Source organism: Coffea eugenioides, chromosome 10 (genome assembly GCF_003713205.1).
Source record: "Coffea eugenioides isolate CCC68of chromosome 10, Ceug_1.0, whole genome shotgun sequence".
In the NCBI taxonomy this organism is placed as follows: domain Eukaryota; kingdom Viridiplantae; phylum Streptophyta; class Magnoliopsida; order Gentianales; family Rubiaceae; genus Coffea; species Coffea eugenioides.
Window position 1 is genome coordinate 8,654,452 of NC_040044.1, and position 72,089 is coordinate 8,726,540.

At 35.5% G+C, this 72,089-nt stretch overlaps 4 protein-coding genes, 1 non-coding gene and 1 pseudogene across 5 annotated transcripts; 3 read left to right on the forward strand and 3 right to left on the reverse strand.

The window, feature by feature from the left end:
• The first annotated feature begins 314 nt into the window (after positions 1–314).
• Positions 315–1,808, forward strand: LOC113748671 (annotated as a pseudogene).
• Positions 1,809–4,394: 2,586 nt separating this feature from the next.
• On the reverse strand, positions 4,395–8,671 carry LOC113749004. The gene is made up of 2 exons (XM_027292622.1): positions 7,481–8,671; positions 4,395–4,757 (listed from the first exon to the last, which is right to left on the reverse strand). Exons 1-2 carry the CDS (start codon positions 8,357–8,359, stop codon positions 4,626–4,628), a joined length of 1,011 nt encoding a protein of 336 aa, XP_027148423.1. The 5' UTR covers positions 8,360–8,671; the 3' UTR covers positions 4,395–4,625.
• Positions 8,672–18,409: 9,738 nt separating this feature from the next.
• Positions 18,410–21,025, forward strand: LOC113750340. Its single transcript, XM_027294331.1, has one exon. It carries the CDS (start codon positions 18,410–18,412, stop codon positions 21,023–21,025), a length of 2,616 nt encoding a protein of 871 aa, XP_027150132.1.
• A 5,203-nt stretch (positions 21,026–26,228) lies between these two features.
• Positions 26,229–28,762, reverse strand: LOC113750341 (probable protein phosphatase 2C 74). The gene is made up of 5 exons (XM_027294332.1): positions 28,211–28,762; positions 27,790–27,963; positions 27,037–27,207; positions 26,744–26,923; positions 26,229–26,610 (listed from the first exon to the last, which is right to left on the reverse strand). The coding sequence occupies exons 1-5, from the start codon at positions 28,760–28,762 to the stop codon at positions 26,464–26,466; spliced, it is 1,224 nt and encodes a 407-aa protein (XP_027150133.1). The 3' UTR covers positions 26,229–26,463.
• A 23,700-nt stretch (positions 28,763–52,462) lies between these two features.
• On the forward strand, positions 52,463–57,920 carry LOC113750342 (protein HEADING DATE 3A-like). The gene is made up of 4 exons (XM_027294333.1): positions 52,463–52,660; positions 53,448–53,509; positions 56,140–56,180; positions 57,694–57,920. Exons 1-4 carry the CDS (start codon positions 52,463–52,465, stop codon positions 57,918–57,920), a joined length of 528 nt encoding a protein of 175 aa, XP_027150134.1.
• Positions 57,921–69,400: 11,480 nt separating this feature from the next.
• LOC113750950 lies at positions 69,401–69,507 on the reverse strand. Its single transcript, XR_003464716.1, has one exon. It is a non-coding gene; the product is annotated as a small nucleolar RNA R71 (small nucleolar RNA).
• Positions 69,508–72,089: the final 2,582 nt, after the last annotated feature.

The following is a 72,089-nucleotide window of genomic DNA, read 5'->3' on the forward strand; positions in this document are numbered from 1 at the left end:
CAAGAATTGCATTATTCTCAAACATAAACAAGTAGTGCTCCTAGTAAATGTATTTCCTACTCTATAAAAAAATTTGAAGAATTCCATTTTACTATCAAATTATGTATTTATAGCACTGGCATGCAGTGGCACCAATCCAGCCAAAGGAACATCACGCCACTTCTCTCAAACCTCAAAGGTGTTCAGAAAACTTCCACAGGAACACTCTCATGACTCGAACTCATCTGAAACTTTCCCTTCTTCCCTGGCAGCACCTACTTCTAATAGTACTTCTGCACTCATGTCACCGGAGTCTTGGGCAGCAGCCGGCTGCAGCTGCCGCCACAACCACCAGAGGCCGGTGGGCTCTACTCCAATCAAGCATTGGTATATCAGCCATGCACATGCAACTCCTCAACAATGACAAGGTGGTCATTTTTGACGGGACTGATTTTGGCCCCTCCAATATTTCCTTGGCCAATGGCAAATGCAGCAATGACCCCAAGAGCTAGCCTTAAAAGTTGACTGCACTGCACATTCTGTCGAATACGACGTCGCCACCAACTCCGTTCGCCCGCTCACAGTCCTCACTGATGTCTTGTGCTCCTCCGTCTCCGTCATGCCCGACGGCACCTTAGTCCAAACCGGCGGCTTCAATGTTGGGGACAGCAGCGTTCGAGTTTACAAGCCATGCAGTTCTGGTAGTATTGATTGTGACTGGCAAGAAGTTAGTAACGGGCTACTGCAGAGAAGGTGGTATGCCACAAATCATACTTTGCCCGACTCCCGCCAGATCATCATCGGCGGCCGGCGCCAATTCAACTACGAGTTTTATCCCAAGACAGCAGCAACTAATCGGGTCTTTAAGTTGCCGTTTCTTGCCCAGACGAATGATCCTAACATTGAGAACAATCTGTATCCATTCGTCTTCCTAAATGTGGATGGAAATTTGTTCATTTTCGCGAATAATCGAGCTATTTTGCTCGATTACAAGAAAAACATTGTGGTGAAAAACTATCCACAATTGCCTGACGGTAATCCCAGGTGCTATCCTAGTTCGGGTTCTGCTGTACTTTTACCACTAAAAAAGCTTCAGGGGTCGGCCACAAAAGCCGAAGTTTTGGTGTGCGGAGGTGCACCGAAAGATGCCTTTGCCAATGCACGGAAGGGTAATTTTGTTGGGGCATTGGATTCCACAATGGGTGATGGAGACCATGCCATTGGCTAGGGTCATGGGTGACATGTTGGTGCTACCAAATGCTCACGTTCTGATAATTAACGGTTATTTATCGACCCGATCATAAAAACGGGTCACGATTCGAGGTTCAAAATCCCTCCACCATACCAAGAATGTATCACTCCACAGCAGTTTTACTTCGCGATGGTCGGATTCTGGTTAGCGGTACCAACCCTCACCTGCTGTACAAATTTACCGGAGTACTTTATCCTACTGAATTGAGCTTAGAAGCCTTTTCGCCACCATATTTGGATCCTGCAGTCGCCGATTTATGCCCACGGATCATCTCGCCGGGATCGCAGTCTCAAGTCGGGTATGGGCGACGGTTGGTGATCCGGTTCACCATCTCAGGGAAGCTAAAGGGAAATTTGGTCACGGTAACATTGGTTGCACCCTCTTATAATACACAAGGCTTTTCTATGAATCAGAGGGTTTTGGTGCTTGGTGGAGGGTGACAATAATGTGAAAATTGTTGGAAAGTCAACCTATCAAACTGCTGTTTTGACGCCTAGATCGGGCATCCGGGTTCTATCTTCTCTTTGTGGTGCACCAAGATATTCCCAGCCAAGGCATTTGGGTCCATCTCCTGTAAATATATCCTTTTTACAATTTGATTTGCAGAGGGATTATATTTATACATGGGGAGAATAAGGCTTCCAAACAGCATTGGTTATGTAATACATTGAGTTTGTTTGGACAACAAGAATTTGGAATAAAAATTTCAGATTTTGTTTTGCTTGCATCGTACACACAATTCCCAATCACCTTTTTATCTCACATACATCACATCACAAAAAGTGCTACAGTAACTGGATCAAATAAATCATCCAAATAAATTTTTATCCAAACAAACAGATTGAGTTTGTAATTATTTCTTTTAAAAGCTTTTTTATGGCGATGTGAATTATTCCCTAGTTGTATAGAAGTAGTTGTGAATTTAACGTTCTATATTGAGAACAAAAGTTGTACTGTATTTTTTTTCTTCTTAAACCTTCGATAAATCCTAACACCTTTCTCACGTCCACCACCGGTCAAAGTCTCGAATCTGACAGTGGAGAGGGCTGGACAATTACACCCCCCCTTTCTCCTCAATTTTGAAAAGTGCTATAGTTTCCCTTCCTACTTTATGAGAAATTCTCATTTCCACTCACATATTATCTTCCTAAACAACCAATTTTTGAAGCATCTCTCCTATAATACAAATGTTTTAAAGCTACAAAAACACATAATCGTTTCCTACTTGAATTACAATATAAATTCAATAATTTCACAACACAAAAAATTCATAATAAAAATAATCATCTTTAATTAAAATTTTCTTTTCGTAATAATGATGTCATTTTAGGTGTATAATATTACCCCAACTAGCCATAGATCCTGACTCTGCCACCACTGCCACTGACTCTAAAAGCCCCACGTAATTCTTATGAAACCCTAAGTCAATGAATCATTCATTTTCCTTGATCTCTATAAGTATACTAGCCCACAAGATGCATCCACTCTAGACAGGAAGAGACACATCTGTGCAGTCTTACTTCATTCACTTCTTGCCCCATCCTATGTTCCCTCCATCACTCCAAGTACTTCCGTTTTAATGTGTCTGCTGGTTTGCCACTTATGAGTTGTACATTCCTGAAGTTTACTGGAGATGATGAATAATGCCCTTCTCCACTGTTTTCCCCTACCTACCTCAACAAAGCAAGCAGTGCAACCAGTTTTGTGTTGTTTGCCAACATTCCCCCCCCCCCCCCCCCCCAAAAAAATCCCAACACACCAAAAGAAAAGTCTTGATCGATGTTCTGTAGATGTCTTGTTTAGGTGAACTCATCTCAGTCCAGTATCGTATCGAAGAGCTCTGTTCCAGTGATTTGAGACTTGAAGCAGAAGACGATCGAAGACAGTCCACTGGATATCCCTTCTCCACTGTTTTCCCCTACCTACCTCAACAAAGCAAGCAGTGCAACCAGTTTTGTGTTGTTAGCCAACATTCCCCCCCCCCCCCAAAAAAAAATCCCAACACACCAAAAGAAAAGTCTTGATCGATGTTCTGTAGATGTCTTGTTTAGGTGAACTCATCTCAGTCCAGTATCGTATCGAAGAGCTCTGTTCCAGTGATTTGAGACTTGAAGCAGAAGACGATCGAAGACAGTCCACTGGATATCATTAGATATCCCGCCTCCTAAAGCTGAAGCCAGCATCTGGCTTATTGAAAAAGTTCACACACCGATGTTCCGTAGATGCCTTGTTTAGGTGAAAGCACAAAAGGTTCTGTTGTTTATCTTGCTGCTTCATCATGCTAGCATTCCTACTTAAGTAAAAAACATCCAGATTTTCTAGACACATAAGAACGTTTTGTTTTCGGCTAAGACTAAGAGAATGTTGTTTGACTTCAAAAAGACCCATAAACCACGAGCAGTTCGAATTGAACTTTGCAACATATTGGTTGGGTAAGTTTGGCCAAAGCAAAGCCGTTGTTCGTTGGTGACAGAATTAACGATCAGTATGATCTCTGAAGGCTGAGAGGATTTTTGAGATACATCTTTGTGCCCTTTTTGTGGTGAGATCGATGATTATCAAGTTTTTGGTTGCTGGATATTGGCAACTGACATGATCCTCAATAATCAGATTACTTGAGAGCAGATTGCCGTAGTCTAACCGGGGTACCTCCTGAAGTTCGATGCGTGTACTTCAAAAGTACAACTTCAGCACAACCAACGTCTGTTAAAAGGAAAGAACATACATAGAATTAGTCTAGACAACGACTTTAAAAGCTCAAGAGGCACTGCTTGCTCTAGTGGATTAGAGAGAAAACAGGCCTAAGAGGTTTGAAGGAAAACAAGCCCTTATCAAGTTCCCTCCCTCTCTCTCTCTCTCTCTCTCTCTCTCTATATATATATATATATAATCAATCAACAACATTTATATTAGACTAAAGGAGTGCTTTAACACCCTTTTGAATTTTTTTTTTTTTTTAACTCCAGAATGCGAGATTTAAACTCCAGACCCACCGATGAAGAAGGGTTTTTAAATTCCTTTTGGCAAGGAATGATTTATTGGAACCTTTTTTTTTTTTTGGATTTATTGGAAGCCATCATCATAGGAAAAGGGGGATCACGTATTTTTTGGGTTTTATTGGGGGGGGGGGGGGGGGGGGGCAGGGCATTGGAATCACCATTACGAGATACAAAAGACATAGTAGATACAAATTTATGTTTGAGAGACAGCTAACATGAGAAAGTTTATACAGATCATTAAATGATACAGAGACCTTAAAAGACTGCTCAGTGTGTCAAATGTTCCTTCACACATATGATGCTTAAAGACAGCTTTTACAAACCAAAACATGAAAATAGACTTGGCATGCAGACACTGCTCCTCATCTCATTCTACATATACACACACAGCTATCTCATCTCAGACTCATAACAGGCCATGGTGTGACCCCAACAGCTGGAAGTGATGGCCGAACCATGGGGACGCGCTTCACTACTGAGAAAGCTTCATTAAGGCGTGCAGCCCGGCTCATAAACTGAGAGATCTTCTGCAGATACAGAACATAAATCAAAGTAGTCGGTTAAGCAAGTTCTTGAGCATTGCAGGCAGAACATATGCAGAAAACAAGCATTCCGAGGACCGAACTGCAGACCTTCCCATACATGAATCATACTTGGTTAAGATTTTATCACAATTTTACGTAGTATCACAATGACAACAAGCATCAATTGAGAGCTTGGTCGAAATTTCTCAACCAAACAGTCAAGCATGGTGACAGTCTACCCTTTATAACTTTTTTTTTCGTGTTTGGAAGGGGGTTGGGGGTGGGGAGGGGGTTGGAGAAGATGGAATATTTATGGAGATGAACAATTGAGAAAAAAGAAGCAAACAAAGGAGGAATCCAGGAACGGAAGAAGCCTCAAACTCGGTGGCTATCATAATAGTACGAAAAACAATAAAACAATCAACTAGAGATCACATGCAGAGGATAGCTGTATTATTATCTGTTGGACATGAATATTTTGGGGATAACACAAATGCCAAACTCTTGAGATAAAGACCACTAAAAAAAATATATCTAAACAAATAATGCATCATACATATGCTAACGAGAAACATTTAGCATCATCCCTACATTGATATATCCATTAAATCAACCAAATGTCTTCCAATCTCCATCAGTACTCAATAACTCCTAGCAAAAGTGACAATGCTCTTGCAAATGTTCATCGACTATTATTTTTTGGCTAAACATCCAATGTTAAGGAGACATGCAGAAATTATTCATCTAGTATAGAGAACATGTAGGAAGAAATGATGTTCAAGTAGGCTTTCATAGCTGCTTGTATTGTACAGCAATGGCAGGAGTTCCAGGATGTGTAAATGCCATAGCAAAGCTATAGCCCAAAGGTTTAAGATGCATTTGAGTAAGCAAGGCTTCAAGCGAGGGACATGAGAAGACAACCACTGACTGTGAGCTATGCAGAACTTGGTGAATATCTCTCATCCTTTCCTTTTTGTGGATATGTGAAGATATTTGCAATTTGTACGAGTAAAATTTTACCAGTTCGTGTTAAAGGGATGCCCTCTTTTCTCCTGGTTAAGTTAAATTGTAGGCTACAGACATTTCATAATCTACCAAAGTTTTTTTTTTTCCTTTTAAATGCCAATATGAAGATGCAGTCTAAAAACATCAAACAGGAGCAGTTCTTATCATAGAACAGTACATAAGTTAAAAATATCAAAAGTGTAAGTACAGAAATTCAGAGAGAAATCAGGGAAGAGAATGCACGAAACAGAGGCAAAGACTCCATAGTAAACAGGATGAGAGAAGATTGAAACCACTCAAACTTTAAAATAGTTTTCATGAATAAAGTATATATCATGATATAAGTAAAAATTACTATATTTGTTGCTGCGTGATACAAATTCTTCTAGCATAAATCATCCAAAACCAACAACTATAACAAGAAAATGAGCTTATGCTTTATAGCAGAACCCCTAAGCAAAAAATCTTCATCAGGAAGAAAGAACACATAAGAAAAAGTCAGCACCAATAGGTGCTTGCATTTCTGAAAAAACTTTAGAAAAAGAAAAAAAGAAAAAACCATCAAAGACTTGGTGTAATTGCTTTAAGACATTACAAACACTAATCCCACAAAGAAAAATACTTTAATTTTGGAGGAGATAAAGCGTTACAGAGTACATCTCACCAAAATGGACATTGATCATTGGTCATTAAGAAGAAATAGATAATTCACTTAAATTTTGAGATCATTGACAACCTACTGAATCTTACCAACAGGTAACATAACATCAAGGACCGATCTAACAACTCATCATAAATAAAAAGAGGACTGATGTAACAAACACCAAAAGCACAAGTTCAGGGACAGAAAAGTTGCTATCTGCGTCACATTTGACACAGATGTCATGACAATTCAGAATGATACTTAATAGCAATACCATTTCATGGGGAAGAATAACTCATCTGATTCCATTTTAGTAAATTATAACTCTCAATGCCAAGAAAGGTTATTCCTTCGGCATATCAGATCAGCTAACTGTTCCTCATCTGATTTTCCCCATGTCATAATGCACAAAGGCTTGTATTCTAGATACAAACCATTTTGAAAGGTTCATTAAGAGATGGGCTGAAATGCAAGGCTGTATAATGACTTTAGTAGGGGTAAAGATAGAAATTAGCACTTAAAAACTAAAGTCATCTCTGTGTTAGCAAAAAATTGGTATTACAATGCCAAACACTTTTTTGGAGGATGAAGTACCATACCACTTCGAATGGTTAGCAACCAAATCATTTGATTAAAGAATGAAGAGTTAAAATGTGAAAAGACAAAAGATGACATATCATCAAGCTACGATAAGTGCACGAACATAATATGCAGGAAAGGATTAGTAGCAGGTAACGAAACACTGCCTCATGTGCTTATGCTTGTTTGAAATCTCTACAAAATGAAGCCATCATATCATGATCATTTCACATAGCAAACAGGGCAACAAGAACAAAAAGATCTATCATCTTCAAGCCTAATTACTTGATCCCTAGAAAACCTTATTTCAAGCTAATCCAATCTGAAATTTCCACCTCTTCTATGTCAACAAACCACCAAAATCCCATATTCCACAACGAGAACTAAGAATTAACAAAGCCTAGTAAATAAAACTTCATAACCACATAACAGAAACAGACCAAAATCGAATGCAATTGAATAACACAAGAAACTAAAAGAAGAGGCAAAAAGAACACACCTTGTCATCCATGGTGACCTTCATTTCTAAGCCACGGTTCTTCTTCTTCATCTTATACAACCTTCTTCCTAAAATAACAAACCCCATCACAGCAGCAGCTACGGAGAAAGTCCAAACAGGACTGGCTCTAAAAACACAGTACTTCAAGAACTCAATTGGAACCTTCCACCACACAACAGCCTTTTTCTTCTCCTCCTCGGCTTCCACCTCTGTCCTAGCTTCAATTTCAACACCCTCAGCACCTTCATTTTTCACACCTGCATCAGTCGACCCCTTTTCATTCTTTTCCTCCACTAAAGCCACTGAATTAGCGTTTTCCTCACAACTCGATTCGCCATCCACCTCAACGACCTCCTCCCCAACTTTCACAGAATCCAATTCAACCCCACCCGAAACAGACAAAAGCTTCTCAAAATTCTCCAAACTTTTCCCATTTACACCTCCACCTATTTCCTCAATCCCTCCAGACCCCACTTGCATCTTCTCATTCCCATCGAAACCCACTTGTATTTTCTCATTATTCCCCTCCAATTCGCTAAATTTCCGCTCATCGGACCGGTCACTGCTCGAATCGGACCAAAACTCGCCCCCAGCATCCTTCCTGGGGTACCGGGTATCCGAATTGGGGTCAATCCAACTGGGATTATCCGAGTTCTCGGAACCCACCTCGTTAGCATCAGAAACAACAGAAACAGTCCTAGTACTAAAACTATTCCGTAAAGGGTCCATGGAGAAGTAATCAGTCTGAATCATACCTTCCGATTGAGCATCAATTTCTTGGAAATCACTGGAATTCTGAAGTGGGTAAGCAGATTCCAAACCCGACTCAGACTGGAGAACCTCCCAGTCTTGAAATTCTGCACCTCCCTCAGCATCCATGATGATGAATCAGTCACAAAATCAACACTTCCTCCTATCCAAAACACAAAAACAAAAAACAACAGAAAAAATACTCCCAACACTCAGTTCATTAAGTGTTATTATTATTGAAATTAGTCAGCTATTTGAGATAATGATACGAGAAAAAGAGAAGGGGAGAAGAGGACAGGCTTTGTGGGGTTGTCGTTTATGCTGGTAAAGCTGCAAATTGTAACAACTAGCAACTGGTATAGTTGTAATAAAGGGCGAAAGGATGACGACGCAATTCAGAAATGTAACCCTTCGCCCCTTTTTGGCCCTGGCCTTGGTTTGTCCCAGATTCTTATCTAAACTTGTAATACTCCTAGTATTCTGTAGGTTTGATGGGATGTCGTCCCGCCCACCCACGGTGAGCCCACTTCCTTATTCCATCTGGAAATGACGAATTTCGTCCCTAAATATTTGTGTTGATATTGATTTAGTCTCTAACTTTTATTTCTGATCAATTTGATACTTGAATTTATTTTGCAATTTTAATTAAGGGCCTTCATGGTGGCATCATTATCTAAAACCAATCTGCTTTCTAATTGATTAAGGGTGTGTTTGATAAAATTGAAGTTTGAAATCTGAAATCTGAAGTCGAAATCCATAAGTTATTAAATTGTTCAATATTAAATCAATTACATTTGAGTATATATGACATTCACTGATAAGTGAATAGTTTATCACTTATTTTCGATAATAAGTTTTTTTAATAAAATTCAGTGTCATTTAATTAATTCAGATGTTCAATTTTTTTTTTTATCAAATGCGTCTGAACATATTAACATCTAAATCCATTAAGTTTAAGTGCTGAATTGAATTATTAAAAAGGGCCTAACTAAATAGAGATATTATAGGAACGTCGCTCATGACACTGTAATAAAAGAATTAAATCGTGTAAAAAAATTGGTTTGTAAGGTGAAAAACTTTTTTTTCCTTTTCTTTTTTTTCTTTCTTTTCTCTTTCTCTTTCTTTTTCTTTTTCTTTTTCTTTTCCTTTTTCTTTTCTTCTTCTTCTTCTTCCCGTCACATCCGCCACCCCAGCAGCAACTCCACCAATGCCACCTCCGCCACCTCTCTCCTCTCCTCCCCCGCCTTCTCCCTTGCCCCGCCACCCCCTCTGCCCCTTCCCCTCCCCCACCACCTCCCTGCGCCTTATCCCTCTGCCCCGCCACCCCCTCCCCTTGCCTTCCCCCTCCCCTCGCCACCCCCCTCTGCGCTTTATCCCTCTGCCCCGCCCTCCCCCCGCCTTCTCCTTCTGCCCCGCCACCCCCTTCCCCCGTCTTCCCCTTCCCCTCTGCCCCGCCACCCCTGTTCCCCTTCTGCTTCTCACCATCTTTCTTTTTTCTTTCTTTTTTTTTTTCACAGAGAGGTGGGGGAGGAAATGGGGAGACGCAGAGAGAAAAAAAAAAGACAAGAGGGGAGGATGGCAGGGGAGGAAGAGGGGGAGAGGGAAAAAAGGGGAAAAAAAAAGAAGACTAGCACCGGCACCGGAAATCGGCGCCGGAGCCGGCAACGGAGGTGGTGGTGGGGGAGGAAGAAGAAGAAAAGGGGAAGGGAATTTTTTTTGTTGTGTTTTGGATATTTTAAGTGTGTAGATAAAAAACTTTGGGAAGTTTTTTGGGGTTCCTGTAGTAAAAGTTGTTAAAAAACTAGTAGCTAAAAACTTGATAAAAAACTAGGGTGCCAAACAGGCCCAATGTTGCGAGACCCAACTTTGAAAGGGACTTGATAGTGCTTGACTCCAAATTAGCCGACGCTCAATGCAGTTATGAGAGGGGGGGGGGGGAGGTTTACACAATATATATATATATATGTATGTATATTTTTTCAAATATATACATATATATATATAACTAAATTTTATTATCTTAATATAGCCTGGTTTATTTTTAGGAGTGAGTCCACTTGCACATTTGCATGTCACAACAAAAACGTATTGCAGAATTTATTAAAAAACTGTGCCGTTTCCAGCTGTTGCAATAATTTCCGTCAAACACATGAATATAAGATAATGGTCAAATTTTCATGGTGCTTCTCTTTTTCCGATTATCAATAATTTTTGTCTGACTTTGTTGGGTTAGTATTATTCTCACCCATGTTTGACCTTCAAATTCCAACGACTCATCCAGGGAAAATGTGAAACTTACACAGAAAGTGGTATCGCTAAAATATATGCAGATTCTTATCAATGACTGCGTGCCATTCTTTTACTAGAAAAGTGTCATTAAATTATACTCCCTCCCTTTTTTTATAACTATCGTTTAAGGTTTTGCACACCAATTAAGAAAAGTTTTCATTACTTAAATCTATACACCACTTTCCTTTTATACCCTCATTAATTATTCAATTCACCCATGTTTTCTCTCACTAGGGGTTCAACTTACTGTGAGAAAAGAAGAAAGAATATGGAAGGGCAGAGAGAAGCAATAATTACTAGGAGTAGTAATTAAGAATCCTGTAAGAGAGATAAAAGGGTAAAATTGTAAAAAAATAATAAATGCTGCATGGGGATGGTAAAACGACAGATAAAAGTACTTAAGAGCAAATTCCTTAAACGACAGTTATAAAAAAAGGGAGTATTAACTCATATACTCATTAATTATGAAAAAGAGTCCATGGATATAACGTCCAACTGTTTTTGTCTCTCACTTTCTTGGAGGGACTGCAATTCCCACCAATATTGTGACTTTTCAGATTCCAATGGTTTGTCCATTGAAAATGTAAAACCTACAAAAGCACAAAGTAATCAGAAATTCCACGAACAATTAATAAAAGAAAGTCCACAAAATCTAATGGCGGTTTCCTTTTTGGATGCGGTTAAATCTACACCCCTTCAGTTTAAATCCACACTCCTAACATTAAAATCATAATAAGGTCCATAGGAATTTGATAGGAACCTTTTCCAATACAAAACCTCTTGTCTTTCATACAACAATTTAAAGATGTTTAAAAAATTAGTTAGAAATTTTAATTAATTGAAATTTTTTGATACCAGCATCCTAATTATTGATCCGCTAGTGTTTCCTAAAATTATATTTCAATCAATTTTGAAGTGCAACATCCCAAAAAGGTAAAAATATTTTCTTAACACAATATTTTTTTCTTAAAAAAAATCTCTCATCTCTTCATACATGATAAAAAGAGATAAAAACATTCGCTCCACGAAATAAGAGGAAAAAATAAATGCCATCAAAGTGAATGAAAAAATAATGTTAGAAATTTTAAGACCACTCATAATGATGTAAATTTTAAATCTAAATTAGCATCATCTATTTTCACAAAAAAAAAAAGGCTAATTTTTTTTTGAAAAATTTTCTACCAAACCCGATACATGCTATGGGCTTTTTGGTCAATTTGATTATAAAGGTGCGGATATAGCCTCACCACTTGCTTCTTTCAGCTATTTTTGTCTCTCACTTTCTTGGGTGATTGTAATTCTCACCAATGTTTTGACTTCCACATTCCAATGGTTTATCTACTGAATACGTGAAACTTGCAAAGCGCAAAAATGGTATCCCCAATTCCTACTCCACCTACCCAAATTTAGTTGCCGTCTTTGAATTTGCGCAAGGCAGGCAACCAAGGAAAAAGACATATCCATTTCTTGGCCCACAGGAAAATGTTACAGGTTCAGAAGCAGAGAAGCTAGCTTGTCTGGGATGAGTAGTAGATGAAGTGGGCAGAAAAGGATAACACATAGCTTAGAAGGAAATTAGTGTGTTAAACCAAAATGGGGCAAAGCAACTCCCCCAAGGCTGCGTCTTCATTGTAGGCTAAGTGTTCGAATTTCTGCCAAAAAGTCCTCACTTCTGTTTCGGCTTGATTGATGGATACTATGCCATTGATGAGTTTGGGCATGTTTTTCTCTTATTATGTGTAGTTTCCTAGCATAGTTAGTCAATGAAGGACACCAATGGAGGGAGTTGTTATTTGAGGTTACAGATTATGAGGTGAAGTGATATTATAACAGTAAATTTACGTGTACAAAATTTAAAGAGGAATAATGGTGAGTTTTTAACAATGTTCAAATGTTATTCTAAATATATCAATTTCAACTGTTATTGTTGTATAATTCCCAATCCAAAAAAAAAAAAAAAATCTACTTTTGTGTTCAAGACAATAGAAAAGTTAAAACTTTATCACATTTTTTTTTTGTTTTTACATCAATAATGTGGAAAAAACAATATACTCATCCCCATTTTGTTAATAAAAATGTAATTCAATGTTCGGATAATTTCCTTTAAGGGTCCGTTTGTTTCGGGTGAAAATGTTTTCCAGGAAAATATTTTCCTAATTTCCCGTGTTTGGTTGCACAAAAGTTACTGAAAACATTTTCCTATGTAAAATATTTTCACCCATCTTATGGAAAACAACTTCCCTTCCAAACTTACTGAAGTTGTTTTCCGAAATGCATGCATCCCGCCTGTAGTATGTTCCAAACTTACTGAAAACATCTTGTAGTATGTTCTTTTTTTTTTTTAGTGTAAATAGGAGGATTCGAACCCAAGATCTCTTCCTTACACTCCCTCCCCCGTACCACCCAACCCAACCCAACCCTCCCCTAGTATATTCAAAATAAAAAAAAACCTCATCCTGCTTATCCTATGTTAGTAATTAATTATGTATAATAGGGACATTCTTTTCTAGAGAAACTTTCAGCAGTGAGAGTGCAAGATATATGTCACAATAAGCATTGCATGTGATTGATATTTGACACTAAATGGCCAGCAATTTGTTTATTGCTTAAGGAGATATTTTTTATTCATATATACATTTCTCCAAGATTTTTTAAAGTTAAACAATGAGATAAATTTTCTTATTTTGCATGGGAAGAAGTATGTAGTTATAATGTGTAGAAAGTAAAGATAGAGATAAAAGTGAAAATATTTCAAAAGTTAAACAAACACCAGAAAAATGAAGTAAGAGAATATTTTCAATAAGCTAACCAAACACCTGAAAATGATGAAAGGGAAATGATTTTCATGGAAAATTACTTCCACGGAAAATATTTTCCCAAGGAAAATATTTTACTTCCAACCAAACAGACCCTAAGTGTAGAGTTTTTTCCCCCCCTACATATCTATGGAGATTTTAGTGAAAGTAATGGGGGCAATTATAAAAAAAATTCGATGATCCCTTTTGAAGGATATATTGAAGGAATGGTATCCAAAAGTTGCAATGGTAGATCTCTCACTAAAACTATCTCTCACATTTGTTTCAACATCCAACTTTGCATTTCATTTTATATACTTTATTTGAAAGATTTATCTGCTAAAAATTTATCCCTCGAGCCTGACTTGGGGGTCAGGGCCCTTACTCAAGTTCTTTAGCAACAACATTCAAGAGGTTAGTTATAATCTAGGTGCTATGGTTCATTTATCAAGCTTTTACCAAGAACTTACAAATTAGCATAGATTCCTTTCTCTTTTTGTGGATTTTTATGAGGAAGGAAAGATTATCTAATTTCAAAATCCAAATAGGACACACGGATACATTTTCTAACAGTTGAGAGACTGAATCACCATCTGATAAGACCAGTCGGCAGTTTATAACAGTGATTCTTACATATTGCATATCAACGAAAAGCTATTCGCTGCAGAACACAAACCTCAGTTGTGCTATGGACAATAACCAATGTCATTAGTAGTACAAGGCAAACCAAGATACTATATTCCAAACTTGACTTGCTCAAGGGTGATGATCAAATGAGGAACACATATATCTATTTATTTAAGTAAAAGTGACACAATTAATTAATCTATTACGAGAAAAGAAAAAAGGAAACAAATTAAGTGGAAATTAAGTGGGCTTCATAACCTGACTACCATTAATTAAGACGTAAAATTTCGGATAGCCTCAGTTTTAGAGTTTCAGTGGCGTCGGATGCCTGCTATTTTCGATCTAAAAGTAGCTCGTCTAATTTTTTAGTTTTAGTCTAACTTTTACGTTACATTAATAAATTTCTGTCCCAGCCAGCTTGGTCAGAATCTCACTGCTGTGCCTCTTAATAAATGACCTAATTAAGCTGCCTACCCTATCTAGATTTAGTGGTAGGAAAGTCTATCGGTTATTGTCAACCATGAAATCAGTTGTGCTGTTTAAAGAGAATGTCTGAAGTAGGTAAGACTTAAATGTACCAAAATTAATTCGAATAGGTGATTGCACCCAATATCTTTAGTCCTGCAACTTGTAACCTATATCGAGGTTAATTGCACTTTACCCCGGCAATACAGTTTTTTTGACTCCTGTAATAAAGTTCTATATGAAATGACTAAATCTTATATATACGCTATTACAATTGGATGCATCATACATATGTAAGATTTAAATTTTAAATTCAAATTCGAATTATGTATTATATGCTCCCTCCGTCCCACTTTGATAGTCCTGTATTCCTTTTTCATCTGTCCCAAATTGTAGTCCACTTTCCAATTGAAGAATGTAGTTGTATTTTAATTTTTCTAAAATACCCTTATTCAATGTAAGTAGTTGTTACTATAAACCTACCCCATTTAATGAGAGTTGATTCTTTTTTTACCATCAATTCAAGTTCCCATAAAGTTGTACCATATTTAATGTGAGGGTATTTTAGAAAAATAGCAATCTAAATTTATTTTTCCAACAAAGTTAATTACTTTTTCTTAAACTGTGTGAAAAAAGAAACAGAACTATCAAAGTGGGACGGAGAGAGTATTACGTATTCAATGATAAAAGTCTACACACTGTCAGTGTATATAAAGTCAGTAGGTTTTTAAGGGTAATGAAACTTGATCACCGCAAATGTTGACAGCATGCAAGTTGCCCCATATCGTTTAACACATTTTAGTGATGCAATGACGAATGATCCGTACTTTTTGGGACCCAAAAAACTCATACGGAGTTGGATGTGTAATTTCTTGGTGGCGACTAAGACGCTGCATGTGGCAACTCTATGTTCCAGATAAAGCTTGGTACAGATCAGATCTCTGTTTGTGCGTGGAAGTGCTAATTTAATGGGATAGGTAACTCTTGGTTTGAGGAGAAAGAGGGAGAAGGAATTGCTGATTTTAGGCCAAGAAAAAAGAGGGAAGACGTGAGTGGCAGTTGGTCAAGAAAAGAGGGAAGGCCCAATCAAACGTAAAGTAGGTTAGGAGCTCCAAAAAGTTCATCTATTAGGGTTTGGGCCGTTGTTGGATTTTGACAATTGGACAAGTATCAAAACAAAGAAGAGTGAACTTCTTTCAAGGCATATCATGCCTAAATTAAACTAGTGCGACAAATACACAACATCTTGTATGGAATATGGATTACTGATTTCTGCCCATCAGATGCATACAGTGACGGAGCCAGGATTTTTTCTTTGGGGGGGCCAAAATTTTTTCGAACAAAATTATTTTAATATGTTATGTTCAAAATAATTTTCATCTATTTAAATATATGATCAAATATTAACTTTAATTATAAAGATATGTCTATTTCATAAATATGTAGCATAGTCATAACTAAAATTAAGACAAGAAATAACATTTGATTAAATATCTTATAACATCACAAACCACCTAAGTTGCACATTATGAGAAGATGCTCCAATATGTCACTTGTGCAAAAACAAAAATATAACTATGCAATATAAATATAACTATTTTCAATTAAAAAGAGATAAAAATTATGTTAACATGTCTTGAAATTTCATCCTCTTTTATTAAACGTAAATTGAGCTTTACGTTCTTTCATAGAACTAAATTCATCTATAATTGAATCAATGGTAAATTTTCGAACAACTTCCTTTTTTTATGTACATTGTTAGACAATCATTCAAGAAATTATCTTTTATCTTGTTTTGGAATTTTGTTTTGATTATCTTCATAATTGAAAATGTCCATTCTATAGACTATAGAACGAATTAAGGATTTTTTCCTTGGGAGGGGGGCCAAAATTTTTTTGAACAAAATTATCTTAATATGTTATATTCAAAATAATTTTCATTGATTTAAATATATGACATCTTAAAATATCAAATATTAAATTTAATTATAAAGGTATGTCTATTTCATAAATATGCAGCATAGTCATAACAAAAATTAGAACAAGAAATAACCTTTGATTAAATATCTTATAACATTACAAACTATCCAAATTGTACATTATGAGAAAATGATCCAATACGTCACTTGTGCAAAAACAAAAATATAACTATGCAATATAAATATAACTATTTTCAATTAAAAGAAAGATAAAAGTTATGTTCGCACACCTTGCATTTGTTCATATCTTTCTCATCAGTACGTGACATCACATTGAAAACAATTAATGAGTAAAGGCCAACTAAGCATTGTCCCTTCACCGTTCAGTGAACTGAATGGGGCAGTCCAAATTCACTAACTCCGGCTTAACACAACAGCAGCAGCAAACCAAGCATCTCCTCTCAAGATATTAATGTAATAATCACATGGACAATGTTACAAACACATGGTATGCCCACGGCGCAACTATGATAAAAAGCTCAATCACAAACGTACGGTTCTAACCAGTATATTAAGGAAGACAAGAAATGAGTAGGGGGCAAAAAAAAAAACTTACCTTTGAAGAAGATACCCACCTAGCACACGGGTCCAACCAGTACACTAAGGAAGACAAGAAATCAATAAAAAGCTATACTCATTACCAAGAACGTACGTGCTGCATCAGGGCTGGGCTGCCCGTCGGAATCCCCTATATATAGGGGGTTTTCCGGCGGCTTGGGGGGGCTTAAGCCCCCACTAGCCCCCCTTAAATCCGTGGCTGGATGCATACATACATACATATTGTCGGATTTGGCCAGCTCTCTTTAAACAAATTATTGTAAGGAATTTAAAATTTTACTGTTAACTCTCCCTCTTAGTTTCATCTACAATCCTAAGCGATGTTGTGAAATCTTGACTGGCAAGTGAATCAGATAAACTACAGATTCACGATTTAATCAATTTGTCTGGTTCAAACCTAATTCAATGATTGTCATATTTTTAATATTAAATTATTTGGATAAAATTAATATATGAAAAAGAAAAGGTCGATTTTTCATCGATTTTGATCGATTCAACCGGTTCTTGATCAAGTCTCACAGATCCATTTGATTTCTTAGATTAAACATAGAACTGGATTAGAAACATGATCGATTTACAGTTCAATTAGTCCAACCGACCAATTTGATCCTGTTTTCAAAACACTAATTGTAAGGGGAAGTCACTGTCAGTTCAATTAGTTGAACCGACCAATTTGATCCTATATTCAAAACGCTAATTGTAAAGGGGAGTTACTGTCACCTAATAAGCTGCTTCGTTACGCAAGCGAACGACAAAAATTGCAGGAATGCTGATAGATAGGCCAATATCGAACAACATCCAACAGATGTCGGCATTCAGCCCAATTTATGGAGTGCACGTTATCTCGCTCTTCAAGTCATTCCTCTGTCCTCAATCACTCTATTGTGGTCAAAATTCAAAAAACACGGCTGAGCACTTAAAACTAAACAAGCCTCTCATTCCTTACCTTTAACCGCTAGTTTTAACATTATTCTTAATTAAAAGCCTTGAATCACAAACTTATTTTTGAAGGGAAGTCCAAACCAAATAAGTTTCTAGTTTTTTTTTTTTGATATAAAATAACTTGATGTAAAAGGTGGGTAGGTGTCAGCCCAGCAGATATGAAGACATTATTGGAACGGCACCGTTTAAGGAATTGGGGCAATTACTTGGTGGAACGGCACCGTTTAAGAGCTTAGGGCAATTACTTAGCCAAACGGCATCGTTTGGCTAATTGACCAGTTAGTTACGATTAGTTAGTTTCTGACAATAAATGGGACCCACAGCTTGTAACAGAGGGAGCTATCAGAATTGAATTTGTTTCTTTTCTCTCTCTAGTCTCTCTCTCTCTCTCGCTTCTACTCTCTCTCTCACTCTAATTCCTCCCAGCTTTTCCCCTTTTCCTCTCTGATTTACTACAATTTCCACCATTGATCCAAATCCGTGACAAATTGGTACCAGAGCTAGCGGAATCCTTGGACACAATCATGGCAGAAAGTACCAGATTTAAGACCTTGGAAGAACAAGTGAGGAAACAGGAGGCTAAGCTACAAGAAATCATGGAGAATCTTCAATCTTCACAATCGTCGCAGCAGCAGCTCAGAGGAGAGATTCGTCAAGAATTGGAAGAGAACAATAGGCGCATGGAAAGCTTGATGACTGGAATGGAGCAGAAGTTTGGCGCCTTCTTGGAACAAAAATTCAGCTCAATAATGCTGAATGTGACTGCTGCAAGGGACAAGCTGCCAGATGAAGAATCCAGGGGAAGAACAGAACAGGCACCGCCGTTGCTGCCGACTCCCCCTCCGCAATTCAGATTGTATCCGGACGCAGAAGTTACGCGAGCTTTCAGGCATGAAGGTAGAATTCAAGCGCCAAATCCCCCAAAACTTGATTTACAACTATTCTCAGGAGAAAATCCGAGAGAGTGGCTGCGAAAATGTAACAAGTACTTCATTAATTACCAAATTCCGAATGAGCAGAAAATAGCCATTGTAGAGATGTATCTGGAGGGAAAGACAGATAGGTGGTTCCAAGGGGTTCGGATTGAGAAACCTAGACTATCCTGGGAAGAATTTGGGGAGATTCTCTGTAAACGATTCAATGAGAATGGTTATAAGGACATAATTGAGGAATTCAACAAACTACAACAGGAAGGGAGTGTGGAAGAGTACCAGGAGAGGTTTGAGGAACTAAAGCCACTAATGCTGGCCAGGAACAGTAATTTGGATGAGAGCTACTTTACCTCCAGTTTCATCAGTGGCTTGAAAGAAGAAATTAAGCCTATGGTGAAGATGCTGAGACCGACTACACTATCAGAGGCCTTTGAGATCTCGCTGTGGCAGGAACGCAACATCAAAATCCAGATCAGAGGAGTTAGAGAAGGCCACAGAAATGTTGCAGAAAATAAGTTTGGCATGACCAAAGGCACTACTCCTGTAGCAGGCAGCACCAACACTTACCAGATACCATCAACTGGAAATTTCAGGAATACCAAATTTAAGAATGTACAAACTGACCGTCAGGATTCTAAGAGAATTTCACCTCAAGAAATTCAGCACAGAAGGAGCCTGGGACTGTGCTTTAAGTGTGGGGACAAGTATGGACCTGGACACCAATGTAAGCCAGGACACTTAAACCTTCTGATCAGCGAAGATGAGGAGGAACCACTGTTCGAAGATGCACTGGGAGAACAAGACGACCAAACTGGACACCCTGGTCAAGTAATGGACATGTCCCTGCATGCATTGTCGGAGGCCTTAAAAAGAAAGACTATTACACTGACAGGGAAGCTGGATGGAGAGGAGGTGTTGATTTTAGTAGATACTGGTAGCTCTGATAGCTACATCAACAGTGAGTTAGTCATTGGCATGGATATCAAGTACCAAATGGTTTCAAATCCCTTTTCTGTGATCATGGGAAATGGCACCTGTGTTAACAGTAATGCAATCTGTCCAAGTGTAATGTGGGAAGTCAATCAGTACAAGTTTAGGTTTGATCTTAAAGTAATGGAGTTGGGAGGATGGGATATTATATTGGGAGTGGATTGGATGGTACACTTCAGTCCAATCACATTTGATTTTCATCAGCTAAGCATTTCTCTGTTCAGCCAAGGACAGACAGTACACTTACAAGGACAAGCAGAGAACTGTGACATGGACCTGATCAGAGGGAAGGATTTGAGATATTTCATTGAGTATAAGAAGCAGATGTGCGCAGCCATGGAATGGAAGCAAAATAAAGATGGAGACGACCATACCATACCCAGAGCAGTGGAAAATATCCTCAGTGAGTATGCTGATGTCTTCAAGACCCCTGATTCCTTACCTCCTAAAAGGAGCATTGACCATGAAATTACTCTGAAGCCAGGATCTCAACCAGTCAAGCTCAAACCATACCGTTACCCTCACTCTCAAAAGGGAGAAATAGAAAAACAGGTTACAGAAATGTTGGAGCATGGAATAGTTATACACAGCACCAGCCCCTTTGCATCTCCAGTGCTGCTAGTTAAAAAGAAAGAAGGCACTTGGAGGTTCTGTGTAGACTATAGAAAATTGAATGAAATGACTATTAAGGATAAATATCCAATACCAAATGTAGAAGAATTATTAGATGAACTGGCGGGAGCTGTGTTCAAATCAAAGCTGGATCTAACAGCAGGATATCATCAGATTCGTGTCAAGACTCAGGATACTCACAAGACAGCATTTCAGACTCATTGTGGCCACTATGAGTTCTTGGTGATGCCTTTTGGCCTTACCAATGCGCCAGCCACCTTTCAATCTCTGATGAACCAGGTATTCCAACCATATTTGAGGAAATTCGTTTTGGTATTCTTTGATGATATATTGGTTTACAGTCCTACATTGGAGTCACATGTGCAGCATCTGAAAATAGTACTTGATACTCTGAGACAGAACCAACTATATGCAAAGAAATCTAAGTGCTCTTTTGCTCAGAAAACAGTAGACTATTTGGGGCATACTATTTCTGAAAAGGGTGTTAGTATGGATCAAACTAAGATTGACTGTATTTTGAAGTGGCCTATACCTCAGACTGTGAAGGAATTGAGGAGTTTTTTTGGGTTTGACTGGGTACTATAGGAGGTTCATACAAGGTTACGGACAAATATGCAAGCCTTTGACTGAACTCTTGAGGAAGGATAGTTTCATATGGAATGCAGGTGCTCAGAATTCTTTTGAGAAATTAAAGGAATTAATGGTCACTGCACCAGTTCTTAAACTGCCAGAATTCAGTAGGCCTTTCATCATTGAGACTGATGCCAGTGGTGGAGGTTTAGGGGCTGTATTGATGCAGGATGGCCATCCTATTGCATTTCTGAGTAAGGCACTATCTCCCAGAAATCTTGGGTTATCTGTGTATGAAAAGGAACTCCTTGCTCTAGTAATGGCTGTCACTAAATGGAAGCATTATTTGGTAGGACATCACTTCATCATCAGGACAGATCACCAGTCTCTGAAGTACTTACTGGACCAGAAACTCAATACTGCTCTACAACACAAGTGGCTGACTAAGTTACTGGGATTGGACTACGAAATCCAATACAAAAAGGGTGCTGAAAATCTGGTTGCTGATGCACTCTCAAGGAGACAGGGGACGGATGCCTCCAGGGACAGCAATACCAGTTTCTGTTTGGCCCTATCTGCTGTTAAGCCAGGTTGGATGGAGGAACTGATTCAAAGTTATGAAGGTGACCCTCACTGCCAAGAGATTATGTCCCAGCTACTGCTAGACTCTACATCTCAACCATCCTATACACTAGCAGAAGGAGTACTCAGATACCAAGGGAAACTGTATGTAGGGACAGGAAATGACATCAGAAGCAAACTGGTCTCAGCTCTACATAATTCTGCAATAGGGGGGCACTCAGGACAGAAGAGTTGCTGGCATAGGATCAAATCCATGTTTTACTGGCCTGAGCTCAAGAAGGATGTTATTGCCTATGTACAAGAGTGTGATGTGTGCCAAAGAAACAAGTCTGAACATCTCCCATATCCTGGCCTACTTCAGCCCATACCAATCCCTCAAAAGGCTTGGTCCCACATTGCTATGGACTTTATTGAGAAGCTTCCCAAGTCTCAGGGATATGACACTATACTGGTTGTAGTGGACAGGTTCACCAAATTTGGACATTTTTTGCTATTGACACATCCCTTCTCAGCTAGGCAGGTCGCACAAGTGTTCTTGGATAATGTTTTCAGATTGCATGGGTTGCCAGAATCAATCATCACTGACAGGGATAGAGTGTTCACTAGTTGCTTTTGGAAGGAATTGTTCAAGCTAATGGGAATTCAGCTCAAATACTCTTCTTCTTACCACCCCCAGACAGATGGCCAAAGTGAGAGGCTCAATCAATGTCTGGAATCCTATCTGAGGTGCATGACTTGTGAATTTCCATCCCAGTGGAGCAAGTGGATACCTACTGCAGAATGGTGGTACAATTCTGCTTACCACACCAGCTTGGAACTTTCCCCATTCGAAGCCTTGTTTGGCTATAAACCAACACCTCTTCCTCTAGGACCATACCAGGACTCAGTGATACCTGCTGCAACTCAGGCATTACAGGACAGGGCCAGAATCACTGCTAGCATCAAGGAACACTTATCCAAGGCTCAAAATAGGATGAAAAACTTTGCTGATAAACACAGGACTGAGCGAGAATTTGTGGTAGGGGACTGGGTATTCTTAAAGTTACAACCTTATAGGCAACAATCTATATCTGTGCGCAAGTGCTTGAAGCTTTCTGCTAAGTACTATGGTCCTTTCCAGGTTGAAGAAAGGATTGGGCAGGTAGCTTATAGACTGAAGCTTCCTGCAGGGGCCAGGGTGCATCCGGTCTTCCATGTATCATTACTAAAGAAGAAGGTAGGTCCTCTCCAACAACTATCAACTACATTACCAGAGTGGGATGAGCATGATCTGTGCCCCCTCCAACCAGAGATGATCCTGAAGAGTAGAGCAATATTACGTGATGGACAGCCTGTGGTACAACTCTTGGTTAAGTGGAATCACCTTAGTTTTGATGAAGCATCCTGGGAAGATAAAACCTTCATCGAGCACCAATTTCCAGAATTTTCTTGCAGACTTGCGGACAAGCCTGTTCGCAAGGGGAAGGGATTGTCAGCCCAGCAGATATGAAGACATTATTGGAACGGCACCGTTTAAGGAATTGGGGCAATTACTTGGTGGAACGGCACCGTTTAAGAGCTTAGGGCAATTACTTAGCCAAACGGCATCGTTTGGCTAATTGACCAGTTAGTTACGATTAGTTAGTTTCTGACAATAAATGGGACCCACAGCTTGTAACAGAGGGAGCTATCAGAATTGAATTTGTTTCTTTTCTCTCTCTAGTCTCTCTCTCTCTCTCGCTTCTACTCTCTCTCTCACTCTAATTCCTCCCAGCTTTTCCCCTTTTCCTCTCTGATTTACTACAATTTCCACCATTGATCCAAATCCGTGACAGTAGGTAAATCCGAAGGCGAAAAAAAGGTTGGTGGAGCTATATGTTAATGATGGAGGGAAGAAAGGCGGTTTGAGACTGGCTTGTCTTGGAGTAGGAACTATGAAGAGGAAAGTGAAGGGGCTAGAGCCAGTTAAAGTTTTTAAGTTCAAATTCAGGATAATTTTAACGATTGTGAGTCGAGTTTGAGCTCAACCTCAAGTTCAAACTCAAGATAATTTTAATGAATCCAATTCAAACACAATTCTCAACTAATTAAACAAATGAGTCGAGCCCGAGTTCGATTCGATAATTTAATGAGTCGAAGTTATAAGTCAAAAGCTCAACTCAAATCATCTCATTTACAGCTCTAAGATTAAGGGAAGGGATTCATTTGCAGGTGGTGCAATGGCCAAATAAGTAGAGCAAGTGAGGGTGATGATCATGAGATAGGGCCTGCGTGTTGAGACTGAAGAATTTAGAGATGAAGGGAATATTGATTGAAGATAGGGGTGAAATTAGTCTTTTAAAGCATTTCCAAGTCAATCGGCCATGTTGGTCCAAATGAATCATTCAGATCAAGTATCATTTTTCCAAAATGGCACACCACATTTGATTTAAGTCTACAGCATGAACTAGTATCACTTTCCAAAATGGCACACCTCATTAAAGGCTACAGCCTGACAATAGCTCGAAAATAATACTAAGCCTTTGCCGTTTACATTTTACAATCAAGTTGCAATTTACAATCAATCGATCTGTTTATGAAGGAGATTGGTTATAATGCATTTCAATATTTAGTGAGCAGGTTGGATATTTGAAATCTTCAACTTGAGGGGACTGTTTGAAATCAATCCTAATCAAGTCCCTTGATTGTCTTGCTGATTACCTAATCCAATCAAGCCTCCTAATCATTATCTAATCCTCAATTGTCTCTATTTCTTGATTATCTCTTTAATTATTTTTTGAAACTCTCCATACCTAAATTCTTCTCTTGCTTCTTAACTTTTTTCTTGCCTTGCAAACAAAGCGTCTTCTTCCTTGGAGGGAGATCAATTGGTCTCCCTCCCTTCCATGTCTTCTTTCTTTAGTTTTTGGACTTATATTAAATTCTCTCCTTTGGTTTCACTTATGATAAAGTTTCTCTTAGAATTCTCTAGTCAGAGTTTCTTCTGTCTTAGGAATTTTGGTAAAAGTTTTCTCTTATTCTATCCTAGACATTTTTAGTGAGAGTTTTGTTAGTTTTACATTTTTTTTTTATTGATCTAAATTTTTTAAGATTATCAGATCAAGATTCTTTAAATTTATCTCGTCAGATCTCATATTAACATTTGAGTTTAAACCAATTCATTAGAATATCTAGAAGAAAGCAAGCGGTGTAGTTAGAAGTATACATAAATTATCATGGGACCATAAATGCTTTATCTTTTAAATATTTTTCGAGTTTCACAGTGTATTATTTTCTTGACTATTCAAATCTATAATATCTTATTCTTCAAATCTATTTGTATCTATATGGTTGCAATATATTCTATATCTATATGTATTAGAGGGCAGGTTTTTTATGAGGAGCTTCCAAAAGCATTAGAAATTCAAATCCTTTTTAATTACAAATTTAGATTTTTTTAATTTAGTAATCTTTATCTTTTAATTAACGGGTGATAAACACAACTACAAATCACGTCTGCAAATCACAAACCATGTCTTATACTTTATTTTTACTACATTTTAGATTTTTTTTAATTTAATAATCTTTATCCCTTAACTAACGGGTAATAACCATCCCTACATATCACGTCCCCTACAAATCTTTGCAAATTACAAATCATGTCGGACACTTGATCACACAACTAATAGTAATAAGAAATTCACCACTACGAAAATCATATATCAAAAATTGAGGAGCCCAATTGAATTACAATTTTCATAATTCCCACAATTCTACTTATATGACATATCTTACTTTCATAATTATTCACAAAAATTGAAGATTGCTAACCCATTTTATTTTCATTTGTCATCCACAAAAACCAAATACAGTAAGAAAAAAAACACTACCCATCATAGTTTCACCATGGACGAATCCCACCTACAAAAACTTCGATGGCACCTAAATTCAAAATCATGCCTACGGTAAATTTATTCCACTTTAAATAATTACTGAACAAATTTTTCAATTCATAATTATAACCTATATTTTCTTTCATTCTTACTAGGTTAAATATTTTCAAATATTTGCTTACATTCAGAGCATTAACATAGAAAATATGTTCTATGAGCTATGCAAAAATTGTCATGTGAAGGTCATTTTGCAAAAACACATATGCATTGTAACGATGTGGTCAAAACTATTGTAAGGTAATTAATTTCATGTACCTTTAATTTCAATATATTTTTTAATATTGTATATAACATTTTCTTTTCAAACAGGTTCAATGTTAATATACAAATCGTAGATTCAAGTGATAACCTACATCTTAATCTACAAAACAGACATGCACGAGACCCTATTTCCAGGCTATTAGTGGAATGATTACTATTATTTGGATTAGAAAGGTTGGAAAGGCAACCATTTAGACCCTTATCCTTCAAACTTGGTTATTTTCTAGAGCATGCTACCCCTACATGTTTTTGACATATCAGGAAGAACAAGATTTGTTGCAAAGCCAATGGTAAAACCAAAAGGGCTTACTATTTGCACAAGTTTCTCACGTTCGTTCTTGTGACAATTTATCAGCCGTATAACTTGGAGTGATAAAGGCAGTTTATGCTTCAACATAGAAAGACTGGAATTTGAAGTTTGACTGCTGTCTAAAGAACATGAATTCTTCATAAGAATCAAAAGATACTACATGCTAATTTAAAGGCTGCAATTTGCAACCTTTTTTGCTATGGCTATACATTTACCCTCTATTCATGACGGAAACATGACAAGATGAAGTTTTTACTCATCATCCTCGCCTTCTTTAGGATGGCATCAAGAAGGACAAAATTAATTACATGGGGATGATGAATAAAATTTCTGTTTCTACATATGGCCTACTACATACTGCGCTTGAGATTAACTAGAGTTTCCTGCCACTAATTTACAAACTTTTGAAGGTTAATCACCATCACTGTTATATCATCCACACCACCTCGGCTGGTAGACATAGCTATAAGCTCCTTACAGGACTCCAATGAATCCTTCTTACTTGATACCACATCAACTGCCTCCTGATCACCTACCTGCAGTTTCAATTAAAAAGAATAGTCGTTCAGTTTATGATCATTACTAATAATAATGGCTAATTAAATATGGGAAAAGTTGAAAGAAAAATGACAGAAAACCAGTGCAACAGGGGCTTGACCAGGTGTATACCTTATCCCACAATCCATCAGAAGCCATGATCAGAAAATCACAGTCATAAGTTAAAGGAAGTTGCAAAATATCCGGTTCAGAAATGACATGATCTTTCAAGTAAAGGTCACCAAATGCCCTGGAAACTGCAAGGGTTCCATTCACTCTCCAAACACCATTTCGACAATGCAAAAGACCACCCTGCAAAATTGACCAATGGGATACATGCTTAACATCAACTTAACTTATAGGATGGGATTTGGGACTGAATCAAGCTAAAACAAGAAATTGGTCAATATAGTTAATTTACTTACCGATTTTTCGATGCGAATACGCTCATCCTCCCTGGTGAGGCGATGATCTTTAGTCAATGCAGTAGCTACTCCTTTTCTACTAAGGATTACTTTACAATCGCCTACATTTGCTACGTGCAGTTCTCCATCCTTGACCAGGACGCTAGCTGCACAAGCTCCACCATTCACCTTCTGCAACCAATTCAAGCAATAATGTCTGATTGAGCAACTTTATTTAAATCCAACAAGAAATTACTAAATTATTTGGTAAGACCAATTCGCACAATGTAATTTGGTGATAGTATATAACAAAAACATTAGTTAAGGATGAGTGTCGAGCACAACAAACTAATGTACAATATTATGTTGAACCCTTGTATTAAATTCAGTAAAATAAAAAATTTGTTGGTAATCTTGATTTAAATAGTCTGGCCAGCAGCCAAAATACATGCATTGTATAGCATAAGGCAACTTGACATCGAGGAAAACAAAATTGGCAGTTCTAACTTCTAACAGTAGAAGATAAAAGAAAGAGGGAGAAGGAAATAGTCAAAGAGTCATAAATCTGAAAAGTTAATTTGGAAAAGAAACGTGACAACGAGTTGCTATCAATACCACATTCCTGTTTTCTCCTTCATAAAGATGCATGGGAAAGTAAAATAATTGAAGTCTGCAGGCACTTGCATGTGAGAATACGTGTAGACAAAAAGTCAAACCAATTTTATAAGGTTGATCAAGTTTAAATGCCTTTGTTTAGAAGTAATGGTAGTCTACCCGATTAAGGAATTGCTCATCCGTGACCGAGTAACCTTTGCGTACTGCTGCTTCAATCCTGTTTCCATCATTTCCCAACAACTGTATCTCATTCATTATGTTCCTTCCGAGATTTTCAGCTACAAAATCAGCTGCAGCTCGGCCTCCATGCCCATCAATCACCACAAAAAATGCCTAAAACAAGAAAAGATCATCTCATTAAAAAATTGTGAGCTATAAGAACATCATATCTCAATTATATTATTATAAAAACAATCCTTATTGAAAAATTGAATCTAACTTTGCCTGAGAAAATGTTAAAGAAAAGTGTCTTTTTTAAGCAGAAAAAAAAATGCATTTTTTTTGGGTAGGTAAAAATACTGCACATTTGTATGCAGTAGAAGATATTCAATATGTTAACGAAAATGGATCATGAACTTACTTGTTTAGGGTTGCCTGAAATATCTAGCATGACACCATGCCCATCTTCCATTATTTCTCTCCTTCCTTTCTTACTAGCCATGGCAAAACCTTTTCCTTCCGTCTGAAATTCCTTCCTCTCCAAAATTTTCCCTACTTGACCGAAATCTGAAGCCGGGCAATATGCCGGTACAGTGAGCTGTGCAGGCCTCTTCTTTAACATTGTAGATTGCTTTTTCTCGAAGGGGTTCTTAATAGCACTACTTTTCACAACAGCTGGATCTTCCAAGGTCACCGAACCATGATTTTCACTGGGGGAGAGATACTCTTCGCATGCTTCATGAATTGGCTTATTGATTTCTGGTACAGCCAATTGATGCGGACCATGATCGCTAGATTTCTTTTTTCGATCAAGTTCTTGATCCTTAATTTTGTTACCGATGATCTTCTGTCTCTTTGAGCCTCCAAATTGCTTGAAAGATGCCCCTTTTTCGACGAAGAATGAGCTGAGCCATGTTGCTGGAGGAGTGCCAGAAGAAGATTGTTTTGATGCTGCAGCCGAGGTTATGGCCATGGCCATGCAAATGCTTTTCCTGAGGCGTCGGAGGAAGATTAAACCTAGCGAGATTACTGAAACTCGTAGAAAAAATTCACCAAATGCTATCATTTTCCAATTGGGATTTTGCTATTCATACAATCTTTGCAAAACTCGTACCACAAAATTGATGAAGTCGATCGATGAAATAATTAATCAACAGAGGTGGTAGTTTTCCTTGTTTTTGTCGTTGATGATGAATGAATGAATGAAATAATGCAAGAACGAAAATGAATGTGGGAATTGGCCAGGAGACGTGTTATATAGGAAGGCGGCAAAGAACAGTGATTTGATTTATGGTAATGAACTAATGATATGGTTTTAACGGGTCAAATATGAAAGAGACAAGATCTTATGCCCTCAGCAACCTTCTGGTTAACGAGTCAAAGGGTGGATAAATTGGAGGTGAAATATTCTATGGTTGTTGATGAGTTCAACGTAAGCATACGCAATGTCTTATGATTATAGTATTGTTTTGGGAAACCTTCAACGCCAGGGAAATGGTCCTTTCTACTACTATTTTTTGCACTTCTTAATTGTGCAGATACCTTTGGGAAAAGCCAAGCAAGTATATTTGATTTCCAGAGAGAAATAACCTGCCTTGAAAATGTCTTTACTCTCTGGAACAAACATTGATTTTATCATAAATGCTTGAGAATGAGTCTTTTTTTTTTTATTTTGTAATTTTGGGAAGTTTATAACTTGGATTGGCCGTTTATAACAAGAGTCTTTTTTGGATCAAGGACATATTTGACGGCCCGCTGCTGTTTCAGATCAAAAATAGCTATTAATTTGTCAATAGAGGATAATGGAAATTGGAATTTTTTTTAAAGTAGGGAAAGAGTAGATTTAAAAAGTGAAGAAGGGACAAGAGGATTAAAATCTAAAAGCTCTGCATTTTGAGGTCTCAATCTTAATCACCAGATCAAATCCTTTTCGATTGAAATTGAGACCTGATCATAAAGTAAAGTACATGATGAAAATGGTTAATTTACTGCTCAAGGTTGACAGGTTTGTTGCGTGCAACTTGTGGTAGGGAATGAAAAACCAACATAAATAATTTGTGCGAGTACAATTAAACACTCCAGTTTTTGGAATCGTGTTCTCTAGATGACCATATTAAGTCATGTCCAGCTTTATATATTTTCGAGAGAGAGATAAAACTTTGCACAGTTGGATTTACTTCTGATCTGTTTCTTGTGCGTCTAAGCAAAATCTTGCAAAAACGAAAGTTCTTTTTGGCTGTTGTTAAACAACATTTTGCAGAATTGAGATCAAAAGATCATGTGGCACTATATAAGTCCAACTTTGACAAATAGAGAAACATTGAAAATTTCAAGTGGATTCTTCCTTAATTCTTTAGTAAATAAATGACATTTTAATAATCCGCAAGGTTTAACACTCTTCCTACCCCAAAAAGAAAAAAAGATATGCAATCTATCATTGCCCTTGAAATTCATTTACCAAATTCCAAAAAGGTTGATTTATCACTTATGGAGGGTGGTTTCGGAAGTACAAGCTCCTTTTCTTTAATTTGCTAACTTAAGGACGGTTTGTTTAACCTATTATAAAAGCTAAGTAGGGGTGACTATATTTTGAGCCAAAGAAATCATCTTAAGTGGTAAAACCTTTTGGTCTTTCCAAAAAAAAGGGCAAATTACACTTTGCTCTTCCGTGATTTAGTGCTTTTGCACATAATCCTCTATAATTTTAAAAACTATGCATAAATCTCTCATAATTTAAATTATAGTGTCAAAGTGACGGAATTTGCATTTCGTGACGGAGACAACAAAAATATAAAAAACAATCCTATGTAAAGTTGAAAATTATTTATTAACCACAGGAGAGTTATGTATATATTTTGAAAATTATAAGGGGGTTATATGATAAAACACTAAATCATAAGAAGATTATATGGTAAAACATAAAATCATATGGGGTTAAACTGTCATGCACATTAGGTTTATATATTTTGGTTACTTTAACCATTTTAGTTTTTAAACAAGGGTAATTTCAACATTTTCATAGGTTTCGTTACGAATGATCATTTTCGTCATTTTGATACTTTAATTTAAATTATAATAGGATTATATATAATTTTTAAAATTGTAGAGGATTATGTGAAAAATAGCTATACGACAGGAGGTAAAGCATATTTTACCAAAAAAAAAAAAGCCTTGATCACATGCATGTCTATTCATAGAAGCTAGCTACTTAATCTTTATTTAATTGGCTTAGCCAGCCTCAAAAAAGAAATCCTTAGTACTGAATAAGCAAGATGGTTACGACCTCCATTTGTCCTATTAAGGTTTGCCAGCAGCAGTTTTTCGTAGAAAATAGGTTCTAGAACTCAGGAATTCGAATTGTATGCAGATATAATTTCAAGAAAATTATTATGTATGAAACCATGAACAGAACTCAGAAACTCTAGAAGGGGCAGCAGATAAATATAAATGACACGTCAAATCTTGCCAGCGCACGAGGGAAGCCGAAAACGTCTAGACGCGACGCACAAATATATTGCGTCAAATCGCGGGAGCCACTTTACGGTTCAAGCTAACGTGTCAAATTGTGTGCCTTAACTTAAACAAAAAAGAAAGATAGTCATGGTTTCAGTCAAAATTGCTTGCTTGCCTCAAATTATTATCTGAAGACTGAAACAAGAATCGATGCCGTCCAACTCTTTCTTTCTTTCCGGAGTAAATCTTGGATTCATTATACATATATAAAAATTAAATTTTAAATTTAAATTTTATATAATTATTGTTTACGTAAAACTGATAGTGTATATATATTGTCAGTGTATAAAAAATTAATTCTTTATTTTATTTTGAACAAATTTTTTGAACACTCTCATTGTAGCTAAACGTTTTTAAGATAACTTCTTATAGTTTAAAACTTTTTACTTACATTCAATGTGCTTCGAGCTCAAGTGATAAAACGGATAGAAACAAACTTCACTAATGAAAATTTCACCTATATGAGTTTCAATAATACAATTAGTCACTTACTTGATTCCAATTAAGTGAGATCTTAATAATGTTTTTCTTCTACAAACGGCTCCAAATTAACGTTTGCAATCTATAAAAAAATTTAAATCATCACTGTAAGAATGCCAACGTTTTTGGAGGCATTTTTAAAAGAAAAACATTGTTGAGGTTTTACATTACTAGAAACAAGTAGTCACTTGCATCATTAGATTTTGTTAATGGTTAAATTTTCACTAAAAAAGTCCATTTCTATTTGTTTTCCACTTAAATCTAAAGCACAAGAGGTGTAAGTGAACAATTTTAATGCTATATGTGGGATTCGAACCCTGAACCTAAAGGCAAGGAAGATTCTAAAAATCCTCTACTAACTATATAGTGATTTACCCAATAATATATACGCGGCTAAAATATTAAAATTGTATTGATTAAATTACCGCATTAAGTCATTTATTAGGGCTATTGCGACAATTGAGTATTTTATATTGCTACATGTCACGTCAAATTATGCAAACATTTAGATTGTGAACTAGGGCATCACTGGCTCACTGGCTTCCCAGTTTCGCTTGGATTAGTTGTTTTTGGGGGTATTTTTGAAAAAAATTACTGTAGCAATGTATATGAAAATTTTTTACTATAAAAATTTTTGAAATATTTGATATATTGTATGGATGAGATTTTTTGAGTTATTGTATATTATTATACTATTGTATTTGAAAAACTTGTTTTTGAAAAAATGGTCAATCCAAACGGTGGTTTAAATCTTAGGGTGTGTTTGATAAAACTAAAGTCTGAAAATTGAAATCTGAAATCTGAAGTCTGAATTCATTAAGTTATTGAATTGTTAAGTATTAAATCTAATACGTTTGAGTGCATATCATATTCAATGATAAGTGAATAGATTATCATTTAATGTTGGGACCAAGTTTTACTTAGAAAATTTAGTGCTATTTAATTAATTCAGATGTTCACTTTTTCGTTATCAAACGGTCTGATTATGTTAAGATTTGAATCTATTAGGTTTAAATGCTGAACTGGGCTATCAAACAGGACACAAATCTTGAAAATTTTCAGTTATATGCATTGTACATCATTGTTTTTGCCCCTATTGACAATTGGAAAAAATTTTATGCAAAAACTATTAAACACGTAATTTCAGATGTATACGAGAATTGGTCCCTTGAAGTAAACTTTCTGAGTTGGTATCTGCATTCACACCCATGTACTGGAAGTGTTACAAAATTTATACAGAAGTGTCACTAGGGTTCACAAACCCATATCAATTTATGTCTCCATTTTTTTTAATGATTCATTTGCTGCATAAAAACTATTTAGTATAGCTACGGAGCTATTTGAACAGGTTCTCGTACTCCTGTAATCATCTTGAGCTCGAACTTAATCAACCTTCTGGATTCTGTAGCATGCCGCTTAAGTACCTATTCTTTGCCTTAAATAAAAGGTCAACCTATTCTTCTTGATTGTGTCAAACGTTGAAATTACAAAGTCAGATGGAACATACCACTTGGAGTATTTTTGCATGGATTACAGAAGAGAATATTTATATCATCGAAGATCCTTTTTTGGGTGCATGACGGGGCTACAACATTTAGAGGGCGTGAAAGGTCACCCTTGGATTAGCCGTAGAGAAGCTCAAATACTGCTCAAATGTTGGCTTGTGTCATAGGTCCTATTTGATAATTCAATTCAATACATAAATTTAATAGATTCAGATCTTAATATGTTCAGATGCGTTTGATAATCAAAAGTTGAACATCTGAATTAATGAAATGACACTAGGTAAAATTTCCTCCAAAAAATAAATGATAAACTATTAACTTATCACTGAATATAATATATATTCAAATGTATTTTATTTAATATTTAACAATTCAATAATTTAATAGATTTAGAATTCAGATTTCATAGTTCAATTTTTATATTTCAGTTTTATCAAACGCATCCTTAGTCAACTTCAGCAGTGAAATTGAGCCTGCGGAGAGAGTTGACAACCAATACATGGTTTCCAATGTCACTTTGGTTTGCATTTTCTTGAATTGTCTAAAGCGGGAGAATCTGTGTTTATCTTGATACGCAATACATTTGTCATCGATTTGACCAATGTTCTTTTAATAGAAACAAAACCATAGGAGATAGCAACTAGAATTTTTGCAGGAGACTAAATTGAAAGTGAAACATGCCATAATGGCATTGCCATTCGATTTATGTCTCAAGATTTGAAGTTTCACTAGAAACTTTTTTTTTTTTAATTAATGCTTTTCTGATTGAGGAACTTGGATTGGATTTCGCCCAAATTTGGATCATATGAAAGTGCGAATTATCTACAAAAAGGTTTAAGGGGTTGATAAATCTTTAATCCACTTCACTTATTGATTGCTTAAGATTTTCAATAGTAACAAAAGATCATCTACCCCTGCAATTGTCAAGAATACTTAATTGGCCAGTCCTTTGTACATTGTGATTGGAATAGCAAAATTTACGGTAAAAAAGAAAAAAAAACAGGTTTCAACAGGTCTAATCTGTTTTCATCATTTTTATTATTTTGCAGTAGCATTGAATCATTCAACAACCAAAATATGGGAGGAATATTTCCAAAAACAAAGAAAAGGAAAAGGAGTATTAAGAACTATACAACTTTAGGCAATGGAAGATTCTCTATTTTTCGATTTTGGTAGCTAACCAAGTCAACTCTATGAAGTCATGAAACCTATAAGCCCAAAAAAAAAAAAAAAAAAAAGTCAAAGAATCCATCACTTTCACTTTCGGCGTATGCAGGCCGATGGGAACATTAATTTTTAATAAATCCCATGTGACTGCTATTTATATTCGAATAATTTAACTGTCATTAAAAAATATATTCTCATAATTTAGATCCCTACTTTAAGTATACATTCCAGATACAAAGTAATGAAAGAAGATATTCGGGCCAATTGTCTTAATTAATTTGACCCAATTGTCTAAGTATTTTTTTTTTTAAATATAAGTAGGAGGTTCTGAATTCAGAATCTCCTGCTTATAATTCCTTCCACGTTATCACCTAATCCCACCCAGCCCAACTCTCCCCCATCGTCCAACTAAATCTGCAATTTGTTGGATCCATCATTTAATTAGTCGGGAAGTTTAGTTCAGAAGTCAAATGTTAATGAAGTCAAACTCTTGCCTTTATTCAACTCCTGTCATTTGGTTTACTATCCTAGTACTTGGTCAAAGTGCAGGCAAAGATTGTGTTCATGGATCACAAATAAATGTGCAAACATTTTGATCTTCTTCTTTTCTTTTTGGTAATGTAGTGGTAGCCTGGTAGGTTGTATTAGTCTTCAATGCAGAGAAAATTGGAGAATAAATAGAAGCAGGATCAGGAAGCACAAAGAAAGGAGAAGGAGCAGAGGAACAAAATCTACACTTTTTAAAACTAGTAGTAACAATAAATGTTCAATATATTTGGGATCATGACAACATACTTCTGACCACAAGCAGAAGCTCTTACAAATCAGTAATGGGAATTCCTCCCTGCAGAAATTCACCACTTGGTTAATTGGTGTAAATATTGACACTGGCCAAAAAAAAAAAAAAAAATGCAGCTAGAGATGTCTCATTGTTGGTTTTCTTGTGTATAAGCCCAAAAATGGTTATGCTTAAACAGGTACAAATTGAAGATTAATAGTAGATTTTGTTGTAGTCGTCTCACCACTTGTGGGTTCCTCTCCTTAACCCAAAAAAAAAAAAATATTCCAAAAGTTTCATAATTAAATACGTTAATATTATTATTTTCTTTTGGTTCGAAGAAAAACTCTAACCCTAAAAGAAGAAAGGAGAGAAAGAGAAGAACTTGAGAACGTCACCTAATTAATGTCGCTACCATTCTTCACCATTGCATCTTTCTATTTTCAAAGCATTAACTCTACTATCTCTGTATATTTGGAGAAAAGTTTTATTGACTAACTCCAATTCATTCCTTCTTTTTCTCTCTTTTTTCTTTGACCCCTTAAACCTCTCAAGCAAGTTACATGTTCAAAACAAATAATCCTTTCGCAATAATTGAATAACCCACTCTACAGAATTGGTATGCTATTCCAATTTGTTCCTCTTACCGATCAATTCATATTATTTTAGTCTATGAAACCATGACCAAGTCTTTCACAGGCATGTAAAGCATGTGAAGTCCAAGATTTAACAAGACATAATATTTGGAATTTTCTAATTGGGATTAACCAGAAAAATACATCATTAAGCTGGCTTTTTCTTAGAGGATATCTAATTCTTGAGTACTTGAGCATTTGCCTCGGCCATACACAACATAGATACTGTAGATATGTGCATTGTTTTAATGCCAGTTACAAACTATCTAAACCATAGCAATTAATTATGAATTAATGTTGTATACACTGTTAGTGGAAATTTTTTTTTTGACACTAACAAGTATAGATGTATGACAGATGAACGAAAATTGAATTTAAAATTTGAATAACAATGATGTATCGTTCATCAAATTCGGTCGTGTTAAAAATTCTTTACACTGACAGCGTGTGAAAATAAATCCCACGAATCATTATCATGCCACAAATTTGTAAACATTGTGACTAAAATTAAAATGGACGATTGTGCAATCAATGAAGTGTACGTTATTTTTTGACAAAACTTGGATCCTAGTTTTGCAATCTTATTTGTGGTTGTTCGGAGCTTTAGGACATGTTATTTTCCGAATCTTGGAGACACAATCAAATCAGTGTAGGATGATATTCAATTCATCAAAGTCTCTCGTCGTAGTGGCTCTGAACATGGCTTAAGGGGCTGGAGGAATACAGGATATATAGATGAATTAGCTTAAAAGCAAAATTCGTGAAAGTTCACTTGAGATAATAATAATATCTTCTTGTCATAATGCCAAAACTTTCCACGACCAACATTTGATATTTTTCTTTTACAATACACAACTAGGAGTAGGATTCCCCAACAGGACCATTGCATGTGGAGGCAAGCACTTGAGTTATCTTGGTTGGAACACCAGATTGGTCTCAAGGGCCATTCAAGGCTCATTATATATGGAGAATTTGGTATTGATGGATGCCATTGCCAAAGTTCCAAGCCGGGCCAATGTTCCTCCCAATCTTATTATTGGAATCAAAACCACAGGTACTGGAAACTAGACTCTGAGCTGCAAAGCAAATTACAAAATGCAAGAAAAAAAAAATTATATGTTTCAGGATTAGTGTAAGGACCCAAAAAGGCATGGCCCAGAATGCGAAGTTAATCAATGGAAAAAAAAAAAATTCTTTTTTAGCTCCTTATCACAATGATCAAATGCTCATGAATGATGAATGGTTCTTGGGCAAATTTTAGGTTTTGAAAAACGAGTGCAACCAAAAGCACACGGTTGGTACAGAAATGGTTCGACTCAAAATTACCGGTTCGGTTCCATTAGGGCTGTCTATTGTCTAAACCTCTAGCAGAAGTCGGATTTTAGTTTTACTTTGTAAAAATGAGAACTTAAATCCGCGATTTATAATAAATCAAATTAGACAGGACCACAAAGATAAGAGATCAAAATGACTGAGTTTAACGATTCACAATATTGTGCAGTGACAATTCTGTTAGAATCTTCTAATTTTCTATTAAAGGTCCTACATTAGCTTAAATTTGTCAAGATGAGGGACTAAATCGATACACCGTGACACTTGAGAGACCAAATCAACTAAACTTCTAAGAAGAAGTAGCCAAAATGGTAGTTATTCTTAAATCTCACCATTTAAAAACCCAAAAAAAAAATATTTAAATACAAAACAATAATCAGAACCCATCAGGGCCTAAAGTATATCTGGACTGTGGTTCGTTGGGCCTATGCAGTGTCTTGTAGCTTTTGGGCTTAATATATAATTTTTTGTTGGGCCCTTCCAGGTCAGTTAACTTTTATTTATAGCTGTCAAACAAACCCATTTAACTAAATTTATTCATATTCGCCCATAAATAGATGAGTATGGGTATCTTAAATTTTTGCATATGGATATAAATGGGTATTATTGGGTAACCCATCAAACCCAATTAATCCATTTAGAATTGTCCTTCCCCAAACCTCCTCTCTTCCCCTACTCATTTTTTTTTTTCCAAATTTTTCATTTTGTCATGATGTTAACTACTTTTGTTTCATCGTTATTATTATTTGTTGGTTTTATCTTATCATTTAATTTTCTCTTAATTTGTTAACTTACTCATTTTTCAGCATTACCAATTTATGACAAATTTTAGCCTATTTTCTTACTTTTCCAAAATGAGATTTTAAATTTATACACGAAAAGATGCTAGAGGTAATTTTGGATTAAGTTTTTATATTAACTTTTATAGTACATTGTTCAAATTTTTATATTCTTATTGTTTAATTATTAAATAATATGTAATTTTGGGACGTAGAGTATGGATGGGAAAAAAATTGATAATTAGTTTTATTGAGCATTATGAGTAAATATTTAAAACTAATGATGGGTGCAAAGGATGGTATAAATTGATAACTTAGTTTGCAAATATGAATTTAAATGAATTTACAAAAAGTTAAAATAAATAGGTTTTAAATGGGTAATTGGATTACCCAATTCATTTTTTGACTTACCTATTTATACCCATTTAGTTAAATGAGTATAAATGGGTTGACTTACTTATACCCATTACTCATTTTATCCAACCCAAACCCGCTCAAATCACCTATTTTGATACCTCTAACTTTTATTCAATAAATAAATAAATCTTTAATTTGCTCATAAATACTACCGAAAAAAAAGCTCTAATCACATATGTGCCAGTGTTCAAGATAGTTAAATGCAAAACTTCATTGGAATATCTCCATTCGTCTAAGATTTTATGGTAGGTTGCACATGCGACGAGAAAATTTAACATTACTGAATCTACATTTTTCATCAATAAAGGAAAATCCCCATTCTCCAAAAGTCAAGCTTCTGTTGAGTGATCCAAAATGTGCATCAAAGTGATTCGTGATATTTGTTCGTTAAATTTTATAAGACTTCTTGTGAATCTTCTCTACGAATCTTTCTCCGGTCAATTGGCCGAGGGTAAAAAGGCTACAATGTGAAGGAGATTTTATTTTTATAACTGGTCATATTGGTTACCTCTTAGACTCTTGAAACTTCTATGGGACAAGAAGTACTTGCTGGTCTACAACCTCGCTTATAAACCAACTACTGGTTACCAAGAGAGTCCCAAGACTCTATTTAGGTGTAGGTTAAAGAATTGATGAAGCTCTTGATCTACATTTTTAATATTCAGAATTTTTTGAAATGTTTCGTCTGCGAGTGCATATACACTTATCTGAATCGGTGGTGGTTCAGTCCTCGTCGAGTTTCCTCTTGATCCTTTGGATCCTCCCCTTTCCTCCGGTGGTGGTTCAGTCCCCCGCCGAGTTCTCCCTTAATTCTTTGGATCCCCCGCTTCCCTCTAATATAGAGTAGGAGTAAATCGGTGGTGGTTCAGTTCTCGCCGAAATTTCCTTTAACCCTTTGGGTCTCTCGCTTTCTTTTAATCCAAAGTAGGAGTAGGTATAGTATACAATCTATCGTGTCTGATAAAAAAAAAAAAATACAACCTTGCTTATAGATCTAGTGGTTATCAATTTGCCACATCATCACTTCTCACCCAGTGACACCGTTACTCTTTCCATCATCTTTACTCTCTAACTTAGGCCTGTCAACGGGTCGGGTCTAGACCCGGATCCGGACCGAATCCGTGAAATTATTGCGGGTATGGGTAGGGATTTAATTCCGTTTTCCGGATCCGTTTTATCAAACAAAAAAACGGGTCGGATACGGAATATAGTATTCCGGCCCGTATTAGACCCGGATCCGGATATAAATGAATTAATAATTTAAAAAATATATATTTATCAATATAATTTGATTAGGGTGATGTATTTGAATAAAGTCAATTTGATTTCTTTTCTTATTTGGTTTTTTCTTTGCATTAGTTAGAAATTAGTTTACAAATATATTTTTTTCTCATTTTTATTAGAAATTATAAATTTTGCTAAATTTGTTCGGGTAGACCCGACCCGGATCCGGGACCCACCGGATTCGGATCCGGAACATAGAATAAAAGACCCGTCGGATAAACGGGTCGGATTCGGGTCCGGAATAATGAATTTCGGCCCGGACCCGACCCGTTGACATCCCTACTCTAACTAGTGGGAATACCCGTACTACGCACGGTGCTGACATTATTAAAAAAATGAAAATAAAAGGGTGAACAAATAAAGGTGAAAAAATTGTACCAATAAAATAAAAATGTAATATCTGTCTAACAATAGCTTGAAATATGATAGAATGTGTATATCATTCAAGAACTGTCTTTTTTCGAAAGATGGATCCTGAAAATGAAGTTTCTGCCGCTGGACTAATTTTATAGGCATGAACTAATGGACACATAAAAAAATTGAAGTGTGTGTCATGTCCCTCTTGCCAGACAATTCTAAGTCTTGATTTCATCTGAGATAATTGAATAGCAGTAATTCGTTTAAATTATGCTCTGGTTTATGGTAAATTCGAATGGTTATTTGCAGAGTAGTTTATTGAGAATTAGTTATTTGTCTTTTTTTATTTCCTGATGGAGTATTCTGAATTAACTCTAGGCCGTTTTAGCATTATTTGTGGCAACGCGAACCTCAGGAGTTGTTGGCAACATTGGTTTTAACCAAACATACGTTGTTCCAAGTAAGCTAGGCAAACTAAGTCAACTCGGCATGGAATATGGTCTAATCTGTTCGACTGATAAAGAAAATGACTGCACAACTCATATCCAAAGCATATAAAAGAGCAGTAAATCTTACAGTATTAAAAGTTCACCAACAAAGTACATGATCAAAAGTAAGACAATGAAAATGCTAAATATTTCGAACATTTATTTTATTTTAGTCTTCATCCGTTTTAGAATTAACTCATTCTTCTAACCATGAAAGCTCTAAAACGTAAGAAAACAAAAATAAGCAGAGTGGTGAAGTACATGGATCTTATGATCAAGGACTAAAAAATTTGGACGGTGAGATCGAATTAAAACTAACTCAATCAATAAAAGGGTTGCAAAAAAGTTATGAACATATTACAGTATTGAGAATAATAAAAAATACCATAGCGTAGCACGGGTATGCATGGGTTTCCCTACATAAATATATTTTGGTACACGGGCATTTCCATTGTAATTTCAAATATTATTCCCACAAACAAATATGTTATTGGTTCCTGCTTCTGTTCCAGACTCAATGAGGTTCCCTGAACCCACTATGTTCTTGTGTGCAAGCATCCAATAGAGATTCCATGTAGAAGACTTACCAAAATGAAGTATGATTAACATCTAAAAGTATTAAGAAGCATGGGTCTCTATATACGCAAATGGAAACACATAAATATTGACCCATCAGAACTCATATTCCCTATTGTACGAAGGTATGGGATGACTGCACGAAGCTTTTCCAACTGGTGTGTGGAATCGTTGCGGTGTATGTTTCGTTTTCTAAGCAAATGTTTCCTCCTTCGCAATCTTGCGAGTTTGAAATCTAGTTGTTGTTGAAATGCCTGTAGGCAGACATATTCGATCGATGGTGAGGAAACTTTAGATGGGTTCCCTACAAATTTTGAGTGAAAAATTTTAATATATTAAATAATAGGACAACTTGAATTTGGGACAGCAGATAAGTGGGGCAAAGGTGAAAAAACACAATAATACTAATCAATAGCTAAATAAGCAGGGTCACTTACTGAAAGGTAGTCACCGCCGGCTTCCTGACGTCTGCCGAAGGTTCAAGAAAAGAAGTATGATGCGTACTAAGAAGAGCACCGGAGTTCTGGTACCAGGATGGGATAGCTTTCAGATATTTTCCTGTGTTATGTGAAGTCGCAATTTTGAATTAAAAAAAAAACTGGGTCATTAAGAGATAGTTGGAGTGGACTCTTAATTGGAGTGGGAAACGTGGGAGAAAATGCAGAGGGAAACGTGGGATGATGATTAGAGAAATTATAGGAGTGGTTGTAGGATGAGTTAAGATAGTGGGATAGTGGGAATATTGATTGGTGATAAGGTGGGTTATAACCCACTATATTTTATGTATTAAAATAAATACAAAAATCTAGAAAAAAGAATGAGAAGTTTAGAAGTCATTGTGAGGGTTTCTGTTAAAAACCCTTTCCTGAATACATATAGATATAGATATAGATTTGCTCCTCCTGTTCCAGTTCCAGCCAACCGCCCCAATTCCTCTCTGTTAGTGTTATCCTTTCTCAACTCTCCCCACAAAATCACTCAACATCATTCTACTTCCTCATTGTCTCTGACGCCACCACCTCCTCCTCCTCTGCCCCTTAACTCTCCGATTGACGTCGTTGCCTCTATCACCAATTTTAATGAGTGAAAGAGACGAAGAAAATTTAAAAAGAGAAAAAAGAGAAAAAAAAAATGGGCAGGAAATTTTGGGACAAGAAGAGAGGAAGAAGTGTTACATTCTTGGGGAATATGAGAAACCAAAAGCTGTTAAGAGATTTTTAGCATAAAGAGTGTTATGCAATTTTCAAACATTGATGGCTTGTCGGTCAATTTTGCATAGGTGTTTGATATTTTTTTTCTGACAACGATAACATTTATATAAACTAAGCTAGTGGATATGCAGATTTGACTAAATAAAAAAAAATACTTTGACACCTCTTTTAAAATTTTTTTTTACTGCACATGAGATTCGAACCTAGACGACCTACAGCCAAAAGGTCCCCCTTTTTGGTGGCCAAGCTCAGTGGTTGTGTTTGATATCACTAGCTAGTCAATTTATCTCAAACGCACTTATCTGTAATGAGATACTGATGAAAACTTTCCGGAAAAATGACTGCCGACAACCACCATAAATAGGAGGGGCAAAAACTAATAGATGCCTTCTACATCGAAATATTTGCAAATCAAAATCTAATCGAAACACAATAAAAGTTTTTCACAATAAAAGTTTGTCTTACTTTATTTATTTATTGCCCAAAACTCCATCTCATGGCAATGCATGTGTTTGGATTGCTAAATTATTTCACGTAATATTTCGCTTGTATTATAAATATATTTTTTAATTTATTTTTTAAAAATATTTTTAACTATCTTTTTATTTCACATACATCACGTTACAAAAAGTGTCACGGCATTTCTTTCAAATAATACTACTCTATCCAATATTATCTCCAAACCCAAATTTTTTAGGGGAAAAAGTCCAATGCCCCCTCCCACTCCCAAATATAGATTTTTTTTTTCCTCTCCTTCTTTCTGGAGGAGAACGGAGGAGGCGGCAGCGAGCGGCGGTGGCAGGTTCAGTGAAGTTTGTTTAAGGAGAAAAAAGGTTGGAGATTTTGAGTTCAAAACAAAGAGGAAGGAATATCTAAAAAAGGGGTCAAACAGATGGCTATGGATTCATCTTGGCAGGAGCTGCCTTCACCACTGGCAAGGGGTGTTGAATGGTGGCGCGGTGGCGGAGGGATGGAAGTTTGAGAGACGAGGCCGGGTCCAGTGCTATTTACCTAATAATTATTGTTGATTAAAAAATTGACTAAAATGATGTAGTAAAATGCAGACCTCTCGGTCTACAGGTGGACCCACAAACCGGGTCTATCCAAATTTTTGCCGTAAACAAAGAGACGGAAAAAAAAAAGCAACGAATCAATTGCTTGCGACTGCGAGGAGCAGTAGCATATCAAGATTGCCCAAAAATTGAACGGAAAGGATGTGACGAAAATGAAAAGGTTGTCGTTTTGGCATTTTTATCAAGACATAATAGTAAGTGCCAGCAAAAAGGTCAAGAAACGTATACTTGAGGCATATACTAATTTCTGTAATTTGGATTTCTATTAAAATTCTCATTTGATGCCATTATGATAATTATTATTTCGCAAAGTCTCCCTATTCCAAATTCTAGAGTGCTTTACACATTAAAAATCACAAAGAATCTGTATCTTTTCAATTTTTTTTTGGAACAAAAAAAAATGCCATGTAATTTTAGTTGATCCGTTGCGAATAAATTAATATCCCATTTTTGGCTTTTCGACTGATCTCCGAGTCCCATTAACTTGGCATTAGAAGAATATATATATATATATATATATATTGTGGTTTCTCTCCACATCCCAGGCAGGATCCACATCAGGCCTATGTGTTCATGTTGGCAATTTCGTGTATTGCAAGTGGTTTTCATGTTTTACTCCATCTGTTCTAATTATTTAATCATGTTTCTGGAATCTAATTTTTTAAAAATAATAATTTGATTGTGATGTTTGTGTTTTTCGTTTCAATTTTACCTCAACAAATTCAAAATTTAAATTTAAATAGTAACATACATATGATTATTAGAAAGAAATGCTATATTAAAAAAAGATTAAAAAGTGTTTTGACATTTCTAACACGACAAATGTTTTGGGACATCCCAAAATAGAAAGTATAACATTTTCAATGAAACGAAGGGAACACTTGTTTTCCATTTTTCTTACGTTCTTCTACAAGTTTAGGGCCAGGAACTTGCTATAAATCTTTTGACAATTGTATCACAAATAATGATGGTTTAAACAGCGTTTCTTGAGTACGTACATTCAAGGGTTTTCTAAAGTTCTTTGAATCTTGGTTGGAAATGGATTGTCCACCGCTTTCTTTGGGAATCGTTTCCATGTCAAAATAGTGGTTCCGCCGGCATGAGCATATATGTGCTTCATCTTTACACTTTTCTGTGGGGGAGAAAATGTGGAGAATCTCTTCTTGTAAAGGTTGTACTGAGGAAGGTTCAATAGACCCCCGGTTTCTTGGTCGTCAAATATTGAATCTTATGCTACTAAAAAATACCATTAAAAAAAATTTGTCGTACCAAAGAAGATGTAAAAGTAAAACTGCTTCTTCTTCTTCTTTTTTTTTTTTTTTTATGCTCGTACTACGACAAGAGTGATGGATATAGAGGATGAAAATTTGATTGGCCTTTGTGTATTCTCAAAAAGGCTTGAATCTTTCGCAGGGGCAGCAAAGGCAAGTCCGAGGCCAAGTATTCGTTTTTTTTGTCTGAATAAAGAAGGTTCTTTCATTCTGTTCTCTTGGCAAAGGGAAGGTTCTGATTTATGAGTTGGTTTGGCCATCGCTATACCATCAATGGTCCACAATCACATCTGTGTGGGTTGCTTAACAGCTGTGCTTTCTTTCTGCCCCCTACTTTTATTGGCCCTCATGTCCATGATGTCTTTTGATACCTTCCAATTTTCAGTTCTTTTTCCATACAATGGGGTTCAAACTTCAAAGGATCAGTGAATTGTTATAAGAGATGGAACAAAATTGGTCTGTATTCTAGTAAGAAAGCAGGCTCATGTATGTCCATTTCTGATACAATTTCAAGTTTACTTCCCCTACTAGAAAAGAGATACAATTCAAGTTCATCATGCATGGTTTATTATTCTAAGGAAATGGATTCATCATGGTCAACCTAGTTGTTATTATTATTATTATTACATAGGAGTGTTGAAGATGCTTTAGCAAAAATAATGAGATTGTTCAACCAAACCAAGGTCATATCAATGTAGAGCAGAGTTTGTCTTCTAACTTAATATGGGGAGAAATTGGAGAATATAGGGTTTCTGGTAGAGTTCTAACATTTAACTATAAACAAATTAACGAAATTAGTTCTAGCTATCACCATTAGCAAGGAAGGCTTGACACCTTACGATGATAAGAAATCAATATAGGATAGAGAAACAGTAGTGAAAAAAAAAAGAGAAATATTAGTGCAGTGACAAAATAGCAAAGTCTGATGAAATAATGTCCTACCGTATATATTAGATTATTAGCATTTAGAAATACATTTTATAGTACATATCGTGCCAAGAAGGGATTTTCATCGTAAAGAGGCATCAATTTCAAGAATTTGGGAACCGAAAATTTGAGGAAGGATTCTAGTTGTATCAGAGAGTCTATAATTTTGAAATTATCTAGAAGAGAAAATCATTCAAAACATCTATCACATTTTGTCAAATGAATTTTTTCATCATTCACTTTTAAAATGATAACTTTGCGTCTTACAAAACCAAGTTAGTAAAATTTGACTCCAACCTAAATTTCAATCACTTTTTTATCTTGAATCCATCGCGTAACTCATACATGGTTACTTTTTTAGGGTAAAAAGGTCATATTCCATTTGTAATTAACCAAATAACTCGATCTATATTCCATTTTGCTCTCAGAAAAAGTAGAATCTGACCCGAACCACATTCAATTTTTTTCTAAAAAGTGAGACCTAATTCAATCTATATTTATTTTTGTCACTAAAAAAGTGGGATCTAAATCTTTTTGTACATAAGAAATGATTACTTGTAAGTCATTATAGTGATTTCATATTAAAAAGTGGTCAAAAATTTAGGTTGGAACAAACATTGTTAATTTGAATTTGTAAGGGATGTAAAATTAACATTTTAAAAGTAAAGGACGAAATATTTATTTGACAAAATGTGAGAGATGTTTTAAATAATTTCTTCTATTTGAAACATTAGGGGATGAAAATATCTAAAATATAGGGATAAAGATATACAATAATAATAGATGCTTGGAAAAGTTTTCTTTTTCTTTTTTTTTTTTTTTTGAGGAAAGATGCTTGGAAAAGTTAGTAACTAATTAAGAATGGTTCGTAACTTTCAAAATCACTAGGGTCCGTTTGTTTCGGGTGAAAATATTTTCCTAATTTCCCATGTTTGGTTGCACAAAAGTTACTGAAAACATTTTCCTATGTAAAATATTTTCACTCATCTTATGGAAAACAACTTCCCTTCCAAACTTACTGAAGTTGTTTTCCGAAATGCATGCATCCCGCCTGTAGTATGTTCCAAACTTACTGAAAACATTTGTAGTATGTTCTTTTTTTTTTTAGTGTAAACAGGAGGACTCGAACCCAAAACCTCTTCCTTACACTCCCTCCCCCGTACCACCCAACCCAACCAAACTCCCCCTAGTATATTCAAAATAAAAAAAAAACCTCATCTTGCTCATCCTATGCTAGTAATTAATTATGTATAATAGGGACATTCTTTTCTAGAAGAAACTTTCAGCAGTGAGAGTGCAAGATATATGTCACAATAAGCATTGCATGTGATTGATATTTGACACTAAATGACCAGCAATTTGTTTATTGCTTAAGGAGATATTTTTTATTCATATATACATTTCTCCAAGATTTTTTAAAGTTAAACAATGAGATAAATTTTCTTATTTTGCATGGGAAGAAGTATGTAGTTATAATGTGTAGAAAGTAAAGAAAGAGATAAAAGTGAAAATATTTCAAAAGTTAAACAAACACCAGAAAAATGAAGTAAGAAAATATTTTCAATAAGCTAACCAAACACCTGAAAATGATGAAAGGGAAATGATTTTCATGGAAAATTACTTCCACGGAAAATATTTTCCCAAGGAAAACATTTTACTTCCAACCAAACAGACCCTAAGATTCTTATTTTCATTTTACGAAATACACGTAAGATACAGAATCTTTGCTCTTTCTGTCATGCCCTGGTGATTTATGGTTAGGAATAAACTTACTCATTTTTCTCAACATGAGTTGGTTAATCTAGATATTTCTAGTCGGCTACGAGAAAAAAATTGCAACATATAACTTAGAGAATGAAATTAAGAACTCAATATTGCAACATGACATACCAACTTCTGCACTTTAAATTGAGACTCATCCATTTAAGCAATTTTTGCAAAATGAAGCCGAATTTTTTTTTTTAAAAAAAAAAGGCTGTGTTTTGAATTTAATATAGAAAAATGTCAAATTAATTTTTCAACGCAGAAATGACATCAGTTGAGATTTTCTGTGCCACTATTCGGTACCAAATCCAGTGTCAGTCTCATTTTATCACATGAGGGAAAAAAAACTTAAATAAATAGCACATGACAACTTAAATAATAGGGTATTCGGTATAAATATAGAAGTTGACACTAAATTACCACTGAAAATTGACACTAAAGATCTCATGTGAAACGGCATCGGAAGGTGGGTTTTTTATCTTTATATACTTGGGTGGGAACTTTGGCTTTTTGAACTTTCAAGTAATATTCTCCTCATAAGCCATGTATAGTTTTTGGTTGGTTCTAGTACACAAATTTATATGCCCTCTTTCTCTTATTCTGAACCTTTTTTCGTTTTAGCCCTTAGGCTACTAGTGATCTACCCCTGTCTAGAATATGTCCATGCATGAAGATACCGTTTCACCTCTGCGTCTGCGTGGAGTAAACATCCCTAATGCTTCAGAGTTCAGACAATAAAAGAGGAAGGAAACAGATAATTCTAGCAGCAACACAATCCTAGGAAAGATATGTGATTATCAAGCAGGTGGAAGTTCCAAAAATTAGAGGTCTGGATTTAATTCCTCCCTTTCTCTCGCCGCTTCCTAATATACCATGCTAAATATATGTGTGTGTGATTATCAAGTAATAATATCAATTCTGGATGTTGTCCATATTTCTTCTAGACTCTCCAAGTTTGGTAAAAGTACATATTACACACCTTGTGAATAAGAGAATGCAAATAATTAGTTAGATCAAAATCTCAGAAGAACTATAAGATCCCAAATCTCTTAATAATAAACAGTTCATCAGAAGCAAAGAGTGAAATGAAAGTGGTGTTGCGATTGTTTAGCAAAGCAAAATATAAGAAGGATTATTGGGACACAAAAAAAAAAAATTCAAAGGCAAAACAAATAAGGACACAACGCAATGCCATGAATTTTCTCCAGGAATTCATCTCCCTAGGGGAGCAAGAAAAAAATGGGCCTACAGAATGCATCTGAGTTGAATTGAAAGCATTAGTTAGAATCGTACCCTTCCAAAATCAGATTCCATCATGCAAGCGGACGTAAACTCAATTCTAACAATTACTCAGTGGTTCCTCTTGTTCCGGAACTCGGAAGGAATATTATGGCTCACAAAATATTCAACGGTCTACTTTACTTGTTCAGTCGTCCTGACTTGACATATGGTCAACAGAACAGTCATTGAAAAAGATATAACACTTCATCGGATGGAAAGCCCCTCCGTTGGGATGGATCAAAATTAATGTGGATGGTGCTTCTGCAAATAATTCAGGAAGAGCAGGAGGAGGAGGGATAATTAGAGATGATAAAGATGTATGGTTACGAGGGTTCTGTATCAATCTGGGTTTGACCAGCAACATATCGACTGAGTTATGAGCTATTGCCCAAGGTTTAAAACTGGCCTGGTGGATGGAGTTAAAGAAGGTCGTGTCAGTGACGAGACGGACTCCAAAACAGGTCTACAGCTGATTAAGAGCAATCCATGTGATAGTTTGCATCATAACATCATCAAACAAATCAAGGAGTGGATGCGGAAATCAAGGGAATGCAAGCTTTCGTATGCATGGAGAGAGGGGAATCAATGTGCTGATGTTTCATTGTTTTGGCGAAACAAAGTTTGATTCCACAGCCACGATTGCATTTGCTAGATGAGCCTCCACAGATGATGCTATAGTACCTTATGGTTTCCACTAAATTAAAAATTGAACAGAAAGCATTTTATGTATTGCAGGGGCAATATTGATATTTCATGTACTGTTATTAGATTGGATGTTTTTCGTTCAATTTTTAATTTAATTGAAATCATAGTGAGCTATAGTGTAAGTTTTCAAATCAGAGTGAGTTAAATTGAACATTCGACAAATCACAAGATTTTTTGGGTATTTTACCCAAAAAAGAAAAGATACAATACTTCACTTCCAATATATCCACCTTCAATCTTTTTGTGTGTTTAAAGCCCAAGGTTACGTATTCAATATCAAAGGAACTTCTCCAAATGTTTGAGATTGAGGAATCTAATATCTTTAATGAATCGACCATGACAAATTCCTTCTGTAAGATAAGGGGGAAAAATGGACCTCTATGGCCAAAAGAGAAGTTATATTTTACACCATTGACAGCAAACATATTCGAAATATATAACTTTTACCAGCATCATCACTTGTAGCTCAACATATATATTCTGACTCACTACAGTTGATAGGATGCAATTCTTCTTCGTTTTGAACGATAGATTTGTTCTAAGTAAATTCTAAAAGCGAGCTTCATCTACTTTTTTAAAGTAATCTTTACTCAATTAGCATTCGTGAACTTCAAATCTATTGTCATTCACAGACAATATGCATAATTTATGAGAGCCTATAAATTGAAGAATTATATAATAGAGGCTAGATCATAAACTTAAAGTTTAGGGGCAGAGACGGATTCTGTTTAGCAGTTCAGGGACTTACAAATAGCTAAAAGAAATGTATAGGATTACTATTTTTGAGAGAATAAGAATGAGTTAGTATTTTGTCTGCATGTAAACTTGCCAACTTGAGTACAAACAAGGTGAATGGAAACCCACAAAAAAAACAAAAAAAAAAAGGTGAATAAAAACCAGAGAAGGTAGGGGGTGGAATTATGTATACTTGAGGGTGGCAATTATTCCCCTCGAGTTTTAAAAAAATTACATAATAGGCTTGAAATTTAACAAATTTTTTATTTTGCACCTTATTTGCTTCACCATAATATTGTAAAATTTCCTTCCTTAACTAAATTGCCCCATTTAAATTTTAAAAAGTTTACTTCTCTATCTATATTTCCTTTATAAATTTCATAAAATTCTATCCATATAAAATTTCACAATAATATTGCATACATTCTAAACCAAACATAAACGTCAATTCCTGAAGAAAACAAATTCTACATTTTCAACTTAATTAAACAATACTATGATCATCGTAATACATCCAAATTGGTAGTTGAAGCATAAGGTAATATATACGTTGTAAACCGAATTGATAATAAGTTTTCACTTTGCTCGAAAGTATCTTCAATCTGACCGTTCCCCCCTGCCACTGAATAAGTCACTAAATAGTAGATTTTGATCTCCTCATGGCTGTCAACAATCTAGTGGTTGGCTCAGTGTGTCCATCAGATACCCTGGTCAAATCAATTTGTTCGTTCACTTTTTCAAAGTATAACAATCACTTATACAGTATAGCCGACAAAAGTCAATGTTTTGAAATTTGGATGTTAATCGAACCGATAAAATGATCGGATCGAGGTTCAATCGATCAGATAGGTTCAACTTTGATTCGATGATATTTTATATACATACATACATATATATATATACACACATATTTGTGCACAGATCAATTGTTTCAGTTGTTCTAAATTGATATCCCATAAACTAATTTAAGACATCACTTAATAAAAAGTTAAATATTTTTAAATACAAATAAATTTTTAAAATTGTAAATTAAAACAAATAAATTAATCTTAATTGTACCTATTTGGTAAAAATCTTAAATCCCACACAAACCACAACCATATTCTAAAATTAAACAAAATGCATTAGAACTTTTGAAATTAAACAAAATCTAATAGAACTACAAAAGAAACGGCGATCTTTGAATTTGAGGGTGAGAAATATAGAGAGTTTGGTTACTCTTTTAGAAATTAGAATTGGGAACAAAAGATTCTAGTGATAAGTTTTATTATGTTTAAAACTTTAGGTTCAATTTTTTTTAAAAAAAAGATGGGAAAAATAAAAAAACCGCGGTTCACGGTTCACGGTTCAATCCGGGTTAAACAATCTGACTGGTTTTTTGCGCCTTTTTAAGCATCAAATATACACTTCCTCGTACTTCTTGCGCCTTTTTACGTAGTGGCTGGAAATTCATGGATAGATGCCGCAGAAATGTCGTTTTTATATCGAAGTTATAATATTATCCTTTCTACAGCAAACATAATCACTGAAATGAAGCACTTTCTTGATAAGCGAAAGCGGCGAAAGGTACTTCTGAAACTATATGGAGATTGGAGAACCCACAGACGAACAAAGCTAGAGTTGCATTGCGTAGGAAAAACAGATGGGGGATGCTTTGATGATATTTATTGCACACAGAAGGGAAACAAAGCTCTGAGGAAGAAGCGATTGAAAAGAGAAAAAGAATTCTTCCGTGATAGGTCCAAAATACATATTTTTGGAGCTAAAATTTCGTCGGTCCATAGAAGATTAATAGTCACTGAAAAATGTTTCGGATTTTACACTGGAAGTTCACTAATTGACACTCTGCTGTTCCAAACTTGAGAAGGGAATTTTGATGCCCTGGACCAATCTCCACCTGATCAGCACTATCATTGACAATATGGTCCACTTCTTTATATTTGTTAGCTTGCTTTACAGTACGAAAGTTGGAGTGAAAAATGCCTAGAGATTAATTAATTTTGGACACTTTTCGTTTTCCTTTTTTTCTTTTTCCACGTTTAGGTATAAAACACTTTTAGGATGTTCACTTCTTAAAACTCATCAACTAACGAAAACCAAAATGACTAGAAAAAAAAAGAAAGAAAATTCTTGGAAACAGAAAAAGTTAAGATTCTTATCATCAAGAAGAATACCATGTATCCCAAAAATAATAATGATTGGCCAAGCATAGATACCTCTTGCCAATTTTGAAATATCTATAAATAGCGAATGCCCGTGAACAGTATGTGCACAACTAATACTTCTCCACTTCCCTCCCTCAAAGCATTGGCACCTTGGAGGAGAGAATTTGCTCCTATTTGCCGGGGGAGTCCAAGAGCTAGGGTCCGTTGTTGAGGTGGTTTCAACAGTGACGATGTATAGGGGGGTAGATCCTCTAGTGGTTGGACGTGTGATATCAGATGTTTTGGACCCCTTCAACAGGTCCATACGCCTTAGAGTTATCCATGGCAACAGAGACGTGATTAATGGTTGTGAGTTTAGACCCTCTCAGGTTGTTAGCCAGCCTAGGGTTGAGATTGGAGGTGATGATTTTCGTAGCTTCTATACTCTGGTAAGTAAGCTTGATCATCTTCTCTGATTACCAAGAAAAATAAAAAGCTGATTATCATCATCACCATCACCATCATCGATGCACATTTTCAGTTTCCACGGGCCACTATTCCATTGAAAAGCTTTTGACTGTGGATATTAGTGTAAATCCCAGTACAATGTTGGAGCCTGAAATATTTTTTTCTTCTGGTTCTGTAAATAGTATGGGATAGCAACGATATGCATGGACATATATAATCAAAAAATGCTAATACAAGAGGATATAAAGAATTCACTAATACCCTACAACTTATTAAAGTATCAAGTTTTTGTATGTATAAAGATTAACTGGATTCCTTAAATCATTGAATTTGTACTTGTAATCATCATTAAAGTGAAACATTATTCGCATTACTTCTTTCTTTTGCTAAAAATTGTTATCAAATTACTCATAACCACGTATCCATTATTAGGGTAATCAAAAACAAAAGTTTGTACACAACCCGACACTTGAAATGCATTTTCCTCTGGTCAATGGGGTAGATCGATAATTACTAAGGTAAAAATATTTTTCGAAAGAAATTCTATGACCCGAGTTGCAATTTTTCTTTGGTTAGCGGGGGGCACTTTAGTCTGTAGGAGGATTTGTTTTTGTTCATTTTGGTTTGGTGCCTTTATTTGCTTGATTCATGAGTACTCCAGCCTGCTTTCTGAGCTAGAAAGTGCTGTTCAGTTGGAGGTATTCCTTTAGGATTTCACTCATTCAGCATGAAAACATATTTGACAGCTTTTTATTATTGTTTATGAAGGTGATGGTAGACCCTGATGCTCCAAGTCCCAGTAATCCAAACCTTCGGGAATATTTGCACTGGTGCGTACTCTCTAGAAATAGCCTTTCTCTCTCTCTCTCACTTTCTCTTCACATCTGGTGCATGCAGCCAAAAAAGAAAATGGCCTCTGTCATCTTGGACGTTTAGAAATGTCAACATCTGTTGCGTACTGGTCTGTTAAAAAATATGCAAGAAAACATCATGCTGCTACAACTTTCTATTATACTATTGCATTGGAAACTTTTGAGACAACAACAAAGAACAGAGAGGGAGGAAAAAGAAAAATTAACAAAAGAGAGAGAGTAGGACAGGAGTGACGTGACAATGATGATCTATGAAATCTCTGTTAAAATACGGTAAAAAATGGTGTGCAACATCCCGAGCCCATTGAGCTAGCTCATTAACTTTTTGAGTTGAAATTATCAAAATGGATGATCTAAAATTATTAGTAATTCAATGTGCAAGATGTTATATTTCATTCTTTTTCCCCTTCATTTGCCGATGTGCGACGTCTCACTCACCCCACCTCTAGGAAGGTAATGTGCTCGTCATGGAATCTACTCCCACATCTCACTCATCCCACCACCTCAACTTTACGAAGGTTGATCCTCATAAAGGATGATCATGGAGTTCACTTAATCGTGCGTGGATTTTAGATGTGGTTTGTGTCATCGCAAAGGACGATCATGGAGTCTATTCCCATATATTTAGTCGTGCATGGATTCTAGATGTGGTTCATACAAGTTCTAGAGGTGATCTTCATCCAACATCTTACTCACCCCACTTTTAAGAAGATCGTATCCTTGCAAAGGAAGATCATGGAGTCCACTCCCACATCTAACCGATGTGAGACATCTTATTTATCGCACCTTTACGAAGGTTGGGTTCTCTTCATGGAGTCTACTTTAGGAAGGTTAGGTCATCGCAAAGGAGGATGATAGAGTCCACTTAGTTGTGCACCGAGAACACACTCTAGAGGTAATCCTTATCCAATGTGGTACGAAAGTGGCTCGTAGGTTAATTGGCACGTAAGTGGCTCGTAAGTTTTAGAGGTGGTTCATACAGAATTAGCCCCGCACATGAAAATACAATCCCCTCCAATGTAGTACTTAGTTTTGCATATTCTACAACTGATTCGTACGGACTCTAAAGACCAACACCACTGTGCGCTAAGCTTACCTTTCTCGTGTAAAGATTAAACTAAATTTTCTCTGATACCATTTGTAATGTTTTGAGCTTAACCCAATAAATTTTTAAATTGAAACTGCAAGTCAAAATAATCAATCCAAAATTATATGCCAATAATACAACTCGCCGGAGGTTACATTTTATTCTTCCCCCCCCCCCCTCCCTTTTGCCGATGTGGAACATCTTATTGGTTGAGCTAAACGAAAAGGATTTTTTTTTTTTTTATGACTAGAAAGTTGCAAGTAACAAGTACATACATGGTGTGGCGGGATCACATTGGACACGTAGTAGGAAGAAGAAAAAAACAAACAGTAATGTAGGCCACGTTGTCGACGTGTGAATATTTCAGGAATGCTTGAGTGAGATTCTGTTTCTTTTGGTGGAAATGAGACCCTTCTGTACATCACTATATCTCCGCTTTATTTCATTTTCAAGTGATTGACCTGCACGTAACTTTTAGACTCTCAGTCATGGACCATGTGAAAATATTCATAGACCAACGAATTGTACCCTAGTATCCCTACGTGCTTCTAAAGCCGCTCTGTGGTCCGTACTTCGGAGCGCGCATTAAAAAGAGAGAAGTGGACCCGTTTGAATGGTGAGTATTTTGAGAGTTTGTATAAAAACTTTATTATAGCTTATTATAGAAATTGTAGAAAGCTTTCTTAGATTTGAGGGTTTTGAGAAAGAAATTCTTTTTTTCTTTAAAGAAGGAGGAGGAGAGGGGGGAAAAAAAAAGAAAGGAGTTGTCAGCGCCAGCACCGGCGTCGATGGAAGTGTCGGCTAGAGCTTAGCCAATAGCGGACGGTGGGTTGAGATGGGAAGAGGAAGAAGAAGAAAAAGAAAGGAAAGAAGTGAAATTTTTTGTGTATTTTTGAGTATTTTGAGATATGTATTTTAAAATTTCGAAGAGTTTTTTGAGGTTCGTATATATTAAATATTTTACTATAACAATGTAATTGAAAAACTTTTACTGTAGGTGAGATTATTTTTTAAGTTATTTTTTTTGGGTGTTTTTTAAGGTTTTTTTTTTATGTTTTTGGTATTTTTGAAGTTGTTATTTATTTTTTTGACATTGCTTTTTTTGTATTTTTGGTATTTTTAAAGTTGCTTTTGAGATTTTTTTTTTGTGTATTTTGTAGCATTGTAATTGAAAAACTTGTTTTTCAAAAATCCCCAATCCAAACAGAGTTGTCATTTCTTCTGTAATTCTGATTGAGAAATTTTCTTGACAAAGTATTGCAATTATTGTCAAGGCTGAATCCCTAATTCCATGCTTGATGATTCAATTTCAAGCTTGTTGTCGAAATAGCACATATGTCCTTATATTTGGTTTTTCCAATATTGTGCTAACTTAGGAATTTATACGGTGGTAATACATATTGCTTTACTCATAATATCATGGGCTAAATTAAGCATACGTAATGTGACTATTCTTACTTTCAAGGTTCATTTACATATGCTATTCATAAACCATTTGCAGGTTGGTCACTGATATTCCAGCCACCACAGGAGCATCATTCGGTAAGTAGTTTTTTTTCCCTTTTTTTCTTTTGTTTTCTGAAATTATTTGGTGAGTATCTCTCTTTGTTCATTTAAAGATTGGTTCGCATATGTTTCTTATCATTTCTCTCATCTCACAGATAATGGGATATGCATGTATGCATCTGGCACGTGAATAAGGGAAAATGCTTTATCAAAACAAAAAAAAAAAAAAAAAGAGGCAAATAGAAAAAAGAATACTAGCTAGGACCATAGTATCAGAAAATGCTTTCTTTGGCCTTCTTTCCCCGGGTAATTTACAGATGACGTTCTTGAACTTTGCAAAGGATTCTATTTGGATCTTTAAAGTTCAGAACTTATTAATTGGTGTAATTACTCAAATTTGCTCCCACTAACCTTGATTTTGTATTGAAGATACGTTTGATTAAAGGAGTAAAAAGGGTAAATAGGCCAGACATCCTTAAGCTTAATTTTAATCTCTAAACTTCAAAATCCATTGAATCTATCCCCCTATTTCGCCATTATTAATTATATACTTTGGGAGATAAAATAGTGATTCACGTTCTATGCACACTTTTACTAGGCGTAATATATAAAATTGCAGGAATTATAGGGAAAATAATTCAAACAAATGTGAAAAATGGTTCATATGGACTACATTAGCAAAACTTTCAGAGGATTAAGATTGAATTCTGATCAAATGTTGAAGGAGATTCAATTACCCTTTATTTCCCACTAGATCTTGTCATGCACTAGTTCTTGGACAACAACATCACAGATCATACCATCCAAAAGAAGGGATGAGCCGACCTGGTCAGATTCACATGTTGATCAAATTAAAGCTGCTATGAATTTTGCTTATGTCTATCCGCTTTGATGCTTATACTTGTTTGCTTCTAATTTTCTTTTTCCTCTATTTCCATTTTTGAACAAACATTATCTTTTTAGGGCCTGACTAGACCCGAATCTCTAGCTGGAAAATTCGTTCTTTCTCCACACTTGAATTTTTTATCGCTCCCATTTCCATTCTCGGTGGCAGGCAATCTCCTTGATGGCTCAATCCACATGCTTGTCGAACTTCAGAAATGATGTTTTGGGTTCGACAACTTCTGTTGATTTGTATAAGCGTGTAGCATTTGAATCAATAATTTTACCTGAATCACTCTCCATCTTTGCATGCTTTTCATTTGAGTACATATAGTCATGAAAGGATGTCTGAGTCAAGAAATATGTGATCATCGTTGCTCCTAGAAAGATGTTGACAGTATTTTATTGGTCAATAATTGCACTGTGGAATGAGAAATTGGTTGCATGAATATGTTTCTCAGGCATCCGGGTCCAATATAGTATTGGTTACCATTTTTTTTTTTCCTTTCCTGTGACAATTTTAATGTCTAACAGCTCCAAAACTCTGAAAATGTTACGTACCAAATGAAATGATACCCAAAAGATATTGGTAGTCATAGAAAACTGGTAAACCATAATTTTGCCGGTCATGTCTGCGTTGAGGGGATAACTGGTGATAAATGTGTAGGCCAAGAAATTGTGTGCTATGAGAGTCCACGGCCATCAATGGGAATCCACCGCTTCGTCTTTGCGCTTTTCCGACAGCTTGGACGGCAGACAGTCTATGCTCCGGGGTGGCGCCAGAACTTCAGCACCAGGGACTTTGCTGAACTTTACAATTTAGGTTCGCCTGTTGCAGCAATTTACTACAATTGCCAGAGGGAAGGTGGATCTGGAGGCAGAAGATCATCATGAAAAGCCATCTGTACAATTAATGTTATGTTATTTTAACATAACAGTACAGGTGTGCTGATGATCACGTCTTTCCTAATTGTATGTGTCAACAGTGGCTCCTTATCTACCTTTTGATTACTCGAACTCGTAGCCTCTCAATTATTATAAGTGAAGAGTTTTATCAGTTGAGCTGTACTTCACCTGAAAACAAGTAAAAATAAGTGTATCTTGCTACTCTTAGTACTACTTAGGTGATTTGTCAGGGCCACAGAGTCGTATCTGCTTTATTAATACTAGTAAGAAATGATCCCAATTTATTGCATCATGACCACTTAGTGTTTATGGGGGATCACAATTATATAGATGATCTATTTTATCTGTTACTCGCATGTCATGGGTATGCACAAACATCTGAAGTTGAAGATGGTCGAGATGGAAGTTTACCCTTGGAACCCATGTTGGCTTGGAACAGTTTCTAGCGCCGATCCCCTTTATCATGTGAGAGTAGAAGAAATTTAAATAAACAGTACGTGACAAGTTAGCTAAACAAGATACTTGACATAAATATAGAAGTGATATTGAGTTGTTACAGGAAAAGTGGTACTGAAGATCCGTGTGTGCTTGGAAAGGTGTATTGTTCTTGAGGACCATTCACGACTCAATCTGTGCACCTACAAAAGTTCCAACCCTGAGGAATGTTTCTCCTCAATTTATTGTTGGAATGAAACAGAGTTATTTGCAACACTAAGTCATGATGATCAAATAAGTAAGCTACAAAATACAAGAAAATCGAATAGCTACTCTTGAGTATGTAATGACTCCACAAAGCATGGCCTAGAATATCCAGTTAATCAATAGAATGATTGATCCAAGGACCATAATTTCTTAATACATTTGAGTTCACAGATTTTCGCGTCAGTTGGTACAGTGATTTTTATGTATTTATTTATTGTCAGAAGTTAAATAGTGAAATTGTACAAATGTAAGAGGAGATAAATAATGTACCAATGAGCCCAATGGACACATAGTACGTGCACTAACGGGCACTCAGTAGAGACAAAACCCTTTGCAATCTAGTAATCAGGTAATGGATTTTCTGAAAAATGGCAGATAAGCATTCTTGTTTCAAGAACAACGAATTATAAGCATCTAGACAGGGTAGTCCATTCTAAGCAAATTTTGTACAGGTGAGAACCTTATAGTATAGACAGTAATTTCTGTTACCATTACTAGACTCGTGTTAATGAATCGAGGTATTCAAGAACAAAGTCCAATTTGACTCAAATAAGTTCAATTTCAACTCGTTGGTTTGATTAAATTAATGGAGTTCGAACACCTAAACAAGCTCAATCAATTAACGAGCAAACACGAACCTTTTGTTTTTGTGAGCATTAGTTTTTGTCTGCGAAACAATTGCTTCATATTATGCTATTACTTTTGTTTATGCTTTGTCAATCAATATAAGAAAAGAGTTCTCAAGATTAAAAATAAGCTAGACTCTATGTTTTCAAAACATTTATATTAAAAATCAACTTCGAGCATGAATAGCTTATTTTTGTAAAATGAATTGAGCTCGAGATGATTTTAAACCTCGGTTATTCTTAAATTAGCCGAACTCAAACAATGATTTTATCTCATAAAATTTTGAATGAGCTCAAAACAATAAATGAACAGTCATTGGGGTTGGCTAATGGTTAGGGGAGGGCTCTTAAGGTTCTCTTGACTGTCAGATTTAGGGTTCGAATCCTGGGTTTGGCAGTTAGGGTTCAATTTCGAGGAAAGGATGGGTTGGATGGTATAAAGAGAAGGAGTGTAAGTAAGAGATTTTGGGTTGGACGGTACGGAGAGAGAAAGTGTAACTCAACTCGGCTGATTGTAAAAGATAAGATATTCAACTTGAAGGAAAGGATGGGGTGGGTGGTGCGAAAAGAAGGAGTATAAATGAATGGTTAAAATTCAAAACCCCCACTTATGCCAAAAAGAAAAAAAGATATTCAACTCAACTCGGCTGGTTGTAAAAGTTTGGAGACTGAAACTATAGCACCATGGTTACGATTCAATTTCTATACCTATAGAATCTCAACTAAAAAATCAAAATCAACATTAGCATAAATCAGAAAACAACAAAAGATTCGAATAACACCCTATTTGGAATATCCATATCCTGAAAATTGTTATAGTTATTATTATTATTATTATTTGTGTAAGTGGAAGGTTTTCAAAACCTCTTACTTACAATTCCTCCTCTTTTACCATCCAACCCAACCCTCTCCCAAATTGTTATACTTCTTGTCTACTTGTTGACCCTCACATATGAATTACAGGAAGGATAAACTCTAAAAGTAAAATTGTAACTAATATTTTAGTTTCATTAAATAGGGAAAACAATAGCATTCCCTTTATATGTTGTAACTAATTGTAACTAACCTATTGGAGTAAACTCAATTACGAAATAAAAATCATGAACCATGTTTATATATTAACTCAATCATGAGATTATTCTGACTTTCTTTTGATTTCTGTCTTTTCGTGCAATTGCAGGTGGTTTGTGGATGCTACTCCAATTATGGTGTGGACAATACACAACTAGGAGCAGGATTCCCAACAGGACCAATGCATGTGGAGGGAAGCATTTGGAATCCAAGTTATCTTGGGACAACAGATTGGACACAAGGGCCATTCAAGGCTCACTATCGAGAATTTGGCATTGATGGATGCCAACAAAAGGCTTCCAATCCGGGACAATGTTCCTTCCAATCTTAGTATTGGAATCAAAACAAGCATTGGCAACTTTTTTCTTTGTTCTTTGTTTTTTTTGGTTGGAAAGAACAAGTATCGGCAACTAGACTCTGAGCAGCAATGCAGATTGCAAAATGCGAGGAAAAGTTATATGTATGGAGATTACTGTAAGGACCCAAAAAGGCATGGCCCAGATTGTGAAGTTAATCAATAGAAAATAAAGTTCTTTTTTAGCTCCTTCCTTTTCATATTACAAATCAAATGTCCATGAATGATGGATGGTTCTTGAATAAGTTATAGGGATAATTTCAGAAACCTCCCTTGAGGTTTTTCCTAATCACACCTAGCACTCCTACAATTTTCGAAATCATACTTAGCACCCTTAGAATGACAACTTTTGTAATATATCACCTCCTTTAGGTAAAAATAGTATTAAAAAATGTATTTAGGAGAGAGACTATAATATGCTTCCACGTTTGCCCTTTTGCAAGTTGATTTTTGAAAACTAGAAGATGAAAATAAAAACAAGTTGATTCTTTTTATGCCCTTTCCATATTTCTTATGCAGAAAAAGGCAAGAAAAAAGAAAAAACATTTATGTTCGATTATGTAAAAATAAAGTAACAAAAATGCCATAAAATATGGGCATATTTTGGGCTTTTTTTTTTTTGCATATACAATCGAATATTGATTTTAAGGTATCTAGACAATCTAAACATAGAAAATCTATCTTTTTTTAACTACGATTTTATCTTGTTATCTAGTTTAATCAATAAGGTTAAAATCATTCATTTGATGAAAAAAAAAGGCTGCTGGCATGCAGTTGAAATCATGAAAAAATCCATATTAAATATACCTATAATAGTGTTCAATTATCAAAAACAAAATTTTTGAAAATTTGGTTAACAAACAGTATTTGTTGAACGTAGTTTTGTGGCTGTCAAAAAAATTTTATTTCCTTTCTATCCAAAACTTTGGTACAGATCTTATAATGGTAATATGAATCAACAAAAATTATACAATTCAACAGTTATTGTACTTACACCTCCTCAATTTTTATGTAAATATTCTATTTGTTTTTATTTTCATATTCTAAAATTCAAAAATCAACTTGCAAAAGGGCAAAATTGGAAGAATGCTATAGTCCCTCTACTAATATATTTTTTAATATTATTTTTACATAAAAGAGCTGACATGTTACAAAGGTTGTCATTCTAAGGGAGTTAAGTGTGATTTTAGAAACATGAGGGGTGTTAAGTGTGATTAGAAAAAATCTCAAGGGAGGTTTTTGAAATTATCTCTAAGTTATATGGACAATACCTTGCTGTTTAGACCTCGGTTTGATGGGACCATTTTCTTTTTTCAAAAATTAAAAAATTTCTCTGGCCAAAATACTTAGGATGCCCATTCTCTAACTTACAAATGTGAGGAAACTATACAATGTTTCTGTATAACTAGTTAATTACAAATCAATTTCATCCATTCTTCAATTTAAGAAATTGAGAAAAATTTTGTATTCTATCTCCCCATAATTAGACTTTTGACAATCAATTACCAATTTTTTTTTTTTAACAATCATGCATCCACATGTCAGTTATTTAGACATTTTTTTTTCTTATGAATTTTTGTTTATCAAAATCTTTCTTTTGAACAATTTTCAAAAGATAATCATTTGTTAGTATATTCCCTAATGTGTCCACCCTTTTCATGTGAAACTTTATCACCATCAATTAGAGTAGTTAAAATTGAATGACGGATTAAAATTGAAAAGGGGTACTTTTATCTCTTAGGGGATTAAGTGACACAAAATAAAAATGAGGGGACAAAGTAAGAATTAGAGTATACCTTAGGGAGAAAATTGGAAAAAAAATAACCCTAATGGAAAACTACCTGTTAGTTTAGAAAAAAAAATAAAAAGATTTTTTTTGTCTAATTTTCTTACATGCTATATGTATGTATGTATGTATATATATGTGTATATAAATATATATATGGAGACACACACACATACTTGGTTAAACTTCATGATTTTTAGTTTCTGTGGGCATACCACTAACATTCAAAAGTCATCCAACGGAACTACTAATTTGACAGTTTTCTCACAACAATCTATTGCACGAGTGAACTTCCACCCCTCCCCCCCCCCCCCCCTCTTTTTTATTGTTTGTTGGTTCCTTTAAGCAATCTTCCTGTTGTTATTGGAGAGAAACCTTGCCTACTGTTCTTTTAAGAATTAAAACGAGAGGCTTAGAACGATGAACAGGATTTAACGTACCTTATATAAAAAAAGCCTACTTTCTATAAAACAGCGGCCATTACACTAAAAATCACTGCAGAAGTGACAAACGTGCTGCCTTGTTCACCCAATCATTCACATAATCCAAGAAATCTTTCAATTTTCCACTTATCACCCTAATGACTTGAACACGTGATCTCTCGATTATAGGTGTAACATTTTACCAACAAAGTTTTGCTTCGTTGTACTTGACTTATAATATATCATATATGGTATAATACAGATATGTAGGTATGTAATCGAGCCGAATCGAGCTCCAATATTGCCATATTCAAGCTTGACTCGACCTATAAATAACTTGACTCGAGCTCGACTCGAACTCGATCAAGTCAAAAAATCTCAAACTCGAGCTTGACTCGAGGAAATCTTTAAAAACTCGAGACTCGATTCGATAAGACTCAACTTTTAGTCAAGCTTTATCGAGTCGAATAATCAAGATTTTTGACTCGATACCTTATTTGTAAATTCAGTATAAATTATACCCATAACGGTCATTTTATAATTATAATACATATATATTATTTAAATTATATATATTATTTAAATTATATGGCTCGACGAGCTACTCGTCAAGCCACGAGCTACAAAATTCTGACTCGAACACGACTCGAATGTGTACTCGAGTAGCTCGAGACTCAGCTCGAACTCGGTTTGACCGAATTCAAGCCAAGCCAACTCGGCTCGCGTACATCCCTACAGATATGTACACAACCAATTATACTCCACAAACAGTTGCTAACCAACATTTTATATTTTCACCTATCTTTCAATTTTACATACGTTACATTAGAAAAATGCTATAATGAAAATACAAAATTTTTATTTTCTATTTTTTTTGGTGGAGAACCTATATTCAAGATTACGGAGAAACAAATTATTAGCTGCATTGTGTGCAACAAATGCCCTCTTATAAACAAGTGCATGTCTACTATACAGTTGGTCAGTTAACTACGGGAGTAATATTACCGTGGATGTGATATTGTAAATGTACGAGTGATATAGACATGCATTACCATAAATGTAACAACGCAAATGTATGTACATATAGTCAATGTAAAGATAAGAAACAGCAGTCTTTTGCTTCATCTGTTGAAATATTATATCTGGCTTAGCAAAACTGAACTTCACGCAACTATTTTCTAGTCATATTCATGTTGTTTCCTGGTCTAGCAATTCAGTAGGCAAAAGGAGGTGGTGATGACACTTTTGGTCAAAACTACTATCAAACATGGGGAGGCGATCATCTCACTGCTCTTGTCCATGGAAAAGACGTTCATATATTCTACACACACATATATATACATACACATATTAATGACAAACTGGAATATATTCTAATAGACACATTTACTCAATAGTCAACCGCATAATGAATACTCTTATATATATGTCTCTTCAAAATATGCATGTATCATATTTAGGTTTTCTATATCACGCTTAGACTTGAATTTCCATATAGCATCAGTATAAAATGTACTAGGAGTAAAACGCTTGAGAAATCTAGTAATTTTAGGATTTATGAAATAAATATAAATTTATGGAATTTCAGTGTAAAAATGATAAATTATACCTGTAATTCACTAATTCTACATATAGCCATTTTAATTCCATTATAGCTACCTATTCTATCCCTAATGGGTATTTTGGCTGGTTAGAAGCTGGATTCAGTTCAAAGAGCGAGTTTGGATCAGGCTATACATTTTGGCATGAAGGCAAAGGTACCAGAGAAAAACAGCAAGGAAATCGACGCAGGATTTAATGTAAATGACAAACATATTTCGTTAAATAGTTGTATTATATATTTTTCCTTAAATCTTTATTCAATCATATCATGTGTGATGAAAGTCAGTTCCGGCAGGACAACCTGTGCAGGGGGTGAAGCATTATGAGTTTGACGTAGATTTTTTTGTGGAACCAATGGTAATCCTCAAATGATAAGTACAAATGTCATCGAAAATCACACATGGGAGTTGGGGGCCGGGAAACAATTTTGTCTCTGGTTTGATCCTAAAATGAATTTCCATCGCAAACGAGATTTTTAGGAACCAATACCAGATTGTGTAAGAGATCCCTTATCTTGTCTGCCAGAAACTCTTAATCAAATGCATCAGTCATTGTATATAACAATTCTATCTATTCTTGGAACCCAATTTTATTAGACATTTCATACTTAGAAGGAAAGGGAAAAATAAAACTTTTTTACGAAATCGACTTCCAGCTAAAAAACCATTTCATTCATTTGGTTACCTAAAAATTTCTGTGTGAAAATATTGTCAGCTCTGTGGAAATATACAGAGCTTGGATTAGGATCTCCAAATAGGACTTATGCATGTGGTGGCAAGCATTTCGGATGCAACTTGGCTTGGAACCCCATCTTGGAGTGAAGGGCCATTCAACTTTCAAGACTCACTATCATGGATTTTTCAATGATGGTTGCCCTAATCACCAGAGTCCCAACCGATCAATATTCTTCGGAATCATATTACTGGAATCAAATCAAGTATTGGCAACAAATTAGATCTGATCAAGAAAGTAAATTACAAGATAAAAGAGAGAATCTATCCATGCCATATACTAGAATGGAGTCCTATAGAAATGTAGTAGTTATTATTTCCAAAAAATTGAAATTTTGGAACATTTGCTTATTTGATGCATCTGTGGGAATTGCACAATTGTGGGAGTTTCATGTTAATAGGAGTTTAGCCCCATTAGAAACTCTTCTTTTTGTTGACAAAGTAGAACCTCTTTAATACAAGCCTTAAACTCCAAATCACAAGCAAAAACTTGAACAACTACAATTAAAACAAACCAAAATGGTGCAATTTCAGAGGTTGCGTCTCTTGAGTTTTTCATTTATGATGATAGAGAAATGATGGTTGAATCAATGCAATATATGTGTAGACACTTTTTTACCACACAATTATTACCAAAAAAAAAAAAAAAAAAAAGCGTTAGGGAAGAAAAGTGTATTTTGCAAAATTTCTCTTCTTAATTATCAGGTATGTTTGTTTTTTCTTCTGTCTTTTGTTTGCCATCCTTTGGCAATAAAATTTTGAACTATGTCTTTTGGCCTCCGATGTGTTCATTCCGTTAGTCACGCTGAATATTTGATTTCGGTTCTCTATCTTTTCTCTGGATTAATAGTTTTTCTGATGTTTCTCACAAATTTCGTAAATTCCTTCTTGGTTGACCAGTTCATCCGTGGGAAAACTCAAAACTCATCTATAGCTTTTTGATTTTTTTTTAAAGCTTTCTTGATCTTGGCAATTCCTTCGTGAATGTTACAGAAAAAAAAAAATCTAATTGTTTGATTAAATATCTAGATTTTTTTTTGCCCCCTTTTATCATATTTAACTGATGTGATGTTTAGGATTTCATGTGGTACATGTCGGTTTCTTTTATTCTTGCTCCTCCTTTAAATTTTGCGTAATTTTTTTTTTTTTGTTGTTGTGTTGAATGGGTAAAAACAAACTTATGTCCAAGAAGACATGCATTTAGCTTTTCCATTGTTCTTAATGAGGTTTTTGTATGAATGGGTATTTGATTCAGAAAAAGTATTCTAATTTAAGCTAAAATTCTGTAATCACGTTTAAGTTTCTCCACTTCTTTTACATTCAATAATCATGAATTACAAGTTAGCTATATGTATACTGATTAATATAGTTTCTCCACTTCTTTTTTGGCTTCTTTTCTGAGTGAGCATAGTATCATATGCAATAGTATTTAAAAAAGGTAACTAAAAGAATTAAGGAAGTTAATTGTATAAATTGATTAAAGATAAAATTATGAAATCAGTATAGACATCTAGCTTGAAATTAATTAAGTATAATGGAAAGATTGATTGAAGATATTGATAAGAGTTTATTTTACGTATTTTTTAGTGCATTTTATTAGTTAATTTTGAGTTGATTATTTAGTTTTATAATTAAAATAAAGAGGTTTTTGGTAAAATTATATATTTTTGGTAAAAGTGGATAATATTGCATTTCTATTGATTTTAATAGTAAAAACTTCATTTTTATGCAGGAATAATGAATCAATCACCAAAGGAGGTCAATTGAGGTGAAAAATAGAGATTTGGTGATGAATTTAAGTGGCAACAAGAAGAATGAAGTGAAAAACGTTCAAGTGAGGAAATGCAATACAAGTCAGTTTTGACACTTTTCAGTATTTTGACCATATCTGGAGCTACACTTATCGGATTGAGGTGATTTTTATACCATTTTAAAGCTAAGAAAGATACCTACAATTCGTATGAAGACATCGAAATCCATTTCTGCCATCTTCATGGGCAAAACGTTGGAATACAGAAGCTGCACCCTGTGGTCGGAAGTTAAAACAGAGGTTTGAACAGGTGACAGTATTTCGATCATATCTCAGGCTACAAAGCTCCGATTTGGATGATTCTTGAAGCATTGGAAAGCTAACTCAAAGGGCTACAACTTTTGTGTTTTGCACAAAAGCTAGTTCGGCCTTTATGATAGAGAAAATCGCAGATGAAGTAAGGCCAAAGTGAATACGCGAGTACACAAAACGTGACTTGTAACCGCGTTTTGTGTAGGCGCGTTTTATAGCCGAAATTCTGCAATTTGACTCAGCCAATTCTCTTGTGTTCATACCACTTTCCAGCTATAAGATGCAAGGGAATTCGGTGCACATGCTTCAGAAGACAAAAGGGCAAGAAAAGTGGCTTATTTTCAAGTCAAAAATATTGGTTTTTGACTATACTAACAAAGTGGAGATTTGGGAATCAAAGGATAGAATTTGACTTGGAAAAATGGAGCATTTGAGTGTTTTTTTATGCAGAGATATGGGGAGAGATCTGGGATCCATTCGTAGCTTAGCTTCTTACAGAAAAACATAGTCTCTCTAGCTAGGTACTTGCAAGGGACAATTGAGGTTTCATCTTGTAATCATCTAAGTTCAAGACAAGGAGATTTTTGGAAGGCTTCACCATATCTTGGCTAAGACTTTCTTTACTCTTTTTGTATTTGTAAATTTATGATGATTTGCATTAATGAAGTTATGAGTGTTTCATCATTCATGAGTAGCTAATTTCCTTTATCTAGGGAGTAGATGAAGCTTATGGCCAAATGATATGAAGTGATTGTGATTTATGCTTGTTATGTCTTGTATTAACTTATCTACTTGTGTATGTTGGATTACTTGTTGTTGCTTGATCACCAATGGCAGGTTTATAGTTGTTTTTACTCATTGAGAAATGGTAAAAATAATGGAATGACACAAGTAGAACTTGAGTTGTATATTCATGAGAATAGAAATACATTCAAGTGGATGAAATCTGCATTTCATGTGTAAATAAGAACATATTTAGTATTTACCAAGAGATTAGGAAAAACTAATCTGTTTTAACCCATTATCATCATGAGAATGTGATTTTGGTATTTCTGGAAATGAATTCTTGGTTAAACAAGAGCAGTAACAAGTGTTGAATTAATTCATTTTAGATCTTTTGAATCATAAGTGGAATCTACATCCCTAGATCTTAATATTTAGTGAATTCTATTCCTTTTGTGAAATTGCATTTATCTAGTTAAGAATTTTTGTAGTTGAATTACATTCTGAAATTTCTGCTCAAATTAATTGTAAGTCTAAATAATAGAGTAAATTAGTATCTAATAATTGTTTTAATTGCTCCTCGTGGGATCGACCCGATACACATCTTGTACTACAATTGCGACCTGTATACTTGCAGTCCAACGGGTGTAAATTCGGAATTAAACTTGCACTTAAAGTAAAAACCCGTCAAGTTTTTGGCGCCGTTGCCGGGGAGCGGCAATATTAGAGCCTAATCATCTTTATTAATTTAGACAGCTTTATTTTTTTTAGATTATATTTAATCTTATATTATAATCAGTTTTTTTTTACCATTGAAGTTGCATAATATCCCTTATTTCTGTTTGTAATGTATGCACCGGGAGTCTCGAGAAGTCGCACCTTTCGATCCAGAAATTGAGAGGACACTACGTAGACAAAGGAGGCACACACAACAGCAAGAGGAACAAGAGATTTGGCAACCAATAGAGGAAATTTTGATAGAACTACCATTTGAAGAAGAAATGGCCGAAAACGAAGCAAATAGGCGAGTTCTACGAGATTTTGCTCTACCGGGAACACAAGGATCTCAAACAAGTATAGTAAGGCCTACGGTAAATGCTAACAATTTCGAGATTAAACCATCACTTATCCAGATGGTTCAACAATCTCAATTTGCAGGTAATGCAGTAGAAGATCCTAATACACACTTAGCTACATTCTTGGAAATTTGTGATACAATTAAAATGAATGGAGTTAGTGATGATGCTATAAGGCTAAGATTGTTCCCATTTTCATTGAGAGATAAGGCAAAACTTTGGTTACACTCTCATGCTCCTAATACTTTCACCGGATGGGATGATTTATCAAGAGCATTTTTGAATAAGTATTTTCCACCAGGTAAGACTGCTAAGCTAAGAATGGATATCACTAGTTTTAGCCAAATGAAAGGTGAATCATTATATGAGGCATGGGAAAGGTTTAGAGATTTGCTTCGGAAATGTCCACATCATGGACTGCCGGAGTGGTTAATCATACAAACCTTCTATAATGGTTTAGTTTTTTCTACTAAAACTATAATCGATGCAGCTGCAGGTGGAGCTTTAATGGGTAAATCACCCCAAGAAGCTCATAATTTGATAGAAGAAATGGCAGCAAATAACTACCAATGGGCCAATGAGAGAGGTAATACAAGACGTCACGCAGGTATGATAGAAATGGACACTCTCAATATGCTAAGTGCTCAAATGAATAATGTGATGAAGTTGCTAAGTAAACAAGGTGGAGCTGGTCCAAGTTCATCTAATGCACATGTAGCATGTTGTTCTATATGTGGAGGTGAACATGATACTAATGAGTGTGTTGATTCTGAGCAGGTACAATTTGTCAATAATTACAACCGAAATGCTCCAAATAATCCCTACTCGAATACTTACAATCCGGGGTGGAGAAATCATCCAAACTTTGGATGGAAAGATCAAGGCAATCAACAAAGGCCAACCAATCCGCCGGGATTTCAACCAAGGCAACCCCAAGCTGAAACTAAACCTGGTTGGGAAATGGCAGTGGAAAAGCTCGCCAAAGTTACTTCAGAGAGATTTGAGCGAGTAGAAGGAAGATTGGACCAACTCACTACAATGTACAGGAATGTAGAGGTCCAAATTGGTCAAATTGCTAGTTCTTTGAATAATCGTAATCAAGGAGAATTACCTAGTAAAACGGAGGTAAATCCTAAGGAGCATGTCAAAGCCATTACTCTTCGTAGTGGTAAGCAATTAGAAGATCCTCCAATGATGGAAGTTGAGAAAGATGAGAATGAAAAACAAGAAGAAAAGCAGAGGAACCAAGAGGCTATAGTGGAAGAAAATAGCCGGGAGAAATCAAGAGAAAATCAACCATCATCTTCCGCTAACATTCCAATACCCCCTGCAGTTCCATTTCCACAAAGATTAAAGCAAAATAAGTTTGATAAAGATTTTGAAAAATTTGTTAAACTTTTCAAACAATTGCACATTAACATTCCTTTTGCCGATGCTATTTTGCAGATTCCGTCTTATGCGAAATTTCTCAAGGAAATCATGACTAGAAAGAGGAAGTTGGAAGACTGCGAGACAATTGCATTAACGGAGGAATGTAGTGCAATTATTCAAAATAAGCTACCACCGAAGTTGAAGGATCCAGGAAGTTTTTCTATACCTTGCACCATAGGTAACGTTGATTTTTCTAAAGCATTGTGTGATCTTGGTGCTAGTGTATCATTAATACCTTTAACGGTGGCTAGACAATTGGGTTTGCATGAGCTTAAACGCACAAATATTACTTTGCAACTAGCGGATCGGTCTATTAGATATCCATTGGGAGTGTTGGAGAATGTATTGATAAAAGTTCAAAAATTTATCATTCCAGTGGATTTTGTGGTATTAGATATGGAAGAAGATGTATCTGTGCCAATTATTCTTGGTAGACCATTTTTAGCTACTGCAGGTACTATTATTGATGTTAAAAATGGTAAGTTGAAGTTTCAAGTAGGTGAAGAAGAGGTAGAGTTTAATTTGCATGAAATGGGAAAATACCCTTCTTTTACCGATCATGCTTATTCTATTGGCACAGTTGATAAACTAACCCAAGAGATGAGTCAAGTCAACTTTGACTTAGATCCTCTTGAGTATTGTTTAATGAGTTTAGGTAAGCAAGAAGATATTTGTGAAAAAATTGAAGAATTGGCCAAGTACTTGGATTTTCAAGCACCTTATAAAAGGGGAACTTTGTATGAAAGTCTTGGCCAAAGAAAAGGGTTTTCACAACCATCAGAAATTGAACCTCCAAAGTTAGAGCTCAAGCCACTTCCGACTCATCTAAGGTATGAATTTCTTGGAGAAAATAAAACTTTACCTGTAATTGTTAGTGCTGACCTTGATGATAAGCAGTGTGCAAAATTGTTAAGAGTTCTAAGAAGGCGTAAGAAGGCAATTGGATGGACAATTTCAGACATTAAAGGTATAAGTCCTTCTATATGCATGCATCGCATTCTACTGGAGGACGGTTGCAAACCAGTGGTGGAAGCACAAAGAAGACTCAATCCAAACATGAAAGAGGTGGTAAGAAATGAAATTCTTAAATGGCTTGACGCAGGTATAGTTTTTTCTATCTCCGATAGTGTTTGGATTAGTCCAATTCATGTGGTACCAAAGAAAGGTGGAATGACTACAATCGTGGGTAAAAATGATGAATTAATTCCATCTAGACTTGTGGTAGGGTGGAGAGTGTGTATTGATTATCGTAAGTTAAATACGGTAACAAGAAAAGATCACTTTCCCCTACCATTTCTTGATCAATTATTGGAGCGAATAGCTGGATATGAATTTTACTGTTTTCTTGATGGTTTTTCAGGATATAATCAAATAGCTATAGCTCCAGAGGATCAAGAGAAGACTACATTTACATGTCCTTATGGCACTTTTGCCTTTAGAAGAATGCCATTTGGTTTATGCAATGCTCCTGCAACTTTTCAACGATGCATGATGGCTATTTTTTCGGATTATATTGAAAAAATTATGGAGATATTTATGGATGATTTTTCTGTGTATGGTTCATCTTTTG

Coding starts and splice junctions, on each gene's coding strand:
- LOC113749004 (XM_027292622.1), bottom strand. CDS start 8,359: ATGGATGCTGAGGGAGGTGCAGAATTTCAAGACTGGGAGGTTCTCCAG. Junction 4,758..7,480: donor AGGTCACCATGGATGACAAG/GTGTGTTCTTTT, acceptor CTGTATCTGCAG/AAGATCTCTCAGTTTATGAG.
- LOC113750340 (XM_027294331.1), top strand. CDS start 18,410: ATGGCAGAAAGTACCAGATTTAAGACCTTGGAAGAACAAGTGAGGAAA.
- LOC113750341 (XM_027294332.1), bottom strand. CDS start 28,762: ATGGCCATAACCTCGGCTGCAGCATCAAAACAATCTTCTTCTGGCACT. Junction 27,964..28,210: donor TTTCAGGCAACCCTAAACAA/GTAAGTTCATGA, acceptor TTCTTGTTTTAG/GCATTTTTTGTGGTGATTGA. Junction 27,208..27,789: donor ATGAGCAATTCCTTAATCGG/GTAGACTACCAT, acceptor AATTGGTTGCAG/AAGGTGAATGGTGGAGCTTG.
- LOC113750342 (XM_027294333.1), top strand. CDS start 52,463: ATGTATAGGGGGGTAGATCCTCTAGTGGTTGGACGTGTGATATCAGAT. Junction 52,661..53,447: donor TTCGTAGCTTCTATACTCTG/GTAAGTAAGCTT, acceptor TTGTTTATGAAG/GTGATGGTAGACCCTGATGC. Junction 53,510..56,139: donor CTTCGGGAATATTTGCACTG/GTGCGTACTCTC, acceptor AACCATTTGCAG/GTTGGTCACTGATATTCCAG.